The 72089-nt window shown below is 37.7% G+C and overlaps 1 protein-coding gene across 1 annotated transcript; it reads right to left on the reverse strand.

Moving 5' to 3' along the window:
* Nucleotides 1-253: 253 nt before the first annotated feature.
* CYTH3 (cytohesin 3) lies at nt 254-23143 on the reverse strand. The gene is made up of 12 exons (XM_009951581.2): nt 23048-23143; nt 22480-22544; nt 21981-22047; nt 17576-17694; nt 13340-13420; nt 11245-11357; nt 9650-9798; nt 8731-8842; nt 1418-1494; nt 1264-1335; nt 978-1132; nt 254-326 (listed from the first exon to the last, which is right to left on the reverse strand). Exons 2-12 carry the CDS (start codon nt 22515-22517, stop codon nt 254-256), a joined length of 1056 nt encoding a protein of 351 aa, XP_009949883.2. The 5' UTR covers nt 22518-22544; nt 23048-23143.
* Between the last annotated feature and the right edge of the window lie 48946 nt (nt 23144-72089).

Here is a 72089-nt window from a genome sequence, read left to right on the forward strand (position 1 = left end):
AAAACAAGACTTCCACGTTTTCAGTTGAATTAAGTTCCAATATAATAATCCTCTGGGATTTTGAGCTTACTTCAAATTATATGCCAATAACTATTTAGCCTGAAAGCTCTTGCCAAGTTTTTATGTCATAGTAAAGTGTACATATATAAAATCTACAGTTATTGTCTTCATTTAGTTTGTTCAATTTTTACATTATCACTCAACTGTATGCTCATTTATGGGTTGATCCAGGTATACAAGTTCTGATCATGTTCTATTTCTTATTTGCAATTCTTCGTTTCCTTGTTGCCAGCATATCATAAAAGGGATCCCTGCTGATACTTGCTCTAGAAGAGAAAAAAGGAATCATCAGTTTGGTTAACAAATATCTGTTTTTGAAAACTAGAACTATTTTGTTCTCTCTTTGCTGTGGATGACTCCATACTCTTAATTAGATAATGGATGGTTGACTTCTAAGCATCACCAGTGTTTCTCTAGGAAAAGATGTGGTTCAGCTGTGATTTGTTAGGAGTTCATACCTTCATCTTGACCACCATTTCTTTTTTTAACTGTGGGTCTGCTTTATAAACCTTCCAAGATGAAGTCAAGCTGTGGAACTTTAAAGCCACCCTGCCGACATGCTTAAGATAGATGTCACTCAAGGTAATTATCAGATGAAGTAGGAATCTAGTAAAATCAGGGTTAAAGATGATTCACACAAGGCTTTACATTTGCTTAAAAAAAAAAAAAAACCCCAAAACCACCCCCAAACATCCACATTCTCCTCCCTTGAGTTAGTAGCACTGTTTCCTTAGGGCCAGAGGCTAAAAGGAGACTTGTCTCTTGGTCTGTCAAGCCCACGTGGCTTGTCATTAATCCTAGAGGACGTCGCTGCATCAGAATTCTTCAGGCGACTTACAGACCAAATTCCCTCAGTATCTTGCTCCAGAAGGAGCCCACGCTTCGTTTGTGAAAGACATTTAAGACCTTAAACTCACTTGATAGATTTAATCCACTCTTCCTTCTCTTCTGGGGTGGGAGCAGATATTCTATACACAACATGGTTGCCTTCCACCACTCTGCCATCAGCTTCAGTTTTACACGCTTTAATGACTTGACCTTTATGACTGGGGTTATAGAGCTCAAAGCAGTTCTGGAGGGTAGAAATGAAGAAATAAATTTAAAACCAAACAAAACCTACAAACGTTTCCATTTAACACTACATTGAAGTTATGCACTGTTTACGCCTCTTCATTTAAAAAAAATATTATGAAAATATCTTACTGGTTTTCTAGGGTCTTCAACTTCTCTTATGCTAAGATTTTCTAATGGAATAATTCCTCTAGGTTCTTTGTCCTAAAAAAATTAGGAAAATATCACATTATTAACCACTTAAATATCTTGATTACAAACCAAGTTCACTGTAATATATACTCACTGTTGTGTATTCAAAGTAATACAGGCAATTATCAGTCAGAATAAACCATCTCCGTTTCCACGTTTTTACTCTTCCCCCTGCAATCAAAAGGTATGGCTGAATTAAACAGATGTTGCTGTCAACGCTTCAACAATGGGTAAGGAAGTAATTTAGTTTTGCTTGTTTTTCAAAATATGGCTTGATTACTTAATTGTAAATGGATCAGGCACAGATGAGCTGAGGTTAAATAAACACGTTACTGTAACCTTGTACTAAGATCAAACTCCTGAGACAGCATTAACTATGGTGCTGCTGACCAGCCACAAAACTTGCATGCTCTGAAGTTGCAAATGTCTCCTCTCTTACAGAGAATGAATGCAATAGTTCAAGAGTCAGACCTGCTCCCTCTGTCCATGCCATCACAGCTGCTTACCACATCAAAATATTAATACTATACAGCCCTCAGAAATGCAGTCAGTGCTGTTATGGCAAAGGGAGGCCAATCACCAGCAAAACCAGTATCTGGGTTCCAGCAGCAGGGACAAACCTCTCCATAGCCTGTCTTGTAGAAGGAAAGGATCCCATCAATAAAATTAAGGGCATTTAATCACCTTCCTTTCACTCCACTCATGAGCATACATGTGATTAAGAACCTATTTCTAATTTCAGATTTAACATCAAGTGCGTAAGACGCTTACAGACATTATTAGCATAACAAATATGATGTGTCATCAATAAGGAGCAAATCCTATGCCAAAATGTACCATTTTTAGTTACTTTTCATCATTTAGTACTTTAAAAACATGTTCTCTTTATGGGTCAATATATCATTGAGTACACCTGATAGAAGAAATAGCTACTGCTCCAAAAGGGTCAAATTTTTCCTGGATTAACAGTTTGGACAACAGCAACCACAGTGCTCCTCTTTCCTATACCTGCTGATCTCACAGTGTAGGAAACAGTTCACTTTAGAAACACACATTATTGTCTTGGCCCTTTCAGCTGGTTTTCTGCCATCAGCTACTTCAGAACATGTCTAGCATTCCACAATTACATTATTTTTAAAACATATTTCTAGGAAAAACTATTGTAGATAAAGTATCTATGTGTTATTAATATACAAGCTTAGTTTCACCATAGTTATCTGACTTCAGGATTACGTCACCACCTGTGCATCATCCATTCAGCAGTGATTTAATGTCCTTAACCCAACATTTCAAAATAGTTGATCTTGATACTGAACACGCGTGCATAAAAAAGTACCATTAATACACACAAGACCCCTAATTTAATGCAAGTCATGTAACTAAATCTAAGACAGAAGCATAATTTTTAAACCTTTTTGTTCTACTTGAGATAGCTAGGTTTTGTTTAATACAGAAATCCAACTCATATTAAATTAAAGAACAATTCTAGGAATATAATGAAATTTCTTGATAACAGCCTACTGCGTGTTTGCATTGCAGACCGAGTATATTGCATGTCGTATCTTCCTTTTGCTCGGTTTCATGACCTACGCGATAACCCAGTGCTAACATACTGCAATGTTCAATGTACTCAACAAACTTTATGTTTCCACTACACACACACACACACACACACACACACACACATCTTAAGAAAAATTTAATCTGCAAGCAGGTGCGGTGAAATAAGAGAAGGCAAAATAGTGCAAGATGCAGAAGCCGTGACTGAATGAATGGTTGAGTGAACTGGAGACAGCAAGGGAAGAACTGGTGGCATTTTAGTACAACCACTGTGACAGGTCCTTAAATAAATCATTGTAGAAACATTCAAACTGGCACGTAAGTCGCTACAAAAATTCCCATCACCTTGGCTGAGAGCCCGCTCAGGTATCAGGAAATATTTGGGTTAGGAATGGAAAGCCGATGAACTTTAGCTTGACTCACTTCCAGATCAACAAATAAGCAGCAGCTGACTCAAGACGACTGCCAGGGCAGTCCTTCCTATCGCCATAACATGATATTTTTTCATATAACCCAGTGTTCACTGCCGTGACTTTAAATCATGTTCTGCTCACTAAGGTTAATACGTTAACATCATTTAACATTTTTACAGCACAAAAACGTCACCATGTTTTCCAGGCTAACAGGTAACATCAGCTAGCATCAAATGTCATGGCTTCCCCAGTTCTAGTAGAAAACCAATTCAGCAGCAGAGGATGAAACAGGCAAATAGGTTACTATCACAGAGGCAGCTTAAACTGAACAAAGGTGTTTCTCATAAACAGTGATATCTTGTCAAAATACAATAAAAAAAGATCAGGTAATAACCGTATATTTAAAAGAAGGACTGCTTATAATTTAAGGCAGAAACAATAGACTTAAAACACACACCCCCTAGAACAATATGAAGTGCCAAGCAGTAAATGACAGTTGAGTTTGCTGAAATTTTTCCTGACAACATTCCCTCTCTTTGGAAAAGCCAGATTTCTCAAACCTGAAACCTTTTGTAATCATGCTGCAGTTTTGATGAAGCTTTTGTCATGAAACATTTCCTAGCTCCAGGACAGTATTGATGTTGAAGCCAGAAAGAAGATCAAATATTTCCAACAACACCCCTCTTACTGCTACCTTCTCCATAAAACAGCCAGTAACTCACTGGGTTACAGCACTCACGTGAGTCGTGCAAACACCCCAAGTCCCTGCTCCACCAAGCTATGAGTTGCTCTTCTCTTCCAGAAAAACAAAAGCAGCAAGGCAGGATTTTTTGGTGGGATAAGGAACTATTGTCACAAATAAGTCTGTCTCCCCACCCCATTACTTAGCTGCAGCTGTCAACAGAACTCTAATAAAGCTTGAAAGGCAATCTGATTTGTACTCACCGAGTTCACAGGGGCCACCATATAACATATATTTAATATGCCTTTACAAAGGGCTAAAACCCAAGCAGCTGGTTGGTAAGGCTTTGCAGCCCGTAAGCACTGCATGCAAGACTAATGGGTAAGAACTTACGATAACAAAACATTCTTTTCCTTGGCAGAGACTGCTGTAGGCTCACAGAACAACAAGCAAGTGTTTAGTATCATACTTTGTATCTTATTCTGTCTCCCAGCCTTTTAGAGATTAAAACTGGAGGGATTTAAGTTAGCAGAAGAGGTTCAAGAAAATCTGAGTATGAATCCATACACATTTACAGAAATGGAGAGAAGTGATGTACTACTGAAAGATCTAGCTCATTAAAATGCAGAGACATCTCAAACAACAAAATAAAGCAGCACAATATCTTGTAGGTGGAAATCTAAGGAAACAACAAGAAAAGGCTACAACAAGGTAAAATGTACAGGAAGAGGAATAGGAACCCTCTTCACCTACGTAACCCAACATGGGATTTTTTTTTTTCCAACTCCGGACAAAGTACAAACTAGAGAACAAGGTAAAAGAAACCACCTATACTAAAGGGAAAAAGAACTGGCAGTGCCTTAGGAAGCACCAATTTCAAAATTAAAAAAGGCGTTAAGACTAAAGGCACCAATGTATCTGAAGTTAGAAAATTCTACCCAAATCTTCAGCACATTTATATAAAGTTTGAGAGGGGAGAGAGATGCACAGATCAAGAATGCTTTTTATTTTCAGTTCATTTAGATACCACTAGGTGGAACAGACTGAGGAACTGTACAGTTACACAGATGACTGGATCAAAGTTCGGGTTTCTTTGAAAAAGAAATTTCCCTTGACTCCAACATTAATTGCCTCAACCTAGAAAAGCATCAGTTACCACGAAGGCCAGGCAGGTACCAGAAAGCACCATTTTCCTCATCAACCACCGCTATTCTCTCACCCCAGATTAGGGGAGAGAAATGACATCCTCTCAGGGACAGATGCACTGGAATAAGCACCACTGGCAGGATGGGCCCAGATGCAAAGCTTCTGGACAATCTCCAAGCTCTCAGTAACTGCCTGACTGGCAGAAAAAATTAACACGATCATGTGCCTAGCTTGAATCATTTCCTCTCCAGCTTGGTGAAAAGAATGTAACAGTTTCCTTCTAACTAGAAGAAAATATTACGCAAACCAAGCTATTTGCCAAGAGAAGCTGTTTTAGGCAAAGAAATGCGCCTCTCTGCAAAGTGACTGTAACTTGAGCACTAGGAAAGAGAGCACCATGTCAAAATAACTTAAAGTGGATGGCAGAAAATTTCATCGTACCAACACCACTAATAATTATGACACAGAAAAATCTAAAAGCTCATAACGTCTCAAGTTGCTCTAAGCAAGGATTCATTGGCACTCAGCAGCTTTCATTTTTTTACTCGTAGCATTCATTTTCATTATACCATGCTTCAAACAATGCAGAACTGAATGATAATTTAGGTTTACCAAGATAAAGTTGTCTATATAAAGCCACCAGCTGAATATAGATAGATAAAACCAAAATTGCTGTCTGGCTGCCAAGTTTGGCACTCGGACTTACACAAAGTCACCTCTGAACAATTCAGAGCAGCAAACTCTCCACAAGCATTTTGCACCCTCCCAGCTTTCCAAAACCCAGTGCCAGGCTAGAGATGAAGGGTGGTCTTTAGGACAGATGAATTTTACAATATATGAAAGTTTCACGATATCCATCTCCTGCCCAGAAGATAATGAATGAAGTGAGCTGGAATACTAAAAAGAGGGGCACGGGTTATAAATGGGAAGAGCTGACTATAAGAGACACCAAATACAAAATACTGTCTTAATATACTCAGGGTTTGTGAGACGTCTTAGTCATATTTATAGTTTTATATAAAACTTCCTATTTCAACTTTCACGTATTATCACAACTGAGCACTTAAACTCTTATGCAGGAATAGAGTCTCCTTAGCATTTCAACAATGCTGAAACTTTTAATATCAGCATCTTCCAGAACTGAAGGAAACCCTACCCGTTTCACAAGTGTTTCCCAACAGAAAGGGCTGTAAAAATGCAAACACTGTGGATCAAGACAGCACTCTTAACACAGAGTTTAAGCCTCCTAGCAAATAGGAAACTCAAGGAAGAGGAAAGAAAGAAAAGAAAAAAAAAGAAATAGCTGGGTTTACTTCCGGTCAATGCATCTAAACTAGCAAAATGTATTTGTCTGTACCAGTCCGTGTCTGCTGAAAAAAAACAGTCTTTCACAGAAGCACAACTTCATACATTTACAGACTGATTCACCGGAGGCTTCTGGACATGTTTAATTTCTTTCTTGAAATAACCATCACACCATGGGAGTGTTACGTGCAACACCCTTCCGTTTCACACATGCTTTTGCTATTGGTTTTCTGTGTGCTGTCTCTCATCTACATCGTACGTAATAAAACGTTGGTTTTATTGACCTTGTGCCAGAGCCAGAAATGGACTGTGCAGAAGTACCTGGCAGCTCTCAAGGACTTTCAGACACCTTTCTTCTTCAATTTCTTTGTTCCTCTGTTTTTTATTAGATCTCTTATATGTCTTTTATTGACAGTTTCGTCCACAAGGGATGTTGTCACTCCTCTACACACACTCACACCCTTGCTTACACTCTCAGTACCTGTATACAAGAACGCACTGGCAACAGAAAGAGAAACACACAGAACATAGGCTTACACCCAACCTCTTCTCCAGAAAGCACCTTTTATCTACATCATTTTGAAAGCCTTTGCTGTTGAGATAGCAAAATGGAGAAAAGCTGCAAAATCATCTTTGAAATTGTGCCAGCTGAGCCAATGCACGTCAAAAACCAAGAGCTTTGCTTTTTTGTAGTCAGAAGGACAAAGAGCTCTATAGCATCTGTAGCGCAGAGGTCGAAGTAAGACATTGGAGAGCACGTGAATGAATTCCAAATGCAGCCTTTTTACACCTATTTCCTTCCAGCACTAGCATGACCACTAATTTTCAGGTGCAATCAGTAGAGTGGGCCCATGGCTCTAACCAGGCTCTACTTTCACCATACTCACCCCCATGTGCACCCCCCAGCACACATCCCTTTTCGCACTTTAGTCATCATTCTCCAAGTGCAAAGTTCCTTCAACTTTAACAAGCAGTTATAGATTAAAGTGGCCAACAACTGGCTCTATGGGAGCGTGTACTAGTGTTTAACATAGAAAGGGTTTAGTTCACTGAAAAACAAATGTTAAAATTAAATTTCTTTATATAGGAAAAAAATTCCCTAAGCCCTAGTGAAAAAGTGAATCACATCAACCTTAAAAGTTTCTGTAAACACAGGCATCTTGCAGTGCCAGGAGACTGCAAATTACCAGAGGTTTCTGCATCCCTCAATTTGGTGCTCATTTAAGATTCTGGTAAGTAAGCTAAATACATTATTTACAAAGGAAAATAAGCAGGAAAAAGAACAGTTTTTATAAATGCATAATTCAAATGTAATATTATCTTTCAATAATCTAAGATAATTGATACACAAGTAACAAAATCACTCTAGAACTTCATTACAAGAGAAAGACATGTTGTTTTCTCTCAGTAGAAATTATTCTTCCCTTGTTATGTTCTTCAATGAACGAGAAAAGTACACTGAATAGTCATCTTTATTTTTCTGCTTTACATGTAACACTTTCTTCTTTTGCAGAATACACTTGCATGTGAGCTAGACACTGACATGCCAGTCTTTCAGAGTACCACTGATGATACTGTTAGTGACACTGAGTGAAAAAGCAAAATGCTACAATAAATCTGATTAAAAGAAAAAAAAAAAAAAGAAAAGAAAAAACAAAACAGGAGGAAGGAGGAAGAAAATAAAAGAATGAGCAACTGAAGAAGAGGGGACTGGAAAGCAATCAGATACGTACCTCCTAATGCAGAATAAGCAGAGACAGCCAGTCACAGAACAGAAAGGTGATAGGTCATAGGCCATAAGGAAAACAAGAAGGCACATTTAAACCACTCATTTAAAAATTATAGCCAAAACCAAACCAAGAGAAACTCACAAATAATATGGAAAAATAAAGACATACAAAAATAACTATCTGAAGAGAAATCCTTTTTTTTTGGTATACAGAAAACTGAGTTGAAATATCACACAGTTTTCCGAAATGACCTTATGGAGACTTAGTTGTTATTTACCAGTCACAGCATGTGGTAAATACCATATGGCATTTCCTTTTTGTTGACGAGTTTTTACTTCTCATGTATCAGAAATAAAACTCCAAAGTTTGAAACAAGAGTGCTCAATTTGGATATGTAAAATAGGAAGTAACAACTTTCGGATGTAAAGGAGTTACTTATTTTTGGTTCATACATTTTAAAATACAAATTACAAAATTAATCCTATTACCTTCACAAGAAAGCAGACACGGAAGCCGCAAACATGTTAACAATGAACAAACATATAGCAGCAAAACTGCCCTTATAACTAACCTAATTTCAGCAGCCAACCTTCTCTATCTGGATTAAAAAATGTATGCGTTAGATCATTTCCATCATCCTCTGGAATTTTAAATGGCTCATTCTTAATACTTTCATATAAATTCTAGAAGAATAAAAAAAGAGGAAAAAGACCTCATTAATAAATGTCTAACACAACATGCAACCAGGACATCTTACTGCTTCTCAGATTGTTTGTATAAAAAGCATAGGAAATACTGTCCATAAAATTATGGCACATCCCTTCTCAATCTTTGTTTACTACTTTGATTAAGTTTGATTTTAAACTACTTCATCTATAAATGTCTTTTTTTACAGATCTTATAAACACTCCTAGCAAAGACATTTCTTCTCTAACTTCAGCATCCAGCATTTCAAAGGTTTCAGCTTTAGGTCTCATTTAGTACAAGTTTTGCCAAATGAATCTGGGTTTTCAGAAAATGGTTTAGACCACCACACTGTCTCAGAGAAATAAGTATTTTTACTGATATCTCAAGGGACAGGAGGAAGCTCCACAAGACACATGGAAAGAAATGAGAGGCAACAGTGGAACAATGATTTTTACTATTTTTTCCAGCTTTCTCTGACTTAGCCAGAAATACTACTTTTTTTTTTTTTTTTTTCCCCATGAGAAGCCAATTCCACAAGAGTTTCACCATCAGCAAACTACGGAGAGATATACAGAGTATTTTCTCTGGAATCTCCTCTCCTCAACAAAAGACTGAATATAGCGAGAACTAGCTCAAAGCAGCTGTGAATATCAGAAAATGCTTCTTTCAGCTACTCAAATGGTTACGCATGACAGAAAATGTTCTTTCTTTCCCTCGACAAATTTGTCTGAGAAGTTGTACATGCTTCTAAGTTTACTATTAAAACCACAAAGCAATGCCTTGTCTTACCCAGTCTAACTTACCCGTAGTAGTTCTTCTGGAAGATCTCCACCTTCATTAATTCCACGATTCATGGAAATAAACCTCTCTACTGTTGGTTTATCTCTTACATTGTGGTTGTGTAGACTGGTATTTAACATAATGATTGCAAATGAAAGCACATAGCATGTATCTGAAATCAGATTTGAAAAATTAAATCTTTCTATGTGTTGTGGCACAAATCTGTAAAATGAATATATAGCTCATCCTGACTGATAAAGAAACAGGTAGTCAAAAAATCCTGAACACCACTATACACAAAAGCAGACTCAAATCTGTCTTTAAAATGTTGAAACAAGCCTAAGAAGAAAAAATATGTAGCAATTCAAATTAAAAGCCAGTATGAGAAAAACAGTACAAGAGAATCCAAAACAATTTTTTACTCTTTGAAATCATTCCTGTCACCCTAAGTTAACATTTCACTTGAAACACTGAAGCATTGTTGGGCAAAACAGTCTCTGCACACAGATTTTGCCTAGACTGTATTGGTAGATCCTATAATACACTTGGTCAGTCAGAATCCTACTCAAAGTACTTTCAAAGGTTTCTCCAAAGAGAAAGAACAGCCTCTTCAAAATAATATTTGAACTGTATTTGAAGAGGCTGAATATGACATTGACTCAATTTCTTGGCATACACAAGGTGGATACTACCACTGAATAATGTCAAAAGATGACAAAGGAGATCTTATCATGCCTCTGGACGTGGTTATGATATAGTAAATTCTCCCAGAATTCAAGTACAAGATCCTGTGTAAGAAAAAGCAGGACGGAAACCTCTCTGCTGCATAGAGGAAAAATGTGTTTGCATCTTCATCATTTTGTTTTCAGTAAGTATTCTCCCCTCTAGCTGTTGCAGACCCGCTTTATGTTAACCTTTTCCTAGCCTATTTGTTCCTCAAACTAAGTGATCAACAGCAAGCTATGTGTGTATATAACTAAACAGGCCAATGATGCCAGAATGCAAAGGCATTCTGTGCAGCATCACAAAGTTTTGTTAGCTTTTATGATTTGAGTAATTCTAAACCAAGTAATTCAATGGAAAACTAAGGTGCCTTTCTAACTGAGATAAATTATTGCTAAACAGACTGCTAAAGAGAAAGGATACAGTCTTCATAACAAAAAAAGATGACTTTCTAGATAATATACTATAGCCACATATAGGTGGACTTGATACAGAGAAATTAAGGTGTAAAGTCCTTATAACTGACAGACAAGACTACCCAACCTATTGCTCTTCTGTCTTTAAGCCCCTGAGAATCTTACTTTTCCAATTCCTAGCCAAAATCTTTGCTGACATTTCTAAAGTGTGTTTTATACTTTAATTGGCTTAGATACATATTAATTCCTAAGTTTTATAAATGGAAATGCATTCTGACCATAAGTTTGTACCTCCTGGAAAAAGTGTAGGATTAGACAGTTCCATTTTCTCAGTTCTCAGAAGTTTATTACTTCATGTATTATTTTATCCTAAACTTCCAAAATGGCCACCATCTCCTTGCATCAGATGTAGAACACCACATATGATCAAAAAAATATATATATATACTTAAGAACTCCAGTTGTTTCCTGTGACTAACCTGTAGACTGGAAGACTCCTGGGTTACAAAGACAATAGCGTGAAGCAAAAGCTTCCATCATACGATCAATTTTTTGAGCCTCTCCTGGGAGTCTGAAGCTCCACAGAAACTGCCTACAAAAGAGAAGAATAGTTGTTAGACTCATTCCAATATTTATATATTAAGCATATATTACTAATAATCAGAAAGAAACCAACCAACCAAACAAAACCAGCAATGTCTATATAAAATGTCCTAGAAATATGTTCTCAATCTCTCAACACACAAGTCAGGAGCTATCATAAAGCAACATGCACAGATGGCTAGCCCAGTAATTCAGCCAGCAACACTGCATGCTATCAGGCAAGATAATATGGCAGTTCATATTCTGAGACTTTCTCTTTTTTCCGGCCTAGTAAAGAATTTTCTGTATGCATCCCATTTTTGCCATGAGAATGCTATGGGGAAACAATCAGTTCAATCCTCCCTGGGTTTCCTGGCTACTAAAAGCAATAAACAGCTAAACTTTACTTACAATGTAAAAAGAAACATTATCTAAAGTATTTCTGGTAGGGGAGAGAAGCAAGGAATACAAAACCACTTAACATCTTTACTTGAACTCATCAAAAACATTTTAAAAATAGTAACAACAAGAAGAAAAACTCCAGTGGTTAGAGAGGTGCTGCCTGTCTAGTGTAAGTTCACCCTACAAGAATCAGACCTAGATCTTGAAAAGAAAGACTCATTATATCATCTCAGAAATTTTGTAATATATGCAGGAGATCTGTGCTCCTGTTTAGCAGCATGAACTGGAACACAGTTTTTACTTTCATAACTTACTGTTTCTACATATAGGTACCCTGGAATGCATACAGGACAGAAGTCTTCACAAATTTACTTTTGGCACATTGTGGCACTAAAAAGCTCCAATGAATTTCACCACTTACTCTTTTCTTTCTTAGCAAAAGAATGATCTGAATTAAAACAGGATCTAAACCAGCAAAGTGACATGCTCTGCCATGCAAAACAAGTTCTCTATATTCCCTGTACACTGGGTGCCATATAATAACCATTTATTCCTCAGTCTTCATGAGTTTTCATTTTAAGACATATATTAAAGTCTCACAGGCCATCTTTAGTTTGTCAGCTCTATATACTGTCTTTTACTCACCTCGTGCAAGGTTCCAAACCAGATCACGAATTTTGTAAGCTACCAAAATACAAACATTTAATAGTAGCAGCTGCTAAGGAAGAATAAAGTCAAACCTAATGATAAATGGGGTAAATGAGACAGGAATATGAAGCCTCCCAGACGAGCTTCAGCAGCCAGAGAAAAGGCTTCCTTAGCTCAAACCTCAGGCAGCTCAAGTTATCATCCCCACATCACTCAACCATAGCAAAGCTGTTCTGACTCCATATCACAAGGCACTGCACCAGACACAAAGATCACACGGACTTTTCAATTTATCTGGTGTCAGAAGGGAGTCACTTGTGGCAAAGAAACTAGCAGAACTGTCTAAATCAACTTAATTTGCTAGATCTATTTTGGATTTCCACCAAGACAAGAAGGGACTTCACAAGGTCACTGTATGCTGGCATCCCAGAGAAATCAAGTAAACTGTTCACTCAGCAAGGGAAAAAAAGCATACTAAGATATTATACTTCTTTCACATGACAAGTGGGAAACTCTGTAGAAAGCAGTAGGAAATGACTTGATTCAAAGTTACCTCTTTGTAATTGAACATAACCACTGATTACAGTCAGGAGGATTCCCCCCCTCCCCACCCAGAGGAGTAAGTTGAGGTGGAAGGAAACAAGAAAGAAGATGGCAGCAAAGAATATTATTTATTTGCTTGGGTTATAGGTTTGTTTGGTTTTTACCTATCTCTGTGCTAAGATATAAAACAGGCACAGCAAAGAGTTACGGCCTTCAAAGGCAGCACACACACAGCAATTGGAAGGGTTAACACAGAGCTGTCTGCTAACTTGCACAGTAATGCGTATAATTGTGCTGAGCTGTGGATCAGCTTTCTGACAAATAAATCAACACAGTGACTCATATGAACGTGCAATTTGATAGAGGAAGCTCAGGCCAAAAAAGAAAGAATTTACTCACCTTAAGGCTTGTACAAGATTGAGATCAGCGAACTCATGGAGTTCAACAAAAGCCTGAAGAACTTTAATGTTAAATTCATCTCTATGAAAGACAAAAATGGAAATAGGTAATTACAATTCTGAAATTTAAAGACTTGTTAGTTATCTCTATTTGCTTCCAAGAATAAGCAAGGAAATAAAGAATCATACTGATCAAAACAAGTAATCGGAAATAGTTTACACATTTATTCGAGAGGTATTTTGCCCATTTTTGCTAGTAGGTTAGCAAGAGTCAGTACAATTGAACTGATTTTAGCACTGATTACTTAAATGACCCAAAAATGGCCTGGACTTCTTTGCTTCACATTTATTATTACTGCACCTGCCTTGATATGGCATGATACCTAATAAATTTATTCAGTAAAAAGTCTTTTGCAGAAATTGCGTCATGAACCCTTAAAATAAAGGTTAATGTAAGATTAATTTCTTCAGCCATGCAACACATGAAAAACAAACTATCCTGGTTTTTCCTCTAAGAACAGAAAATATTAGAACAGTATATAAATTTATATACAAAGAAGGGGAATAGAAATGCTTCAACTGATTGTACTTAAGAACAGCTTTTTAAAAGAGCTACTTAGTATGTACTACATTCTTACTCCACTCTCAAAAATCATTACAATGAAAGTTTACTAAAATCAGAATAGGTTTTGAACAGGCTTCCTCTCCCATATCTTTTACATTGCCATGTAAATCATGAGCCAAATTATGCATTGTTTGATACAAAGGTGTTTAAATGCAAAAGTAACATTTAAACATTAATGAACACAAAACTCTTTGGATGTAGACACAATTTAGTCTATACCGTCACTGAGTTCACATGCCAGAAGCGTGAAGTTTATAATCCTCAGTGTACTTTAAATACATCACCAACACAGAATGTTGCATATCAGCCTCCACTGAAAATAGAAAGGTGTGCATCCATCAAGAATTACCTGTTGCATTACTGACTAACTGCATAGTCAGACTAACCTACTACACTCAATAGTAAATATCTTAAAATGAACTATTCATCCATTAGGATGTCCCCATATTTTTTAGAGAAAACCACATCAGCTCTGTCAAGCAAAACAAAGCAATTCTCATCAAATTTAGTAATGCACAACTCTTCAATGCAGTGAAATGAAGTGGCATAATAGTACAATAAAAGAGAGCACTCAATTTGGTTACTTTGTTACTTTAAGCCAAATATTAATTTTGCTTATATGTATGTGAAGCTGCAGTAATTCAGAACAAATACTGGCCTCATACTCTATAATTTTTGCTCTCCTAGGTTTTAATGTAGACTGGATTAACAGTGATACTTGTGCTGGGTACAGCTCCAAAGACACAAGCCAAATATCAAGAAAGATCTAGGAAGCTACTTAGAAAAATAAGTGAAGACTTACCCACACAGAATCACAGAATGTCAGGGGTTGGAAGGAACCTCGAAAGATCATCTAGTCCAACCCCCCTGCCAGAGCAGGACCACCTAGAGTAGGTCACACAGGAACGTGTCCAGGCAGGGTTTGAATGTCTCCAGTGAAGGAGACTCCACAACCTCTCTGGGCAGCCTGTTCCAGTGCTCTGTCACCCTCACAGTAAGATAGTTTTTCCTTATGTTAATGTGGAACCTCCTGTGCTCCAGCTTGCCCCCGGTGCCCCTTGTCCTGTCACTGGCCATCACTGAGATGAGCCCGGCTCCATCCTCCTGACACTTGCCCTTTACGTATTTATAAACGTTAATGAGGTCACCCCTCAGTCTCCTCTTCTCCAAGCTAAAGATACGCAGCTCCCTCAGCCTTTCATCAGCTCCACCCCCTTACCCACATATAAAGAAATCTTAAATCTTTTATAGGATGTAATTAATCCCCTATTTATTGTATACCACTTTTTTCAGTTTGCTGAGTGCTGTAACACTACAAAAGTCAATAATTTAAAATATATCTCTTTATGGCAGAAAGTTACACAAATACTTCATTCTGTTGACTATCTGGGTCTCGTCTTCAGCTATGTTTAGCTAGAATGCAGAAGTAATTCATGATGGGCACCCAAGAGGGAATGGCAAAGTAAAAGAGAATGTCCTCAGACTCCAAATGTCTTGATAAAAGATACTGCATAACTCAACAAAAACTCATCTATAATATGCACTGCCATTTGCATAGCACAAATCACATACAGCGCCAATAGCCTGTTTCTGAGGTAGTCACAAAAGCAAAACTAGCAGCTTAAGAGCACCTCCATTGTCACATTTTATTTTATCCTAGGATATTTATTTTACCCCAGGACCTAGAAGTCTAATACATTCTTTTCAGAGGAACATGATTAAAAATTATTAGGATTCTAGGAAATTAATGTTGCAGTTCAAAGGAGTATGATGAACCAATTCCCCATTCCAGACCCGATTACCTTGAAATTTCTATACACACTCCTGAAAATCAGATTGTCATCTCTTCACCTTCACCCCCCTTACTAACTCATGTAAGTGAAGAAAAAAAAAGACAGAAATACCATTTGCTTTCCCATTGCCATATTAATGTTACACTCTTCACAGAAATGAAGAAACACAGAAAAAACAATTAAAGTAGACTGACTGGATACATTGAATAAAACTCCTTTTAAAGCAAAAAAAAAAATTAAATTTCTTTTTTACTTTAACTGCTGCTTAAAATAGATAGGCTGCTTCTGCCTTGTGGCAAAATAGGAGCAGTATGTTAATTTTTTTCACTTCTCCTAAAATTTTTTTATCCAGTTGATAGACTTTACACAAAATTTCATTCAAATTTGCTATTGAGTATGACCACTATATTTGTCTGTATTTAAGTCCTGAAAAATTCAGAAGATGTAACTGAATTGTGTATTTTTCTGAATACATACTCAATATTAAGAAAGGTTGCCCTTATTTTCAGATTAGACCACAGTGCTGCCCAGCAGCATCCCTGCCAGAGATGCAAAAGAACAAACAATAAATTTTTTAATTTTCAATGTGAACCCATAAATAGTTACACGAATATTATGGATGACTCCAGCAGGCCTGGACATACTGGTTAAGACCTTTCTGCATGAGTACAGGTATTCTGGGAATATGGCTAAAAAAAGGGGAAGTATTTCAGAAGACAATACCAAGGTAGAGAGCAGCTCTCAAACGCAAACACAGACTGCTTTATACAAGCTTTGTTACTGTTTTGCAATTATGGACATTAACTTAAGTGATTTTATAATACTGATTGCCCAAATATTCAAGAGAAACAACACAATGCTGTTGTATAATAATTGTTGAAATGTCTACATATACTGTACAGAAACTTCATAGCGAAGATCTGTGATTCTGTGATCTATTTTCAAAATATATGTATTACAGTAAACACTTCCATTAAACCTACTAAAGTCAGAAGGAAATTGCTGAGCACAAGCTAAGCTGCTGATGCTGTGAACAGATTATGGGTGCCTCAAAAGGGATCTGCCAGAACATATCACTGCAGGAGTATACCCTAAATGAGTCAACTTTTAAAACTCCGTAACTGGCATCTGAACCAGAACATGTGCAAGCATGTAGATACATGTACTCCAACCCACTGTTCACTTTTGTCTTTTTCTTCTGCCTTTTTCAAAATCAATTCCTGGGTTGCACAGCAATGGAAGTAATTTGCGTTTTGATTGTGTTTTGCAATAGTATGCATAAATACGGCTGTTGCATGTTTATTGTACTAGGATTGATAAAGATACGGTGCAGCTGCCCTTTGAGACACCTATTTACTAATGGGAAGTCTGTGTGCAGGGAAGAAGACAACACTAAAACCTGCTTACAACTATTGTCTCAGGAACTACCCATTTTAATAAGTAATTTCTTTACTATCCAATTATTAGTGATTGTAAATCACTCCTTGTCTGGGCACAGTACCAAGAACTGTTGCAATACAACTCTCAGACATTCCAAAAGCTTATAGTGTTAAATTCAGCACTATAGCCAAGTTTAAGGGTATTTTCTCAAAATAGTAAGTTACAATGAATTAAATATCATTCCACAATGTACCCATTTAAAAAGAAAACAACCTAACAGAAAAAAATCTATTACAATACTGTAGTAGTTTTACTTCCTGCTGTAGCTTTTCTAGTAGTAGAGTAGCTCTCATGCAACCTGTGAAGGGGAAGGTAAATACCAAAACCTTTAACTATGCTTTGTAAACTCAGGAACAAAGTTGCAATATTTTTATTTTACCTTTCACCGAGGTAATCTCCAATTACTGTTTTATTTAATCCTTCTCCTTTATAAAGGAACTGTGCAATGTCTTCTGCAGTGTTCTGCAGGAGGTCATTTTCTATCAGAAACTGTATTCCCTAGGAAGAGCAATTCCAGAAGAAAAGGCATGTTATGTTTTCTTCCACAAGCATTTATGCAAATACCGCTCATAACATTTGGTATTAATATACTGACACAGACATATACATAGCACATTAAGAAGTACATTAGCCTATAGATACTTTTTTTTAAATGAAATGGTAAACACATGTTTTTCAGTTAGATAAGCAATATTTAGTACTGGTTTAAAGATTAAAAAGAGAACACATTTTTAAGGCTAGAAGTACTAGGTGGCAGTTTGAATCCCTGAACAGTAGAAATATCAAATATTAATTGAATAATGATTCTATGTTGTTCTTTGGAGTTGATGTGTGAGTTGCCTGTTCACAATATTGAATAAAAATCTGCAGAGAAGTAATCTGTAAAATCATATAATGAAGAGGTACATAGGAACAACTTAACCACCACCATGATATAAAATGAAGCATCTGTTATAATCTACAAACTGCAACCCAATACATCAAGCCACTACTTGCAGTAGAAGTTGCGGCTGAACATACTGAAACCAGTTTGAAGTTTATGCTGACACTGGGATCATCAGTGACTTCTGGTTGTTCTAGAACTAAACTATTCACAAAGGACTTGAACTAGACTATTCACAAAGGACTGTTCATGAACCAGTCAAGCTTCTACTACGGAGCTTCTATCAAAGCCAGGAGAGTCTTACCCTGTCCCTCAGTGGGTACTTGATCAAGCCCCTGGACTCCCACGCCTCCATAAATTACTGGCCCTACAACTGGCACACTCTAGGGATGCCCAGAGAACTTTCTGCAAAGTGGTAAAGAAAGGAGACTAAGAGTTATATAAAGATTATGTAATGGCTGGAAGGGATGTTATTCCAACACTCAGCAGGTCATGAAGAGATAGTGCTCTTCTTCCCCACCACACACTCCAATGAAGATGTTGCTATTCCTGCTGATTTCATAAAACTGTTAACAGCATGCTAGTGAGAAGTAGGAATGGCAACTAAGTAATGTTAATGTCTTGGATTCCAAATATGTACAGAAGAGATTAATAAATTATTCCAAATCTTTCCTACTAGAATATTTCATTATTTCAGAAATATTAGTTTTTCAGTTTCTGCAAGTGGAATGTATTTCTTTTTTATTTTATTACAACTGGGAAAACTTCCCTTTTTTTAAAAAAATATATAGCATAGAAGGCCCTGTAGTAACATTCAAAAAAGTAATTATCCTTCTGTTTGGTTGATTCTGGGTTTTCATAATGAAATTATTACCTGCCTGACAAAAGAAATCAATTTTCTGACCTAATTTAACAAAGAAAATAATTGTGATGTTAAAGCTTGAAGCTTTTTTTTTTTTAAAAAAAAGTCTGGAATGCAATTCTCTCAAAGTAATTTTATCATCATCTGAAAACTTAATTTCAATGACAGGCTGGTATTCTGACTCTGACAACTTAATGTTTTTATAAGCCAATTCAGAACAGACATGATTTTGTCGCAAAGAATATATCCATTCTATCTTGAAGCACAAATAGCTGAGCTTTCCCCAAAGATGATCCCTTCAAAGCTTATTTGATAACTGTTTGTACAAAAAATTCATTTGACTATGAAACATAATGTTTTTTTCCCATACCAAGTTATTCAAAAAGCTTTCTCAGCTCTGTCAACCAACAGATAACCTTCCTTCTATCGGACATCGGAAATAGCAGTTGCTGATTGTTCAACCCTGGACCATATTATTCATGTTTAGCATAAACAGACTGATCAGAGTAGTTTTTAAAAAGTTGTACAAGTTACTGAATAAGATAATGGACATGACTAGAAGCATGGAAAACAAATTTCTGTGCACAGAGGCAGATACTTTAACATACTATAAAAATCAATTTAATTTTCCTTTTTCTGGATTTTTTTTCCTGTTTTTTATTTGTGGGTTTTTTGTTTTGTGGGGTTTTTTTATTATTCTTAAGACGTTAAACAACCAGAAGTCAAATAGACAGGAAAAGGAATATGTCTGGGACAACAACTCCAGCGTCTGGAACAAACGGTAATATAGGTCAGCCAAATCCCCATCAACTCCTACGCTATTTTTTGTCTTGATGTAAGTTTTCTTTCTGTAGACTGACATGAGACAGAAGACAGCTGTACTAGTTTGACCTCCCCACACAAAATTCACGGCTACAGTAGTGAATTTTGATATTCGATATTCACTACAAATATTGCATAGATTTTTTTAAGTTTGTGCAATGAAATCTGCTTTGAATGTCACAGCTTTTTACAGTAACTTAATTACAAATTTTGCAGTTATTTAAATTCTGCCTTTGTTGTAGAGAATGCATTTTCTGGGCCAAATGCCGGCAGTACTGACTTGAGTGCTCCAGATTTGAAGCATAGCTTTACGTCTCTGTACAGGGATTCTTTAAATGTTCTACAAAATTACTATTACAGCCCTTCCCACACTAGCTAACCAAGTCCAAACAGCAAGATACACGATATTACATCACATAACTGTGTTAAAGACAGCTATTTTGAATGAGCATTTGCTGAGTGGGTGCAGGAAGAATTGCTCTACATATAGGTTACACACTAGAAAATGTAAAGGTCTTCAAATAAAAATGGTAAATTACCTCACTGTGTTCCTGCTAATATGAAAACATTATAACTCTTGTTATTTGGTTTTAAAGAAGAAAACCTGGGGGATCCAACATATGTATTATTACCCCAGTTCTTTCACATTTCTAACTCTGGACACCATGTTCCCTCCCATTAATGAATGAAAAACACCCGTTTCACAATGACCCCAAGTTAATTCTTTCAATATTAGAAGGACATATATTTTAGCTGCCTGTAATTTAAAGTAGCAGCTGCAAACAACAAGCTGATCTAGCTTTAGAGCAGCCAGCTACTGCAGGCCACCACTGATACATAGACATTGTTAAGAAATTACTACTGTAAGTCTGTTTACCACATTTAAATTATGTTACAGTAGCAATGCAGCCACAGCATCTATTTATAGAAATAATTTCACCAAACAAGAAAAGTAACAAAAAATAGTTAACATTGGAATGAAAGCATCTGACATCATCCTGTGACTTTGCCAGAAACTTCTAGGACGTGAAAGAGCTGGAGGACAACAGCAAACTATCAGGATATTTGGGGGTATTCTGCCCTCAACAGAACTGAAGTTAGACAGTCACCAAAGCAGAAAATAAAAATAAAAGACATGGTCAGTAGCTTAAAAAGGGTTCTATATCTCAAAGTACTTGAGTGTTTCTGGTAAACTGAAAACAGCCTGAAGAACAGCAGCCATCAGCATGCTTGAAATACTATAGAAAAGCCACCAAAATGTAACTGAATTCAATACACTTGGAAAGAAAACATGTCAAGAACTAACACAGGACACAAAAAAAAAAGCTAAACAATTTCCAAAATCACCTTAAAGAAGGCTCTTCACAAATTCAAAATGACTACAAACAACAGAAGGCAGTAAAACAAAGCAAGGAAGATGTAAAAAGAAAGTAAAGGCTTATGTCAAATGTGCCAGAGCAGCTCTTTTAAATACATCGGAGAGGTCTGTAAAACCATGTACAGGTCCTAGAATTTTCCAGAAAATTATCAATTATTTAAGGAAAGTAGAGGCACTGTAGAGAAATGAACTACTTTACTTCTTGGCTAAATGCACAGTAGACTTCTTTAAAATGGTAACCAAGTTTCTATCTGCAGGTGTTTGTACAAGTCATGTAAGTATACATATATATATGTATACAAACATTTGAATGTTCATACTTGCCTTTTTCACAAACAAAATTTAGATGTGCAAATGTAAAAGTCTATATGAGAACAAATTAAAAAACCTTTTAAAGGTATTTCAGAAGAAACAAAAACAAGAGGGCACACACACACAAAAAAGTATGGCCTCACTAATAACCAAACATCTAAATATTTTTAAAACTACATTCGACATACCAATATAGAACACCTCTACTGGGTACAAATAATCTTTCTGCAAGCCAGCTCAATCAATACCTGGCAGCTCAATCAACACCTGGCATATTTGACTGTTGATAAATAACCTCCATTATCAAAAAGGTTTGCTTAAGTGAAAAAAGCGCACATGACTGGCATACGATTTGATGACTGCTTCTAATTTAATCCTCTGCTCAGTGTGTTACAGGATATACAAAGAAGACCTGCGAACTTCTATTATCAGAAATGTTTTCTTAAGAAAAATACAACTGTATTTGTCATAGATCATATCACAAACAGGAACTTGATTCCTGACAAGTGGAAAAAAAAATTCTCTACCTTCTTAGGGTCCATGTTGAATTTCTTCCTTCCCATGGCTATTTGCTTATTTCTTTGTGTAGTTTTGCTAGACATGGAGAAAAAGAAGAAACAACAAGCAGCTATCGGTTGCTCTTTACAAAAACAACTACTTCCAAATGTGCTTCTTTTAATTTGTATTTTGGTTACTCTGTATTTTCTATGACAAAACCAAGACATTCACTTTTTCTAAGGGGGAAAATTATGTTGCTATTTTCAGTTCTTTCAAGTGACTGCAGCTTCATAGAACTTTATCATTATCAACTGAATAGACTAAAATATTACGTTCTATAAAACATATTCTGTATCGAAACAAATGACACACCTGCCAGGATAAAGTCAGGCTTTAGAGACTTTATAACAGATTGAATAAAGGTGATCCAATGTTTGTTTATCATGATAAAGTTATTTTTATTTGCTATTCCTGGAAGACCTGTTCCAAGGTCTTACTGAATCACATCCATATGTTAGCACTACTTACCTTTCTTCTACACTAGTCAGATTATCAATTTCTGTCATAACCTCGGCAATTTCAAATTTTAATCTCTGCCAAAAGAAGGAAGGACAGTATGTTAACCTGCATTAAATTAAAACACTTTCTGAAATCGTCTATCATATATTAATACTATCGACTAGGTTTTATTTTCTAATATTAGCAAGTCACCTGAAGAAAAGCGATGAATCTTATGACTTCTTTAGATATTTAACTTAAAGATTTTACCACAACTGAATGACTATTAAACACATGGATCTGAAATCCCAGTGTGTGCACATGTCACAGCATCAAGACCGAACTGCCATTACCAATTTCAGTGTAAGATTTCGTTACCCAGGTTTCTCACTCACTCCTACCCTGCATGTAAATCTGCTGTTTAATGAGTTCCTGATTACACAAACCAAATGTGTACATATGCACATACCGCATTACATAAATACAGAAGTTAGCATTTTTAAAAACATTCTCTGGAATTCATACCTAGATATGCAGTTTACTGTAACTTAATCTACTGAAGCAGTCTTCTAAGGACCTTTACAGAGAAACCGATTACCTCAATATCATCAATCAGTTCTTTTTTCCTGCGACGAATATTTAACAGCTCTTCTCTTTCTTCTATGGAGAGGTCATCAGGCACTGGAATAGAGCAAAATGTAAGTCTTTTAGCATTTGTGAAATTCTCATGACAGAAAACTGAATGAACCCAATTAAGAAAACTAAGTTTACATGAAACATCAGGGCATTTTTTTTAGCTGGGATCATTTTCACAAAACAAACCAAAACAAACAAAAACCCTAACCTAATTTATTGAAATTCTACTTTATAAAATCATAAATAAGGTAATCGAATTAATGACTATGGACAGAAACTCCCTTTCAAAAGAAAGCCAGACAATAATAGGGAACTTGTTATCATATAATACGCGGTAAGATTTGGCTCTACAGCTTAATGGTCAAATTCAACTCTGATATCATTCCGGTTATTTCAGTAACAGACCAAAATTCTTCATGTAAATGAATGATGATTCAGAAGACATTACCATCTTTCAGGGAAAAAAGCCAAAGAAAAGCCAAAGCTATATCCAACTCATTATCAAGATGCGTATCCTGGTGCTGATTTCAGACATCAGAATTTTAGCAGTACCCCTTCATCTGGTTGTTTTGTAGAGCAGAGACATAGGTAAATACAATACTATTAACATCCATAACAAATACTTTCCATCAGCAGGACACACAAATAACTGGACAGTCAAAAGCAATTCTTTAATACAGTGTATCACAAACTTATGTTTTTGCATAACACCATGTAAGTGAGTCTGAAGTATTTAAGTCAATTTTAGGTCTCTCCTTGGCTATCCTAAAACAAATACGTTACCCTGTTGATAAAAACTACTCGCTACTGAATATGCAAGCGTGTTTCTGCACACAGCTACAGCTGTCACTCAGTATAGCAGCAGCCCCTTACCCTGTAGTCTCTGCCTAACACTCAGCAAACATGAAAAGTTATTCACACAAAACCTCTGCTTTTCTTGAACTATTAGATTTTCTCTAGCAAGAAACTTCTTTGGACAGAGATTACTCTCACTTGTGCAGCACTAGGCATCAACTACAAATATTCACTTCCTTTGCAATGATCCGATAATAACACTCTTAATGCTACCCACTTTCTTGGACATAGCTCCTTAATTATACAACAGCTTTTTCTTCCAGCTCAGTAAAATGGAACAACAAAAATAATTATTGAGATATTTAAATGGTTCTGTCCCAACAGCAACACACAACCAATGCAGTCATTTGGGATGGCCAAAGCTGTTCCTTTATGTCATATACATGTAACAGACTGTAGCAACAGGATCACAAGCAAAGGTTCAGCTTAACAGGAGATTTTTAAAGACACATTTGAAACAGTCTCTGTTCAAATCTTAATAATGAAATATATTGATTATTTTCAACATCCAGTGGTTAAGTTCCTTTCTTTTCAGGACTCAAATCATAACATAAAATCCGAATGGCAGCAGACCTTGTTAGACATGAAGTAATTATGGCAAATGATCTCATTTAACTACTCCAGAAACAAACATGATTAAATTACTTCTAGTTTAGGAAATGACAGCTGTCTGTTGAACAAATACCAGACTTCAATGTTTACCTGCTTTTTCCCTTCATCTCACCAGAAATGCACCCACTCCTAAAAATTCCTTGCATGCAAATACCACTAAGATTCTTTTCACATCAAGCCTTATAAATACATGTACCTACATCACATCTTTGTCTTATGTGTATACTCCAAGATCTTAAACCATCAAAACTCAAGAGAAGACTATATGAACACTATATGCATACACATACCACAAATATTCCAATTAAGTTAACTCAGGACCGACAATAAAAAAAAAAAAAAAAAAAAAAGACGACTGTCATCCAACGGTGATTATTAAAAAGGCAAACTGTGTAAAATCAATCACTCTCTCAGCTAGGAAGAAGACTCAAGTATCCTTAAAGCATTTTGCAGTATTACATTGCTAGATGAAAGTACATTAAAATTTTGCAGTACCAGTATTAGTAACAGTGCTTCAGTTTTTTAACTTTTTGCCATAGCAGACATTTTGGTAACTCTCACCTTTGTGGGCAACTGGAAATACTAATCAGAACCTAAATAGAAAACAATCTTTAAGCATTCAATATTTAGAATTCAGAGATGGTGCTTAATTTTTCTTCAAGCTGAGTTACAAAATCTCAGGATTAGCTGCTATCACAAACTCTTCCCAAAGCAGAATGTCAGTGAGTGGTACTGCAGCTTCTTCTCCCTTACATTATGATGCAGTGAAAGCTCCTTGGGACAGCTTTGGCATATCTAGAACAAGTGAAATTGCTATTTGCAATCAACACGAATTGTGACAATTTCCTATGCTCAATCAACCCACCAAGAAAAGAAACCAAACACCTCAATCCTTTTCCTACAGCACCCAAAGACTGACTGCTGTGGTTCTCCCTTTCCTCTGATCACAGCCACAGCTGAGAGACAATCCCCAGAGTACAATTAATGATGCTGTTAGACAGAAAGGAAATAAACTAAATGGAGTCAGAACGCTTTTTGAATTAGGAAATAACATCAAGTATCTATCTGCCAGATGCAAGACAAGAAAAGTCTGCTGGAAAAGGAGATTCTGCACTTGAAGAGCACTTAGAAGACAACACTTAGAGAAAACTACACATTAATGCAACAGCTTTAAATAACAGTATTAATATCAGAGCCAAAAGATTCCAGGATCTTTTGATAAGAATAGAAGAACCAGGATACAACTGAGTGGGGTTACAGCACTGCTCAGCTTCCAGAAATTATTGGTATAGTCAACATTTTGCGTCCACTCACACTACCAGCACAGAGAAGAGATGATTGACTTGTCAGGATGACTCCTAAGTGCACTGTCCTATCGTCACCATAAATTGGCAAGTGTGCAAGATACTGAAGATGTCTGCCTGACTCACCCTTCTATTGGCTGTATATCATCATTGCCTCCCTTCTCCAGTGCTGCTGTTCATGCTGATGAGAAAACTTAGCAATGGGAAAATAAATTCAGCAAAAAAAGTTCTTAAGAGACTATCTGTGGCATTACAGCCTGCAGCTTCAGAGGCTGAAGGTGTCCGCTCCAGGAGGCTACGTGACTTTATGTCTATTGTCCCTGTTGTTTTGATTCTCTGTCTTAAAACAGAATTTAGCAATATTTCTGTATTTCAATGAATACTTTTGAAATATGAACATTGGAGGATGTGCCCACCTTACCTGAAAAGAAAGAAAGAGTAGAAGATACTCAGCTGCAGCTAAAACCAAAAAAATAACCACTAACACAAAAGGGCATAACTAGAGCATGAGGTGCCTTATGCAACCTGCAATGCAGGGACCACAGTGAGAGTCCGAAAATAATTTTCTTTAGAAAGCAAACCTGTAGAGCTGTGATGCCCAGGTGTTCTTAGAAAACAGAATAAGCACTTTGAGTATTTCCAGTTTGAAAAGAAAAATATTCATTTTATTCATTAAAAAAAAATTGAAAACCACAGTTGATATGTTTGGCATCAAGGCTGATGTTAAACTCATGGTAAGCAAATAGGAGATCAAAAATGGCTGATGAATAACACATCTTTACAGTCCTAAGCAAATACTGCAGATTGTCCTGGTTTGGCTGGGATAGAATCCCACCCCAGCCATGCCAGGCAGGCCGTTAGCAGTTTTGACTCCGCCAGGGCAGCTGACCTGAGCGAGCTACAGGTGTAGCCCACACCATAATGTCACGGGCGTTACAAAGGCAGAAGGTTTGCTGAGGAGGAAGCTCCTGTGGGGTTCCTTCTGCTCCTCCTCTGGCTTTTCCCTGCTCCTGAGGACTGCTCTCCTGTCAATTGTGATGGCTGGATATTAATTTGACTAACTTCGTATACTTTTGTTGGTATCAGTGTTGTTTCACTAAATCTGTTCTGACTTCCATCCATGGGTCTGCTCTCCTTTTCTGATTCCCCTTCCTGGCTGGTGAGGAGTGGTTGGGTGATGAAGTGACTGTTATAGTTTAGCCCCAGGTACAGGCTAAACAGAGACACAGATCCATGACAAGTGATGATCTACCCGGCAAGACCCCTTCCATAAGCCACCTTGCTCACCTCAGCAGCTAGAACACTTCTGCTTTTTCTAACCTTGTGTTCGCATAATCCTCCACACTGAAGAGCTCATAGAGCACATATTACATATTTGTTCTGGAAGACAAATTTTCTAGCTGTCTGCTCTGAGTAATTTCCAAGATTTTTGTCTTACACCAATCTAAACACAAAGTAGACAGGATGGGAGGAGTTACCACGAACATTTAAATACTGAAAAAGAACAAAAGCATTTCAGTATAGTGAACAAACTGAAGCTGCAGCATGCTTTTGTGCTATCTTCTAATCTTTAAATAAAATACAATGTTCTAGTGCAAGTAATTTGTGTGAAAACCTTTTAGCTTACACAGAGAGCACTTCCTTTTTCTAAAACTTCAGAGTTACAGCTACTACTAAATAGAAAGTCCATATACCTACTGATGTTTCATTTAAGAGGAACAGTGTAGTTTAAAGTACAAATAATATTCTTGGCCATGTAGTAAGAGACAAAACCACAACACCTTATAATGTTGCTGCTACTCCTCCTCCTACTTCCAACAGAAGGAAAAAAAAAAAAAAGGAATAAAGAAACAAACTTAACGTATTCCAACTTGGCCTATCTTTGTTCAACTACTGCAACTTATCTAAATGTACTTAAATGAATTTCTAAACAAACACTTATTGGAATACACACTTTTAATACAGGTTTGTTCACTCTAAATGCATTAGGAAAAAAAACCAAAACAAACAAAAAACAAACTGTAGCTTGTCACAGAAATCAGTGTATCATCCTGCAGTTGTCTTACCATTTTGTTAAATAATTTCCCACTACCGACAACCCAAGTACAGTATCCAAACATTAGCCCAGAACTCTGACACTTATGAAGACATAAGAAGTATTTTTGAGCAAGCAGGCACCAAAAAAAAGAAAAGTCTTTTCTAGACTGAGAAAGAAACAGATCAGCTTGCAAAGAAAGTCCCACCAGTTAGTGAAAATCAGGAGCAAATCTAGTACTTTCCAAGTCCACAACCCTGGTACATTCACCTTTTTCAGTAGTAGAAATTAAATCCTTTCCAGCTCTCCAATGGTATTATAAGAACAAGAACTTGTGTTAATTTTTGGTTTTTCACTTACTAGCCTTTTGATCAGCAGTCACTGGCCAAGGTGTAAAGCAATCTCACTCCACTGACTGAATTCAGAGTTCAGTCTCTCAAGAGGACACAGTAAAACCACCCACAGTTAGCAGAAAGCACATCTAACAATATCTAACGATAGAAAAAACACTAATTCTGTAAAACCCACTTAGGAAGCAACACAACTGCCTGATTCCCATTGCTCAACTAACTTTTGGTTTCATAAAGATAAATATTTTCCTTCTTCCATATCAGCTCCAAATTGGTGGTCTTAAGTATTTTCATTCCAAGCAAAGAACAATTAGATGGAATTTAATTTTGCTGGAATTGAAACACCTTACAAGTATAAAGATATTTACACAATGCAAGGCTTAAAATTAAACAAACCCATCCTTGCCCATACACAGAATGAGTAGACAGTGTTTCTTCTGGCATTTAAAATAATACATTCATCTCTGAAAACAAATCTGATTGTCTCAGGACATTTGCCTCAACGGATATTCTCAGGCTATTCTCTCTTCCTTTCCCCCTACACGCTCCCTTTTTTTTAAACTTAATTATAGGAACATTTTCCAGCTTTCAGATGAGATGTATAAACAAAGCTGCGACCACTTGTGGCTATTAAAAATTCCACAGAAGTTTTTGTAGGAGGACATCCTCCTAACAGATTTATTTCACAGTGCAAAACCAAACCATATCTGCACTAAATTCAATCAATAAAACTAGCTGGATTTGGTTGCTTCCATCTTTTACCTACCTTGCTGCATTAATCTTTGCTGTTCAGTCACTGCTGAACATGTTCTAGCATAGGAGCAATCACACTTCCAGTAAGAGGGAAAATAATCCTGTAGACAATATCCTTTCACATACAAAAAATTACCAGTCAGTGGTATGAGGAATTTAGGACCAAGTCCATGTCTTGCAGAGTTATTTTGAAAGTTCTCAGTCATGAGGGACACTGCAGCCAGAAAGCACATTAGTGGCCAAACCTCAGACTCACATCCATCGTTCTCATTGTTTAGCTGCTGGAAATCATACCATCACAAGATGTTCTTGAAAATATTTTTCACTCTAGGATAAGGAAATACTTTACAGGCAAGGTATAGTTAAGATACTGTCTTTTTGGGCTTCTAATAATAGGTGGGGGAAAAAAAAGCCTAATAATATTAATCCTATTACCACATAAAAAAATGTTTTCAGGAATTTAAAGGAAACAGTTTCCCTATAACATGACACACTAAATCTTCAAGGTTTTGGTTGTTGTTGTTTCTTGATTTGCCTTTTTTTTTTTTTTTTACTTCCACTGCAAGGTAGGTTTAATTATATCAGTGACCCACATTCATCATCATTTTTTTTGAAAGAACAAACAAATGCATAAAAAATTGGAAATACAAAATACATTTTTATTCTATACAGAAAAGACACAGCAGGGTAGCTGCACTGCCAAGTGTGAAATAACTTATTGTGAAAAACAAACAGTATTTATTATAAACAAAAATAACTACTTCAAATAAGGCAAGATTAGGTTTTTGTCCTGGTCAGAAATTGCCGTATGTAATTTAATTAGCATTAAAGTCCCCAGTCAAGCAGAAAGTAGGTAGTTCCAAAATTGTGCAAAATCAAGGTCCAGATAACACTGATATGGGGGGGGGGGGAGGGAATAAAAAAATCCAGTCCATGCATTTTACCTGCCTCCCAAAAACCGTTTGATTCCAGCTGTCACACGCAGAACAGTGCTTCCTCGCCGTGGTACCTGCAAATACGTTTCTGTCTGTAAAGTATAAACCACTGTAAATGCATTTTTTAAACCTGACAGAACAGGACTTTGCAGCGAATGACTGCAGCATATGTATCTTTACAAACTGTGTATGTCGATAACATGAGCAACAACAGCTGTGAAGTGGAAGAAAAGAGTATAAAGGCTTTTCATAGCTCTCACATGAACTGCTAACCCTTGCTGCTAGCTATTAGTTGCCCTTCTTAACAGCACTGAAACACAAATAGGTATTTTACAACAGCTTTCAGATCTTCACCTTGCTATATAGATATACCCACAGAACAAACTGGAGAGATACCTACCCTGCTTTTTAGTTCCTAATTACACCTTTGACACAGATATTCGCTATTTGAAAGCAGTATGTGTTTAAGTTAATGAGTATTTCTTTTTTACTGTCCATGTGCTGTTATTTTTATGAACAGGCAGTACTGAAGGCCACGATTACATTTTATTTACCTCCTTTACATCTTATATTCAATAACATATCTTATTTAATCATTTTGATGTATTTCCATTAGGAACTCAAGTGTTTTGCAACAACAAAGTAAAAGAGCCACCTTCAAGCAAACAAAGGAGCATCACTTGGGGAGAAAGAAGAAAAACCACATGGAGACCAGCTCTGAGTAAGATTTCACAGGTAGTGAGTTGGTACTGGCTCCCATATGTTCCTGCATCGCTTTGCCACTTGCTGCTCCTGGATATACAACCCTGCCTGGATCCTGTTTTTCTGTGTTTGTTTTTTTGCCAGTTTAGCAGGCCAAATCGTTTAACTGAGGGACCACAGAATTGCCCAACCCAAAGCAACAGGCACAGCAGGGACTCCTGGCAGCCGGGAGGTACAGGGGACAGCAACCCCCTTGACATCAGCGAGCCCCATAACCAGCTTAGCTCAGCCCCAACCCCCCACCCTTACAGGCTGTTTTCTCTAAATCCTAAAAGTAGTTCAACCTGATATTAAAAATAGATAAGTCTGGATTTCCTTTTAGGAACATTTTTCTTTTGAAGTTGCTCTGCTCTTGCTTCAAGATCAGAAGATGCTTCTAGGCCAACTTTTCTTTCTAAAGTATGTAAATACAAATTAATGAATATGAAGAGAAACCTGAGTTTAACTTAATATTCTAAGTCTATTACCCAAATACATTAATACTTGCATTAATGATATAAAGTGTTAAAATATGCACGGCCATGCATATTTAAGAAGTGCAGAAAAAATTTATGCTAGCTAATGTGCAAATTGTAAAGGGAGATGTTGGCCACACTGTAGTGGTATGTGTTTCAGAGAGGGCTCTGAACAGATTCGCAGATACAGGAAATACTGTACAAGGTAGCATGTGCCTTAATTAGCATCAGTTATCAAGATGTTCAAGAAATCTGGTGAATCACCATTCTGATTACAGTGTTACAGCTATACACTGTCACTACACTATCATCTAAACATTATAGTCTTCTTTCAACAAGGAAAACAGTAACACCGAAGTAATGTGGGACAAATGTAATACTTCGCAGTGCCAAGCATCATAAGCAAAAACGCAGTCTTGCATTGTCTTGCTGTTTCACAAACAGCGGTGCATTTATATTGACTTAAAATTTTCTTACTTGGCTTTCAGCTTTTTCACAAAATGACTGCATCTGACTTCTTTTCCCCACAGCAAATAATGGGGAAGGGCCATCAGAATAAGCTTTGTGTAGTAACACCACCAGTATAAGTACAGATACTACCCTTCCAAAAATAAGAGGCCTCAAGTCTTTTCTTTACACTGCATCAGATCAACAAAACACTGTCAAACAGAATCAAATTATTTTCCCCCAATATGTATGCTGCAAGGCAGAGTCTCACAGATAAAAAATTTTGGGAGAACTCTGTAATAATTTTCTCCCTACGGAGCACTCATATGTGCTAAACTGGAGAAACAAATAGGTAGCTTACTTAGTGCTACAGCTGAAATCAAATAAATTTTCTCTGATGTTTCCATTTGAAAGCCTTTGCTTATACTACATTACAGTAAGCATTAACACAAAATTTAGTCTTTATAGAGTGAAAGTCTGAAAATTCTTAATTTCTTTTGTTCACTTTCATAGCAAGATCCAGGTCACAAGAAATTTTAGCAGTGAAAAAATGGTTCAGCAGTAACACCCTGAGAGACCACGGGTAATAGCTGATAGCAAATAATGTATCCACTTGCAATGTAGAACAGCCACTTCTCAAGTGGGAGTCTTGGGAAGGAAATCAGGGTCCCCCCTCAGCATTTATCTAGGAGATGAAAGGAACGAATCACCAGGCCAAGTATGCACAGCATAGCTGAGTGACACATAGAAGATATCATGTATTTATCTGAAACCCTTCATTCATTACAGTGCAAAGAAAGGGTAGCAAAAGAGAGTGGATTTTGGATGGGAGAGCAATCAAACAGATTGCTGATGGAAAACAGGTCAAACAAGTGGAAGCCCATACAGACTGAGAAGCTGGACTGCTTAAACTACTGCTGCCACCGACCAGGATTTGGCTCGGTGTTCACTTCAGAGGCTTTGGGATGATTCCTAGCAAACCTGCGGAGTGTGAGGCAAAGTTTAAACTACTGACAGAAGAGCAAATCCCCCTCTGTTGACTCCTTTCCCTTGTCAACCAGGACAGGACTCTCTCTCCCAACAATCCGAAGGAGTATGTGTGGATGAAAAGGAAAGCAGAGATACTACAAGTCTTGCTGGCACACAACTCCCAGTAGTCCCTGTGAACAACTGGACTAACCACAGATGTCCTGCTGCCAATCTAGACTGCTTTCAGCTCCAGGATCCAAGCATCTCAGACCAAGGATGGGGCAATTCCTTCTAAAAGCAGTGATCATTTCATCATGTCTTGAGTGAGGAAGAGTCAAACAAGAACACACTGATCCCTTCAGCTTTTGAAATGTTATGAGAAGAGGAAAAAAAAAAAAAAAATTGTAGCAATGTGTTTCAGCTTTGCCCTTACAGAACAGCTGTGTTTCCCACAGCACCCCCAGTTATTGAGGAGAAGAAGAAATAGTTGGCTGGTACGCACCTCTGTTTTTTCCTAGGATAGGCCCTGGAAAAAAAGACTCAAAAAGCAAACACACCAGAGTTGTAGCAGACATTCCTGTCAGATCCATTTCGAGTAGCAGCATGGAAAATTGACAGGAATGTCACTGAGCAGCTGCAGGGGGGTCCCAGAGCCCAGCCCCTGCGGCTGCCTGCCAACAATACCCTCGAATCCTGCTTGAGATTCAGGCACAGCTCATCAGACCTACCATGTTCCCAGCAACAGCTGGGGCTCAGACAGCCTCTCTGTCACAAATTTGCAGTGACATCTACACTTGGCAATAAGGGAGCTGCTAGCTGTACTTCAGTCATTAGCGGAGAGCATTAGCCAGTTACTTAGGATTGCTGGCTGTTTCTAAAGCACACAGATCCAATTTTCAGAAAAAGCAAGGCAAAGCTCACCTTTCCCCTGTCCCCATCCCTGCCTGACACAACTCTGGAGCTAGATTTCAGAAACAGCATTTATTGCAGAAGCTTCCTATTTATTCATTTTCCAAGATCAGTTGAACACTGAAGGAGGTGGAGCAACTGCTGGATTTGAAAGCAATCTTCATTCTCTGAAGAATGTCTCCAAAAGGTAGGTACAGAGTGCCATATAGGACTGCTCACCCATCAAATAACTGCTCGAGTAGCATTTACCTTCCTCCAAAAAAAGACAAATTCCAGGACACACAACATTGTGCACAATGTGATGCCTGATACTGTGCAAGCCTTCAACATTCCTCCAGTCTCCTCCAAAAAAGTAACCCTGATACCTGCTATGGAAACCATTAATCTACAGTACTTGGAGAGAAACACACTATAGGTAATACAATATTTTGCTTCTTGGCCATCTTAGGCTTGAATTGCTCCAGCTTCTTGCTATTTCATCAACAGGCTCCTTGGCCACGTGCCCTGTAGCCCAAGAGGGAACTAAGAGAGGTAAGGAATTTATTCATAGATTTGTTAGTGAAGGAATAATAAGGCTTAATTTAAGACTAAAGCATTTTCAGATTCTTCAGAAAACCATATATTTAGCTTTTGTGAATTGTTGGTTGCCATCACACCATGAAACAATTAGCTTGACAGGTCACTAATCCAGATATAAAAGAGCTTTTTATCTGGTCCACTGATAAGAAGTTTGCTGGATGGATCCACTCACCATAAGGTCAAATCCCCTCGTCTCCCATTCTTTCTTGGCAAAAGATCATTGGCAGTTCATACCAAATCTGGCTCACCGTACTTCCAAAACAGAGCACACTCAGCATATGCTGGAATCCTTGTAACTGCAGACTTACGTTCTATGTTACAGAAAGAAAGGGTTTTCACATTCCAGGCAGACCTTCTGGTATTCTGATCCAAAACTCATTTGAATAAATACATTCTTGCTATTTAAACTTTCCCTAACAGTTTCAGCCAGATCTGCTAAAATATTACATTGCCCTTTCTAAGCTCTTTTTTTCTGCCCAATACTGGCAAAAATCACTGCATTCCTTCCAGAAATCAGTGAAAAATAATCTGAACATATAATCTTCTGTACTTTATTTTCAAATAATTTAATTTTTTTTTTCAGTTAAGTACTTAACAAGGAAAAAAAAATCGTTTCCCTACAACTTCAAAGACTTAAGCAATTTAGTTTTATTACTCTTGATGTATCTGACTTACAGCATATAATAGTCAGCATTTTCCCTGAAAATTAATAGGGATTTAAAAACTTTAAGCAACTAACTGTCATTCAACCCTCAACCTCTTTTTAAATCCACCAGCTCCTGCTGCTCCTATTAATAAACGTTCTTTCTCAGATTTCCACTTCACCCTGTCATGCTCAAATAGAAAATATTTTTGTTGACTGGAAAACACTTGAGTGGGACCAAATGCTTTAGTTCTGCTACCCCTCAACATGACAAAAAAAGGTTAAGAATAAAAGATATCACTTCCTAAATGAGTAAAACCTAGAGCAAATCATGATTATTTTTTTTTTTGCCTGCAGATATTAGCTTCATAGACAATGTGGTTATATGTAGACCCTGCTAAGTACATTTCCAAAATAGTCTCTTCTTCAGAGCAGCGCTCTACCTGGCACAAGCCTTCACTATACAAAGACAAACTTTATATAAGGCTAAAAATATCTGACTCATATTAACACAATTGCAATCATCCTAAATTTGCCTTAGGGCAACCAGAAACACCAAGTAGTAACTTCCCTTAAGCAGTCTGTATCAACAGTATCTGCATCTCTGCAGACACAGCTCATGTAATAAGTAGTGAGAAAACTTGATAATACAGTTTAGAGATTCTTCCATACTTCACAAACACGGACAACACAGCAGTGAGTACAAAAAGCCTGGAGAATACCATTCACAGATAAACTCTTTATTGTTTTAAGTATTTCTCGACCACTGAGAAAAGCAGTTAGCATTGCCAACATTAAGCACAGATTTTTGTCACCAACAATCATCTAATGCTGACAGCATATATCTAAATAGGCAGCAGTCTACAGTTCACTTCAAAATGACATAAAAACTAGTTTAAAAGATTTTTCGATTATAGCATCTGTACTACCATCTCTTCAATGTCTTAATAAATTGGACCTTAAAACTTTGTTGAAGTATTTGAAGCTTGACCAGAACACCTGAGTGCCATATCCAACTGAAGCTGCAGATGTTTAGCCATTATCTACAAATGTCCAGAAGCTAGTTCTGAAAATTACATTTTGATCCTTTAAAGAAAAAAGGTCCACACAAATCACTATGATACAAGTTTTTCATCAAGCTGTTAGATTCCATTAGATGTGACTGCAAGTGTTTTCATATGAAAGTTTACAACTGCTAAGATAAATGGAAGCATTCAATTTTTCTTTTTCCCCAAATTCTTTTACAGTTGTACCTTAAAAAAAAAAAATTATCATACACCAAAGAACCACAAAGCATAATTAATTACAAAGTAACTATCAATGGAAGTGTAGACATCCTGCATTATCCCAGCTAAGAACTTGTGAAAATTAAATCTTATCATAAATTTTCCATTTTAAATGCCAGGTTTATCACTAATGAAATCTAAAAATATTTTCTATTGATTTAATGATGCTGTACACGCTTTCACTAAACACTGCACCATGCAACTTTGCATGGCACACATAATGTGCTCATACTAAATAGATGACATAGTTTCTGTAAGAATTAGTAGCAATGGAAAATGACAACTTATACAGACACACAGAACATAATCATGACATTGTTCATTAATGCCTACCACCACTGTTAACTCTATTCCAGAAAGTCTCAAGAAGCAGCTAGATATAGTAGCAGAAGCTGATGAAACTCCAGCTGCAAGGGAGTGGGAGGGAAAGGAAGCAGACCGATCAGTTGAATAGATTTATTGTATGCACGTATTCTATGCTCAAACCTTGTATCTACCACAACTTTACTTTTTTTTTTTTTTTTTTACCTTTTTTTTTTTTTTTTTTTTTTTTTTGAGTCATTTGACTGTTCACAATTCAAATACAGGAAAATGCTATCAGGCTAACATGTGTTTGTTCAGCAGAAAACCCTTTCTTCAAAATGTAAAATGGGGTAGTGAAAAGCCAAAACTTTGCTGGAATTGTCATACATCTCAAATCTGAGAAGGACATTTTGATGTTCTCCTGTCACATTAGAAAATCATCTCCTAAGTCTGTATGACCTCCAGAGAAAAATACAACGCAGTAACAGTTGAAAAGCAGTGTTCTCTCTCTCTCAAAGATGCAAGACATTATCGCACTACTTTCTTCAATTTAACTGACAGATTTTATTCTCAAGCCACAAATATTTTCTGAATTTTCCTTACAATTTATGATTAATACAGTCAAAGCATCTTAAAGCAAACCTGTAAGCAGAAGTTTCTTACTCTAGTTGCTATATTTTAATGGTCTTCGACATTGGCAGAGTCTATATACAACTAATTTTGCAAAATGCCCTGGAAGTTGACCTGCACTTCAAGGGAATAATTAAACTGAAAGAGATTCCTTTAGGCTCTTCAGATAAAGATCATAATCCTTAAAAATTGTGAGAAAAGAACTTTGACTACGATTCTTGCAAGACAAGGATAAAACGAAATAGTACTGCTCATGTAATCACTGCAACATCAAAAAAAAGGGAGAAAACAAATTATTTGCCTTGTATTAATTTATAATGCTGTATTAAAAAAGAAGATAAAACGAATGTTTGGGTGAGGAAACAAACTGACCAAAGTCCGAACACAGGTACACAATATACATCACGCAATACAGTAATAGAGCAAAATAAGTGTCACCATTTGCTTAATTAAACAGAAGAAGAAACTTCCTCATTCTTACAATTGGTATTGCTGACCACGTTCAAGACCTCAAAAAATGGTTACATTTTACATTGCTATATGGACATCACAGATATTTTTGCACTGCAACTGATTCGTGTTAGACGTGTTTTACCTCCAAAGCACAGTGTTTTGTCCACATCTCACTTCCACTTTGAAGTCACAGACCAGCTCCTGCCAGCTCAGGAAGCAAAATAAACTGTTCTAGCACTGTGGGGCAAAATGCCAGGCTGTCCGGCAGCCAACAGACCGACCACAAATCTTTCTCCTTTTTTTTTTTTTTTTTTTTTTTTTTCCTTCCCCCTCCCCATCCCCAATAAAAGAATTAATATCAACAACCAATTAAGGCACATGGAAAGGAATGCACTTACACTGCCCAGGATTATCCTTGAGACAGTAGTTATGTTTTAAAATTCCTTTCACTGTCACTAGTAATGGAAATAACTTACAGTATTTCAAGCTAGCTCTTCCAGTCAATTAGGACTTATAATTTGTATACTATTGTTACTAAACTTATTAAATTAGACTAGCATAACATTACAAACTGATTGAGTAATGACATTCAGAATTAAAGACTTGGAGTAATAGTAAAAGAATTCTGAAATTCAAATAGCCGTTTGATGGACTCCATCAGCAAATTAAGTCTAGAAGGAAGATTTGGAAAGGAAGCAGATACCAAAATGACAGTGCATTTCTACACTGGCATCACTAGTCTCAAGTAACTAAGAAACAGGATGACTGGCTAAAATTATAAAGAAACTCAAGAAATATGACCTTCTTAACAAGGAAAAAACCCAAACTGTTTTGAAAGAAAAAAGGATGCATTATTTTGATCATCATCAAGTATTCTCACCATTCCATATACCTGCTGTATTGCTCATTTATTTTGTTTAATCTCAATCCAAGGCATCGTCTACAGAGTTGGAACCACCAAATATACCAAAGGTAAACCAAACTCTACAGAAAAATATTAGGCTTCTCCTCTCCTTATATACTTAGGCTTTGTAAAACAAAGACTAGTAAAACACAGCATAAATTAAATTAGTAAAATCAAAACTGTTTGATATACTCCACGTTGTAGCATTACATATTGTATCAATATTTTAAAGAGAGTAAGGAATCTTGTTTTAACTAAACCTTGTACTATGAATAAGAAACTAGTATCTTCTTCCATAAGTAATCTGAAAGAATGGCCACCTTCCCACTCCGATCAGCTACCTTCATTTCTGTTTAAAAATTAAACCAAGAACTCTAAGATGACCTAAAGTCTACAGAAAAATCTGAAGGCGTTTAAGTATTCCAGGATGGGATTTATGGCAGCATTCTGAAATGGATACTCCTAGTTCCTGTTGCTTTTACTGAAATGTTTTTATAGAGAGTCACTTTTTTCCCACCCTACCCTTTTCCTTTACTGAATTTCCACACAATAACTTAGATTTGACCATCACCGGACATCTGAACAACAATAAAAAAAGTTACAGCTGGATCCTGTATTAGTCCCAGCTGCACAGGATCTCTGGCTGCTTTCAGAAAACAAGAGAGCCAATAGGAAAACAGTAGGAGAACTTCTTTTAGCAACTTATCTTTGAATAAATTGGTTTTCCATATGTTACTACAACAAACTATTTCACTACTCAATACAAACTGAAGTTACTCTTCCTATTTTTCATCTCCTTTCTAAAAAAATTAAAAAAAAAATTCCTTCTTCAAAAACCTTTACTACAAAATGCCAGAAAATAATCATCTCCATATGGTCTTTCAAGTCTAACACACCACAATGGATACATCTGCCAAGTCCACCCACCCACAGGCTCCATAAACTTTAGAGTATTATTTGTATTTAATTTGGATTACCGATTTCACCCAAACTTTTCCCTTCATAACACATTATTTTTTCAGGCTTACAACTCAGGTAGAAGATACAAAAAGAAAATAAGTTTTCATCAAAATAAGAACAACGTAACATGTACTCTCTTTACTTTAGGTATCAGTGAATTCACAGCAGAAGGACTTAGTCTAGTCTTCTTTTCATGTTCGCTCTTATAAAATATCACCTAATCTTTTAAAACATTCATGCGATACTATGTCATTTATTGGTACAAGACCAAGACTACATTTTGCAGTCTTTCCAATTTATGTCACACAAAATGAGAGTGAAGAGTGCAACATGTATTTTGATTTTTAAAAAAAAAAATCCACGGGGAGTGGGGAAGCCTTCCTCCAAGATATCTAAAAAAAAAAAAAAAGTTACTATATTTAATGCACAAAAATCCACTTCCTATAGCCAAAAAAAATAATCAAGTCCATATGCTCTATTTATCTGTCCTTGCTAAAACATCTACAGCAAACAGAAATTCCACAAGCTGCCTAGAAAGGTTGACCTCACATAATAGATAGAAGATAGGCTTAAAACCCAGTCTGAGATTCCCAGATTACAGAATTAATCAGCCACACCTACACGAAGAACAAACTAGTCACATACCTGAAACCTTTTAATCTCTCCCTTCGGTGACTGCAAACATTTTCATAGACACAACAGCCATTTCTCTAAACTTTGCCTCTGACTAATGTTGACTACCAGTTTCAACTTTCACTTAGGGAACTGTTTCTGTATAAACTGCAATTCAGGAATAGCAGCACAAATGATAAGAGATGTAGGAAAACAAGCACAGATATTCTCCTTGTCCCCAGATGAATGATGGATGCCACTTAAAAACGTTGCAAGTCCGTGATACAATAATTTTCCTAACTAAAAGAGTGGTACAGTAGGTCAAAACTGACTTGCAGAAAAGCAAGTTAAATAATAATAAAGTTCTATGAAATAAAAGTTACTTTTGAGACTATAAACATATACTTCCATAGTATGAACTATCCATTTAGGCATTTATATGATGGATACCGCATGAAAAATTAGTTTTCTGCAATTAGTATATACCGGGGTTACAAAATGCAAGATTAAACAAAGGATTACTTCAGCCTGATAGAGGCTCTTGAAGGTATACTCCTGAAATACTAAGTGTTTGTTCTGGGTGGGTCCCAAGCAGAACCCTTTCAGTTAAATGAAAAAAGAAAGAAATTTTAAAAATTAGAACCAAAGAAAAGGAAAAAAAAAAAGTAAAGGGAGAATGACAAAACAATAGACACACATTCACCTACCCCATGCAACAACATCCATAGATCTATTACAATGGATCATCAGCCTGTGCGGTTTGTACACAGTAGCTCCTGTGTGGACATTCTGAAACAGCTGAGCACCTTATGTGTACAAGAAAGGGGCCAGGTCCATTTGGCCTTCTCCAGAAGGACTCAGTATGGTCCTATGGAGGACCAAGCCCCCATCCTGTATACGTTAGGAGTTTCATGGTCAGCAAATGCATTTAACTTGCAAGATTCTTCCTAAGGAACAGAGTTTCTCCATAACAGAGCCACCATCTATTCTTACAGTCACTTGGTTTAACCTCAACTTCCTGAGAAAATTTTCTTCCACTTTCCCTAACTGGCTAGTTATGAGATACTGAAACAAAAACATGCAGCAGCTTTACAAATGAAAAAATTGCATTTGCAAGTGGTCAAAGTTGTACTCAGACAGAGTACACAGCCTGGTGGGAAAATTCCTCCTCGGTGTATTAGAATGACTAGGCAGGAAGTTCATTAGTCCAAACTTAGAGGAGTGAGAAAGGGAAAAAAAAAACCCAAACACCTTATTTGGAATCCAACTACTGAATATAAGAAATACTGCTTCAAAACAACCATAATTCCTTATTTTATAATATCCAATGCAATTACAAATCTCCCTTTTGACAATTCCTCCTCTCTTGTACTAAGGCAACAGGATCTGTTCATGTCAGAATTTGACCCTACAGACAACACTGCTTATGAGCTAAACAAAGATCTTACTAAAGAACACGGTATCTACAGTACATGAAAGCAAAAATGTAACAGCAAATAAAGACTCTTGAATACTTGGAATTAAATAGTAAAACAACCTGAATGGCACTTTGCAATATGAATCAAATGGTAAAAAAACCCACACACCCCGACAACCCCACCCCCCCATCTCCATGCTAGAAGTTACATTGACTGTTAATGAGGCGGTTGTACAAAAAACGTAGCGGTGACTCATTAAATGATTACATCTCACAGTTCCTCTTAGAGAAAACAGTAAGAGGCAGTTCCCATACACATGCCAATTTTTTCAGCCTTTTTTTGTGCACGTATGTGTGTGAGAACGACAGCGAGCACAAGAGATTGGACACATTTCTTTTCCTACCCATCAGCTCCTTCTGCCAAAGTACGCCTAGCGTAGCACCCAATTTCAATCTAATTTGACTAAGGAGCAGATATTCCTACAAGCTGTGTGAGAACCGGTATCTGGGTAGAAAAGCCACTGAAATTAATTCCCACAGTTATTGTTCAGCCTCTTCCATACCCTAAGAGTCAGGAGACTTGCATTTCATCGTTTTTACACAGCTTTTTTGTTTTGTTAAGAAACTCAAGGTATTTCATCTAAAAATCAACAACAGCTTCTCCTTTTGTATTAAGGACCCGCATCTGCAAAGAACAGCGGCAGCTCTTCAAAATCCAACCAAAACCTTGGACATGATAGCGAAAGCCAGACTTGAATTCAGATTCAACTTTCACAAACGAACTGATCCTCAATTCTTGTTGAAGAATTATTAGTTAATAGTCTTGCTGTAAAATCTATCCTTGTTGCTACAGTTTCCATTGGGTTGCTAAAGAACAGTATCAGCTTCACAGTGCTTCCATATACCTGGCAAAAGGTAACTATTTATTTTTGTAATAAACAGAACATCTGAAAATAAGGCTAATTAGTAAAACTATGCCAAGAAGCCTGACTTGTTGAAAAATTACATCAAAGATCTCAGTACTCCATTTCCTAGATGAGTTCTGATAAGATTTCACAAGCTTCCAGCATACAACATTACCTGTTAACTCCATGAGATCCTGCTGAATTTGTGAAACACTTTTTTCCTAGGAAACACTAGATAATGTTTTCATTTGCCTTTTAACATGCCAACTTTCATTGGAAGACCTACCCACTTATATCACACCTATGTACAAGCAGCTATCAGAACTTCAATGAAATTGTGGAAGCAGCTATGCATGACCTTATTTTCCTTAAATAAAACTTCCTATTACCAGATAATGGGTTTAAAGAACCTCAGAAAGTAATGAAATAAATGTGACACAGATGTTCACCAAAAAAAAAAAAAAAAGAAAAAAAGAAAAAGAACAAGAATGTTTTTACTTCATAGCAACCAAACAGGTCAAGCCATTTCCTTCTTCAGGCAAATCTCAGAGGACCATAAAACACATGGTTTTCTAGTGGATTTTCTGTGTCTATCCCACTAAGAGGAAACACTGCTGTCCAAAAAATTTGCAATACTAAGTTTTCCCATGAAATTGTTGGAATTAAAAGAAGGAAGTCATGTGCAATTAAAAACAATTTGCTAGATGTTAGAATTATACAAATGGTATCATTAAATACACTTTTACTACGTAAATCACATACCTTTCCTACACAACTTATTGCCTTAAAGGAATGCATGGTGAAGAAGTCAGAAATGCCAACGTTATGTCTATTCATATATTTTTTCCTTTGCTTCTGTAAATCTTAAAATATCACATGTTCTTCATTTCCATGGGATACCTGCCTTACAGTTCTGTAAGTTGACAGGTTTTTCTAATAAAGCAGCTGCTAAGTACTTATTTTTGTCCTCTGTGAAGGGAGCACACGATCCATGTGTCCAAACTCTTCACTAAAACAAGTGCAATCCTTCCATACGTGCTTAAGTACTTATGAACTACAGACAAAGAGAAGCAAACATTGTTAACTATCACTTTACTTTAAAAAGGAGGAAAAAATTCATGAAGATTCATTCAATCATCATAGAACACTACCCCACATGCTGGCTAGTCCCATGCAGAAGTCTACAGAAAATGTCACATGTGACCCCATAACCAGATTAAATCTATTTGTGCATTCAAACAAGAAAATTAATATTGCATAGGAGAACATAACTTATTCCACAACTTCGAGACTGCAAGCATTCCAACACTTTTGCACTGCCCTTTTACTGCCATTTTTATTAGAACGTTTCATTTTAAGAAAGAATAAAATTATAACATCTCACTATTTACTTGTCAATAACCACTCAAGATGTCAGCATGTGTCCACAGACATCAAAAAAAGGAAGAGGGTGGAAACAACATTAAGAGCTCTGGTTTAGACTCATTAAGCTTAAGATGACAATTACGCAATCTTAAGATGTCAAACAAACCAACATTTTAGCTGGGACAGATGGTACTGGATCCAGAGCACACAGTATATGCTGTGAGTCATCAGTTTAAATACGATAGTTCCATTTTTATTTGCAAATTTGATTATCCAGAAACAAGTTGTAGAGAGGATGAGAGGATTAAACCAAGCGCAGGGTCCTGCAAATCTTCACAAGAAAGCTGGAAGCAGAAAGATCACCTTCCAAATGAAAAAGCTATTAACAAGATAGGAGGGGAACACAGAGAGAACAGCCAAAGAAGCCAAAAAAAAGGGCAAGATTTCAAAAAGAAAATCATAGTAAACAGTACTAGAGGCAGCTGGTGAGACAAAGAGGAAGAAGGGAATGTACCAAGTACAAGGGGTCAGGACAAGTGTGGAGAGGACCTAGGACGAACCTGGAGAAGATATTCTTCAGACAGTGACTGCAGGCAGCTCATTCAACGACCTTCAACACAGAAAAGAGACAGGACGGTAGCTCAAAAAGTAAATGGGGTCAAAGATGGGGTGTAAAAAGAAACAGTCTAAAGCACGTTTACATTGGAAGGGAAAGGAAGGGAGCAGAAGACAGCAGCAGATAAGGTGGAACTACAGTATAAGTGAAACAGTTCAAAGATTTAAAACCTTTTTGTTGTACTAGGAAAGAAGAGACTTATAGGACAAAAAGATGGCAAGCAGAAGAAACTGGAGGAAATGTCATGACTTATTTCATTTGTTGTCCCTTGAAAAAGTGTTCAAAATCCTATAAAGAAAGAAGGGGAGGCAATAAATACGATGGGATTGAGAAATTCAATGCAAACTGCAAAATATATCTTGGAAAACAGCGTGTTGCCTCAAGATCTGCAGACCCTCAACTGGTAAAAGCTCTTATAACTCCAGCGCTATTAAAAGACTGCAATATCCACTCAGTAACAGTAGCACATGGGGAGCCCACTGTCACAAGGCTATTACTATGATTCCCAGACATTGCTCTGAAAAGCACACGCTGTTCCTCTAAGTCAGTCCTACAGCTTTCTTTCCTAGATATAACAGTACACACAGATGCTATGTTACAGGCTCACTGTTCCCTAAATCCACGGCATGCTTACATTGCTGAACATAAGTCATCAAATACCATTATATAACAATACATCAAGTTTGGCAACTGACAACCTCTGCAAATTTTATCAGCAAAATTGTCATGTTTTCTTTGAAGTTACAACTAAAAATATTGAATGTTAGGCTAAGAAAAAGCTTAATGTGTTACTGCAATTAACAAGCCCATTTTCTCAGACCACCAGAAATAACTCATATTTATGACATAATTATTAATATTTTACTATGGCACTTTGTATTAGAATGACAACAAATTAAATTTTGGGGAGGCTAAAAATTAAGATACTACTGAGCTGATATGCAATCTATACAAATATGAGATTAGTTTAGCATGAAAAAACATTTATTTTAGCAAAAAGAGACTTAGCGTGAAGCTCTACTGGCTGATAAAAGACATATTTATAGCATTTATTTTTTTGTGTTCTATCTCTGTATCTGCTCTTTTTCTCTCCCTAGAATTAGTCCATGTGGTTAGTCTAACACACAGGTGCATTTTTATGTTCTTGGCATTTCCCTAGAGTGCTATTTAAAACTACAAGCCCTCCTCTAAAGAACTTTTGGGACAACTTTTTAAAACTACCAGTACAAGTTATCCACTTTGATGAGCAGGGAGTGAAACATAGTTAACGTTCTTCTGTGTTAAAATACATTTCTTATTTTATGAGTTTTACTGTAAACAAAACATGCAGATTTAGTCTTAAATGCAGAGTAAATGTCTATAACCATGAGGAGGCCACATGGACTCTTCTACCTCTAACATCTACATTTGAAAGACACTCCAATGTGAAGAGATCACATGTCTAAAAGCATTAGATATACATATTCAATCAACTTTAAAACAATCTTCCTAAGAAGAATCGGGGATGTTTGTCAGATTTAACAGCTTTTACCTATAAATGGATAACTGCTTTGCCCTGCAGAAGAACAGAAGTCATTATGCTAAATCTGATTTGGCAGCAAATCCATTCTTCTGAATCCCCTGCAAGACGATCTGGTCTCTTGGTCTAGTTCCTCATGAACAGCTGTCTACGTAACAGAATCAACGTGCTACCTGGCACCATCACTGGCAAGTACAGCCAACAACTAACAGAGCTTGGCAACTGAGCTGCTGTTTCCCCCAAAAAGTTTCAAAATTCAGAAATAAACCACAGAGCTGATCTGGGGACAGTAGGGAAACTTAATTGCCATAACTGGTGCTGTAATTTGGTCTATTTGTCAAGTAAAAGCAGTTTAACCTTTTGGCATATCTGTTTAGAGCCCTTCTTGAGACAGCTTAAAGCAAACGTACATAGAGACATTGTAAGTACTCAGTCTTGCAGTCTTTTCCAAGAGGAATGCCACAGAGTTGAATTTGGGGGACTACAAAGCCACTACATGACTAGACTCAAATTCAGAAGGAAAAAAAAGATAAGTACTATTCTGTGCCTCCAGCACTGACTGTTTATACATTTCAGTGTTACACAGAAGATCACTTACTGTTTAGCAGTACGCAACCATACCACCTGCCGCCAACAGCACCATTCAACGTGAGGATCTCAGCTCACTGGTACCACCACCACACAACAGTAAGCCCGTAAGTAAAAGCCCCAGTCAAATCACAAAAGATGCAATTTTAAACCAAGTGAGGAGAGGGAGGAGGAGAGATTTCCTGGATTAAGTGAACCACAGAGATATCTTAATAAGAACACAAAAGAAGGTCGAGACAAACACCAACTGACTCGGATCATATCGCATCAATAATCCATGCACAGAGCCCCTGCTGAAATCAATGGGAGGCTTGTGCGTAAGTGGATTGTATAATATAAATGCATGCCCCTATTTAGGGCTCCACATACAAAAGAGAAAGCAGTACTAAGAACAATTCCCTTAATTAACATTTCTCTTCCATCAAGTGCTTCTAAAGCCTAACTTTACACAGCTCTGTTTTCATTCACAGTTTTTTTTCAGAGGTGGTAAAACAACTGACCCCATTTGACAAATAAGGGAACTGAAACATAGGATGTAAATTAAACTGAGGAGCAGGGCAGCAAGCAGAACTGAACTGGGAATAGCAGTTTACCTTCTGAATCACAGTTTAATGTCCTGGATATTTAGATGCTTATCTAGTTCAAGTCTCTAATTAGGATGATCCTGTGCAGTCCTCAAATAATTTTGCATACTTCCTAAAGTACCTGTGCACAGCAATATGCTTATCTCTATGAGTTTTCCACTCAATAAAGTCGATTTTTTTGAGGATTGCAAATGTCCTGCAGAGGTTCAAAACACTGGACTGCCCTGATCAGACTGCCTTGGTACCCGACGAGTCTCACTACTCAGTGGCAATAAAGGATTTTAAAATTGGCTGTCAAATCCACACTTTCCACACGCTTTCTACTGTTAAAAACAAACAAACAAACAAAAAACCCCACCACCACCACCAAACACAAAATCCCCTTTCAATTCAAAATACCAATTCATCAGCTCGAAATGACCTAACTAATCCTGGTGTTCCAAACTGACAGCAGTCCGTAAGAAAAAGTCAGTCCGGATCCCAATTCAAGGAAAAAGTGCAATACTTACAAGAAGCCAGTGTAAAATATCAAACACACTGATTGCAAAAATGTTTCCAGTCTCATTAGTCTACGATTATTTTACAGCAAAGCCAAGTAAGGAGAAACATAAACTATACTGTAATCTGATCCAAAAAAAGCAACATGTTTATTAATGTGATATGAAGTTATAAATAAAAGAATAGTTTCACTTGCATGCGAGGTAAAAATCTGACTTCAATTACAGAACCAGCCTTTAGCTAAATATAGACCGTCTCCTCCTGAGGTCCTGAGTACTTTTCCTCCCATGAAAATCCAACTTTGAAATGCTTAACACCTTATGAAGGATTGCTTCAGCAATACATCCCCTTTCTAGTTTACATCTTGGATGCGATTAAGTACTATATTACACAGGATTAGTGCCAGTAACAAGCATGTTCATTTCCCTTAACTACAGATGCAAGTCCATAATACTGTGAAAATAACATATTTTGAGTCAAATGAGCTTTCTGCTCTTTACAATTACAGTGTTCAACTGTTTTGAATAATAACTTTTCAAGACTGGCTGGTTTTGTCTCTTGTTTTCCTTTTTCATATATTTTTTACGAGAGTTAAGTCTATCACTGACAAAATCAGCAGAAACGCCTGCTCAGAAATGGCCGCGTTTCCAGACAACCGCTTGAAGAATTATTTTTCTGATTCATCATAGCATTTTTTTTTCAAGTTGTCAAAACAAACACCACACCCACTTGATTTCCGAGTTCTGGGTAATTATATTTAGAATTAGCAAGCACTGTGCAACTATTAATCATACAAGGTTTAGCCCTTACTTTACCTGTTTAGAAATCAGCCAGTGCATTCAAACACAGTCTGTTTAGCATTTTAAGATATATCCTCATCACTTCATTCTGTACCACCACCACTACCGACACAGACAGTCACAGACACAGCGAATATAGGGCAGTCCATTCAGTCAATCCCTCTGCCCCAAGGCAGGATCAGCTACTCCTCAGCCACCATTAGCGCTGATGATACACAAGAACTGGTTATTTCAGGCAGCAGCTTTACACACGCACTCACAAAACAGACTATAAATTAAAGGAGGGAAGCATGTTGCAGTGTCTTAAACTAGGACGGTGAGCAAGCTGGTCTCCGATAGATAAAAAATAAAAATAAAAGCTCCTCCAAGATGCGAGTCCGGATTTTCTAAAAGTATTATGTGGCAGCATTAACGCCGCGGCCTTTAGAAACAGTTCACCTTGTTTAAACTGGATGAACCACCCCGTGATTATCACCGAGCTTCCATTAAGATGACACAAACAGAGCCCTCGCAGAGCTTAATTATTCTTTTCGCTGCTCGTACACTGCAAGACACATACTCCCCCCCCCCCCCCAGCAGACCAGCAGCTGCACGCAGGGACCGCAGCGATGTCGCGGGGCTGCCACCGCGGTGGGGTGACGAGGACCCACCTGCCCTGCTCTGCCGCCCCTCTTTTGTGCCCGAACCCTGCCGAGGCGGCGCAAACCCGCCTCACCCTCCCCGGGCGCGGGGGCGCCCGCCGCGGGGCACAGAGCCCCCATTGTGGCCGCCGGCGACAGGGCCAGACCCCGCCGCGACGCTGCCCCGCTCCCGGACGCCCGGGAGCTGCTCGGTACTCGCTAAGAGTCGCTCCGCTCGGGTTGGCCCCTCAGCGCCGGGGGGACGCCGGGCAGGACGGGGGCAGAGCACCGGCGGGCAGCTCCGCGCGGAACGGAAGGGCGCGGCGCCGGGGGGGAGGGGGGGCGAGGAGGCGGCAGCAAATGTCACGGCCTCAGAAGCAGGAGAGCCGCAGTCCCGTGCGTGTGTCCGTCCGTGTCCCCCCGCTTCCCGGGACCGAGGCGCCCCAGCCGCCAGCGCGCCTTCCTCACGCCCGCGGCGGCCAGGTGAGGGGCCGCACCGCCCCCGCACAAGCTCCGCCACTCACCGCCGCCACCTCCGCCTCCCTCTTCGTCCATGTTGGGGCCGCAGGCAGGGCGCTCCGCAACGGCCGCAGCTGAGGGAGGCCCGGGGCTCGCTCGACTCGCTCGGCGCGTCGCGGCCGCTCCTCCTTCTTCTCCTCCACCGCCGCCACGCTCTGCTGCCGCGCTCCTCTGCCCCGTCCCTCTCCGCCCAGCCCTGCCCCAGTCCCGGCGGCAGCCGCCGCCTCGGCCCAGCCGCCCGCCCCTCTCATGTGACCCGCGGAGGGGCGGAGGGGGGAAGGCAGGCCCGGCCGGCCCAGTGCCGCCACCCCCGCCGCCACCGGGTCGCCGGCCACCGCCATGCTGCCTCCTCCCTTCAGGGGGCGGCAGTTCCCTGGCCGTGCCCTGCGGCGGAGCGGGGAGCCGCCTTCCCGCCTCTCCTGTTCGGTGTTTCCTCCCCGGCAGGTTTTGCACGGCGCGGCCTGGCAGCGTTGAGGCCCCTAAAACGACTTCCCCGTGGGTTGTCAGGGGCCGCTTGGGCGGGCAGGGGCTGGCCACGGCGGGAAGGGGGCGAGGGCGACGGCGACGGTCGGGGGGCGGGAGGAGCCTGGCCTGCGGGGCACTCGTCGGGGAGCAGCCTGAGGGCGATGGCGGGAGGGGCTGAGGGGAGCCGTCGAGTCAGTTGGGTTTCATGTCAGTTGGGGTTGCCTCTTGGGGTCTGCAGTAGCCAGAACATGTCTGCAGAGCCGCTGACTCTTTTGGAGGGGGTCTAAAGAGGGGAGAAAAGAGCAGGAGGTGACAGGAAGGTGAGGGCCGAGCTGGCGTGAAACCCCGTCCTGAAGGGGGACAAGGTGGGTTGAAGTCTCTGAAAAGGAGACATGGTGTTTCTGTATGTTTTCTGCTGATTCTTGCTTGCTCCTTGTTCTTGTGTCTGGTCTGGCACTGGAGGGTTGCTCGGTCATGAAGAGCCTTGCGTATAAATGGGACTGTTCCCCGTGTGTGGCACAGATTTTTGCATTGGTGTGTATTGTCTGTGTTGGTAACAGAAAGGATTTGCTTGCTTACTGCCCTAGGAGTCAAAGTATCTGTTGGATTTCTTGAGTCCTCAGTAACGTTTTTCTGTGAGATACCATGGGAGTCAGGCTATCAGCAGCCTCCAAAGTCTCTAAAGGTAAGCAGAAGTGTGCTGGCTCAGACCACTCTTCCTTCCTTCTCAGGCACCACCCCTCTTTATTTTTTTAAAACCTCTGGTGTCAAAATTTTATTCAGAAAGGAAGCTGTGGGAGGAAAGGGTCAGCCAACAGGAAAATATCAGGGTTTTCATTTTCCTCTTGTAGGCTGGCACGGGGCAGAGCACTGTCTAGAAAGCTGTGTCGGGAGCGCTCACCTCTTGACACCACTAATAGGTGGTTATTACAGCCCGTTTTGCTGAGAGCTGAGGTTTGGCTCTGACAGATGCTCTGGTGATAAGGTGTTTTACCTCATCTAGAAATCACAAATGTCACAAATCTTTCATATTTTATATTTTAAATTAAACATTGTTATATGTTTAGTAAGATAGTGTATAAAAAGGATATGATTACGTAAAACAAGCATTTCCTTGGTAAGAGAAATGTGTGTCTATAAAGTGCAATTACAGGATGGTTTTAAAATAGTCTGAAAGCAGATGAACTGACAGTGGGCTTTGAATATTTTTGCACACTGAGCGAACTGTTAATTTACATTAGAGGGGAATCTGGTTCATGAGAAAAATTCTAATTTTATAATTGGTTACAGATTGTTTGCTTTCATTGAATCTGTGTTGTTTAACACCTTTCTATAAAATAAATTCCTTTCTTTTGCCGGCTTTGTTTGTCAGTATAATTTTTTTTTCTTCATTCCTATATTTCTGTGTAACTCAATATACTTTTGCTATAAGGAAAATTCTAGTGTGAAATAAAAGGTAGCCCAATCACTAATTCTAATAGTGTAGAGTGAGCCGTGGAGAACAGTCCCTCTCCCACCAATTCCAATTCAGTGCAAAATTCCTGTTGACTTCATGGAAGCAATATTATGTTTTAAAATTTCCAAATTAATAGCAAAGATAAAAATGATTTTGTGATGCAAGCAAGACAAAAAAAAGTCTGTCCTAGTTATAAGTGATCAGTTAAGATATTTTATATATATATAACTTCATGGTGAAATGAGACAATTCCAAACTTGTGAGAGAAGCAAAATGTTATTATAACTTCATTATTAACTCAAACAGTTACATTTTCAGTATTTTGTATTATTGAATGTGTAGCTTACTCTCTTGTAACTCTGAAATATGTCATTCAATACCCTGTCAAGGAAAATCTGTTCTTTCAAGTCCCATTTTAGTAGGATGACTTAATAATACATAGTACAGAAGAGTATTGAAATTATAGTGTCTTCTTCAAGACTGTATGTCTCTGAAATTATGGTAGATATTCCTTAAAACTTGAAATTTTCATACATACTGTGTATATTATAAACAGACTTACTTTTGCATGGGCCTGATCCTACCAGTATTCTAGGCATAAAACTGTTAGTTCTGCATAGAGGTGCTTACTGGACAAAGCTGTTTAATCTTCAGGTGAGAAGTGTGATAGAAACTTTTAAGATCAAACCTTTTAAGATCAAACCTTTCCTGCGTATAAAATAAGTCTTATGTCTGGTTATAAATGGAACTAGGTCAGGAATAGATTTTTTTTTTTTGAATGTACAAAATCAACCAAAGAATTATAGTTCTACATAGTAACTATAGCAGTTCTGCCACAGCAGAACTCTTCTGTAGTTTTTGATAATTCAACAGTAACAATGTCATTATCATTAAATACTGGGTAGTTCCTTATCAACAAAGATGCCAGGTAGCAAGACAGATTACAAGCTCAGCAAATATTAGGACACACTCCAATAAACTGTTTCCTACTCATGTGAATCATTCTCTCACATCTACTTTGTCTTCTGGAACTTTGATCATTCTTCTGTTTTGAAATACGTAAGAGTTTTATTTTTCTCCACATACTAATAGGGGTTTCAATCAACAGTTTTCTAAAGATTGCTTGATCTTTTTTTTTCTTCCTTACAGTCCCTTCTGTAGTCATAGCTCTATTTTTACCACAAGTATGCTTTGCCAGTTTTATATCCACAAGTCTAACCTGTGTTGGAAGAACTTCATAGTCTGTCATTCATGTAAATAATAGTCTAATAACTGGTCTGTTTAAATTATTTTTAGGAGAAAACTGGGCTTTCTCCAAAAACTGCTGTTGGCAGAGTTAATTCCTTAGTGATAAATGTTATTTGCTGAATTTTCAGGTAATACACTTTGTCTTTTTTTTTCCTCTTTTGATAGTTTACTATGTGTTTTGATTCAGTTTCTACTAAGTATCACAGAATCATAGAGTGGTTTGGTCTGGAAGGGACCAGAAAGCTCATCTATTTCCAGCCCCCCTGCCATGGGCAGGGACAGTTTCCACTAGACCAGGTTGCTCAAAGCCCCGTCCAACACTGGCCTTGAACACTGCCAGGGAAGGGGCAGCCACAGCTTCTCTGGGCAGCCTGTGCCAGTGCCTCAGCACCCTCACAGTGAAGAACTTCTTCCTGATATCTAATGTAAATCTACCCTCTTCAGTTTAAAACTGTCCCCACACTCCCTAGTAAAGAGTCCCTCCCCACCTTTCCTGCAGGCCCCCTTTAAGCACTGGAAGGCTGCTCTAAGGTCTCCCTAGAGCCTTCTCCAGGCTGAACAACTCCAACTCTCTCAGCCTGTCCTCATTGGGGAGGTGCTCCTCTGTTATTTGTGGTCTCCTCTGGACTCCCTCGAGCAAATCCATGTCTCTCCTATGCTGGGGGCCTCAGAGCTGAACACAGTACTCCAGAGCAGAGCAGAGGGGGAGAATCCCCTCGACCTGCTGGCCACGCTGCTTTTGATGCAGACCAGGATGTGATTTGGTTTCTGGGCTGTGAGCGCACATTGCTGGCTCATACTCAGTTTTTCAGCCACCAGCAGCCCCAAGTCCATCTCCACAGGGCTGCTTTCGATCCAGTCATCACCCAGCCTGTATCTGTGCTTGGGATTGCCCCAGCCCAGGTGCAGGACCTTGCACTTGGCCTTGTTGAACTTCATGAGGTTTGCATGGGCCCACCTCTCCAGACTGTCCAGGTCCCTCTGGATGGCCTCCCTTCCCTCCAGCATGTCTCCCACACCACACAAATTGATGTCATCGGCAAACCTGCTGAGGGTGCACTCAATCCCACTGTCCGTGTCCATATAAATAGCCCAGTCCCAGTACCGATCCTTGAGGAATGCCACTCGTCACTGGTCTCCACTCAGACATCAAACCATTGACCATGACTCTTTGCGTGTGACCATCCAGCCAATTCCTGACGCACCAAGTGGTCCATTCAGTCCATTACTACCCAAGTGGTAATTTATCATGTCATTTTTCATTTTAAGGGGTCAGGAGTGCATCTGTTATGACATTTGTTCCTACACAGAGTCAGTGAAGACAACTGAATCTCGTACATCACATTTTTGTGGTCTAAAGGGCTCATTAAATATTAAGCCATTTCTATGGATTTCAGTTTAAACCAGATTCCAAGCAGTAGTGAATGAAAATTACTCTTTACCCCATCCCCCTTTTTTTTTTTAATATCAAATAATTCCTGAGCAGGAAAGCCCTGTTAGTAATCACATCCTTTTCTCAGCAAGAGTGGATTCTCTTTTTTCTGGATTGCTCTTTATTGGTTAATGCAAATTCTGAAAAAAACATCATTATTCATCTTCAGTGTACTTGTAGAAAGAAATAAGTTTAATCTTACTTTGGTAAGTTTCCTCTTTGAGTAATATAAATGTTTCAGTGGTGTAAAGTTCCATTTTATGATGATAGATTTCTTAAACCTTATTTCTAATCAAAAGTATGAGCTATGATGATGTTCATTACATGGATAGTAATTGGAAAGTAGGTGGTAACACTATTCAAAGACGAGAAATACAATTCTGAATTTTCTCAGTGCAGAAAGAAATAAAGTAACTGCTGTTGTGCCATCAGAGTAGCTGTCAGTATCAGATACAGGGTGACGGAATAACGCACCTTACTGTTGGAAGGAAGAAAGAATCTTTGAAATCTGATTTAAGGAGGTAGTCACCTGCACGCAGGTATTCCCATTTTGTGCGTTCCGTCAGGACATCTGTATTTCACAAGTCTGGCTTATTGTGACTTTTGTCAGATTTGGTAAGAAGGATTTTATGGTTACCCTTAAGGGGAACAGTTAATCTTAAAGACATGAACATCTGTACAGTCTTAAGAAGACATTTGTAAAGAATATAGATATATCTTAAAGAATACAGATACATCTTAAAGAATATAGATGTTGTGCAACATTTTGTAAACTAGCATTATTTGGTTGATTTTACTGCTTGCTCACTTAGGCGCTCACATTTTTAGAAAAATAGTGCAAGCATTAATTTCCTAAGACAATATCTTGTTGATAGTCAGAACTGCTGTCATCAATACTTGGCCATTGTATTAAAGAAGACTTTTGTTTCAAATCTAGATGATCAAAAAATTTCTATTTTTTAAGAAGCATTGCCTAATAGTTTCCGGACAGGAAGGTCTTAGTCCATCATCATGTCTTTTTTTTTTCTTCTTATTTTTTATTTATCAGTGCTTGAATAATCTGATATTCTTAACTCCCTAAGGCAAACTCTGACTTCCTCTGCCTGGCAGACGGGTTTTAGCCTTGTATTGTTTCTTAAAATGTTTATGCTGTCACACATCTCATATTTGTCTCATCTGGAAAAACACATTTATAGAAAATCGTGTTTGCTGGTTGTCTTAATTGTTTCAAAAGTGCTTGCACCTTTCATTTAGTCTAAAAAATTTTACATGCCAGTATTTGATATTGCTTTGGGGAACATTGAAGCTGAAGCTTAGCAAGTCAAACACCTTTTATGAATGGTGCTTTTTTGTATGGATAGGAAGCTCATTCCCTTAAAATAGTCAAAAAATGCAAAGTTAGAGATGTCTGTCTTCTAAGAATTTTGCATGGGTTTTTCTCCAGGTGAACTTTTAAATCATGACTTGATTTGTATTTGCAGCTTATTTCAAATTCTAATTCTTGTCATATTTTGAGGTGGCTTTTTTTTAAGACTTCTAAATGAGCTTAATCTACTCCTAGCATCAAATATTGTGGAAGTTGTGGAAGTCAGTGCTTGTTTCCATTGTGTAACACTGATAGGGCCACTGGTGAGTCATTGAGTGAAGAACACCAGAACGTCCTAGTGAGGAAAATCAATTACATTAAAAATTGTGGAGGTCGACCAACTCTATAATGCTTATGATCTGAAATATACTTTGCATTAGAACTTGTTCTACCTGTATTAATTATGCATAGTACTGGACACAAACAGGATGCTTTCTATCATGAAAGCTGTGCCTAAAATAACAGAAAAAGAGGACTTGGATTCAAAGGACATGGGCTGAAACAGATCACGAGTGGAATTTTGCATGAAGCTTGAGAGGGTTTTTCTATCTCAGGAAAATGAAAGAGCTTGATGTAAAGTAATTCTCAAAGAAGAGTGCACTGGTTATGGACAGACTCTGTTCGCACCCTGAGAAGCAGCCACAGTCTGTGAATTCACTTCTGCTGGCTAACTCCAGCTTGGGATGGTTAAATGTGTTATCACATACCACGATCCAGTCTCACCAAGGCCTAGGAATGTGAAATTCCTGATTCACCCTACACTGGGAGCTGTAGCTGGGCTGCAGACCGTCCATGAGACCTGTGCTAGCTGCATTCATATGGCAGCAGTTGAGGGATTTACTGTAGCAGTGCTGATAACAGGGGAGGGCCCCACAGTTGCTTCCTGCTCCCCACCTGGAGAAGCCTTTTCAAACAACTCCACAGTGTAACAGGGCTGGCATCCCACAGTATGTATGGCAGCCAAGTGACAAGCCGGACTCCCTGGTGACATGCAGTGTTAGAAGGGTTAGACCAGGTGCTCTTGTTGATTCACCAGTGAGCGTCTGAAATGCAATTGCGTATCTCCACGTGAGCTGGCTCAAATCTTGCTGATGGCTAGTCAGCAGTGCACAAGTCTGGGTTTAATAAATATGGAACCATAAATTTAGACAGGAGCAGGAACTGGCAACTAATGATTTGACTTTTAGCACCCTCTCAGGTGTTCATGCAGCCATTTGTGAAGCCACACTGTAAATCAGATCACTCAATCCAGATTTTAAAATTTCTGTCTAAACTAATAATTTTTAACCAGAATTATTCCACTGATTAAATTCGCACTGTGGTCCCTCAAACAGTTGCATTGGCACAATTGCAGCATTGGTAGACTATTCCACACAGATGGTGTGGAAAGAAGGAAGGCACGCTGCTGGATAGTCATTTTGTCAATAGGGACAATTTCCCTGCATAATTCTAAGCTTATTCTGAACCACAGACTCTCCATCAATTTCACTTTCTGATCTCTTATGGTCAGCCCTTTTCAAACTGTGCTTATAGTCAGACTTACATGCTTGTTAATGTCTGAGCTGTGCAATACTAGATCATCTCATGGTAATAAATTGATCAAGATCAAATATGAGCATGTAATTGCATTCCTGTCAAGATTAGCCAGCTATGAGTTACCGTGTTTAGACCAAGCTTTATCCTGACTTTATACCAGCAGCAGGAAGACAGATAACACCAACTCTAACATAAAATCATCAGCAGTAAAACCATTCTCCACTCCTTGTTTTGTGAGGGTTTTGTTTTTTAAATAACTTTGTACTGGTGAGTTGAATTTGTACACAGAATCTTGTGCTGTGTCGCCATCCAAAAACTAAATTTATCGTATCATGAAATTGCAGTTGTATACTGGTGAGAGTATGCCTTCAGCTTCTCTTGTAAGTTATTTTTGAATACATAGCTCCTGTTGAGTCCAGATGAAAAGGGGAGAGGATTCTTTGTTAAGAGGCGATGTGTAATATTTTAAATTCTTACCTTCTCTACCCAAGAAAGGTCCGTATTTATTCTAACTGCTGCAGTTAGAAAGAAACATGGGGTCTGAGGCAGAAAAACATCACTGAAATCCTTTCCCTCCCATGGTTATCCATACTTTATACATATTTTATACGTATTTTATTCCTTTCATATCCTTATGGATGTAAGAATAATCCCATACGCTTCTATACCAAAACAAAAAGGTTTGGGTATTTTCTTTGCATAATTGAAGTGTACTTTCAATTTTAAAAGCAGATCTTCACTTTAATTATCATTCTCCTGCTGTATTTCTCTTTATAGTCTTAAAGAAAGAAAAACTGTCTCTAAGTACAAGAAGATGTTAAGCAAGGAAGAGTCAAAGTTAAAACTTGGCAAACTCTAAAACAAAGAATTTTTCCAAGGAAATGGAGGAGACAGGTCAAATTAATTCCTTATGTAACTCCATTTACCTCAGTGTGGTTACATGAAGGATGAATTTGGTACCTAATAACTCTGCAGTCGTGAAAAGATCTTTGTGATCTCAGTCAGCACAGCATAAAATAATCATTCCTAAGAAACAAAATTGTAATTTAAGTCTGATAGAGCTACCCTGGTTATTTTTAGTCTATTAATATAATTGTAAAAGAACAATAGGCCTACAGAACAACAACAAAAATGGCTTTATAAAAAGATTAGTACATGATGATTTACAGCTTACATCCTTAGTAACAGGTTTTTTTGTGGAAAAGAGGAATTCATGACAGACTGCTAAAATGGGCAGTGACATCAGGGACAGCTTCTCTTTCTTCTAAGTTCCGAAAGTTTTTCTCCAGTTTGCTGCTTTGCAACTTTAACTTTTTTCCTCTGATCTCGTTCTCCTCCCCTGATCACCCCTAATTCAGTTCTCCTTTCCCTCAAGTTTCTTTGGGTTCCACTGTGTGTGCAGGCATCTCTGTGGCTTCTCCTTGCTGTTCATTTTTCTAGATTTTTCTCTTCAGGCAGAAATATTCAGCCTCTTAGGACAGATAAAGGAGAGATGTCTGGCCTCCACCATAATTTATGTTTAGATTTTAGATTTCAATATACTTAAATTTGAAATGCTTTAAAATTAAGCATTTTTGCTGTGAGAACCCAGCCTCCATGTGTCAAACTGTAGTACTGAAATATAGCTGTACACAGAGATTATTTCCATTCTAAAACCCTGTTGTGAAACATCAACCCCTGCCTTCCCACCCCACTCCCAGATTTAGGGAATACTTTTAATAACAGTATGTTAAGATCTTTTAATACTGCAATATAAAAGCATCCATATAGTATATTAGCGCAATGAAATTTGAGTCAGCAGTTGGTCTCTCTTATCCTCACCAACTTGCAACTGTCAGTTTTAATACAGAGGAAAGGATCTGTGTATACATGCATATAAAAGATGTGAAAATACAAAGGCATTTATTGAAAACAGACAAAACCAGGAAGATGATAAAATAGCAGAAGGAAGTGGCCTCAGATATAAGAACTTTTGCTTTGTGTAGCAGAATTTATCACTAAAAGCTAAGGTTGGCAAATTGCCATGCTTCAGCTAAAACAAGCAATGTAGTGGAAAAAAATTTGACTGACTGTACAAAATACAATAGACAAAACTAATGTCCTACAAAGTAATTAAATTAAACATTTTTTGTTTCCTTTTTAATATGTATCTTTAAAAGCTTAATTGTATTTTCAAATACCAGAAAACTCAGTTGTACAGATGCAAGCTCTCCTCTAAGGATGTCTGCATCAGATGTGCCATTCAGCAGGATGTAGAAAATTTTCAACTGTCCAAAATTAAACAAAGATGGTGGAGATACATTTTGAAAGCAAATACTTTCATTTTGAAAGCAAATATTTTGCTTTCAAAATAGCAGAACTATTAAAGCATGTTTTATAGAAAAATTATTCGCATTTTTAGAATATCTTCTGCACAGTTTTAATCCACAAAGCTACTCAAGTAAATGTGTACTGCTCAGCATTTTCACACTGGATAAGGAATTTTTTTATATGTTTGTGGGGAAAAATCAAAAGCTTTAGTGCATTTATAACATTACATTTATACCTGAAAGACTTTTCACATAAAAGTTTCTGAAATCTGCTGTTGACTGAGAACACTTCAAAAGCATGAGAATCTAGGATATTTAGTTCAGTTATTGTACCAGCTGGGAACAAATTAGTTCTTTTCTGCAAGGATGTTTTTTCCTCTCTGGACTGGTAAGGCCTGCATTCCAGTATTCCTGCTAGAAGAGAAACCATTTCAGTAAAAGATGGATAATGAGCACAGCTAAATTCTCATGACTAACAAAGTCATGCCCTTACTCTTTTTTTCCCATCTGTAAGGCTCTTCCAGAACTCAGCATGTATGGAAGGCTCCAAACCTGAAAAACAAGATGGCAGATAACTTCAATTAAAACAAACAGATAATTTTTTCAACATCTTCATCACATTTGCAAGATAAATAGACTGTTATCTGAGTACTATGTATTTTCTTAAATCATGTCTAATTCTCTCACAGTGAAACCCCTTTTTAACTTGTTGACAAGAATTATTATCTCCTTCATAGATTAAATCATTCAATTAAGTGCTTTTAGGCATTTCTTATATTTGAATCTTCAGTGTCCTGATTGCTTCTATGGAATTTCCAGATTTACTCTGCTGGTTTTTCCTGAAATAGTTTGGACTTTCTACATAATTTGTACAAAGCTCTCCTTTCGATAAATGTTGTATTTCATTCTGGTTTAGTGAAGCTGAGATGTACATGTATGAGTTAAAAAGAGATAAATTCTTCATATTCTTCAGCTAAAATAATGAAAGGCTGTCTTGAAACTGTTAGATATAGTGAATAGATTAAGAGGTAATGTTGGTTTTATTAGATTATGAAACTGCAAGTAATGACCAATAAATGCAGAAAAAGTGGTCTTCTCAGAAATCTAAGCTGCTAATCAATGAAAGATGTTATTCCAGAATGCTGACCATAGGCCATGGGAACAAGTAAAGCAATATCTTTATCACACTGGGAATTTGGAAGATCCGTATTAATTCCAGACTAATATAACAGAAAAGAAAGGTATACTTTTACCATGCTTAATGTAGCACTTAGGGATGTGTTTCTATTCTTTGCTACTGGAAAGCACTTAAGCAGAAATTTATTCTTAAGCTAAACAAGCAAAGATATTCATGCATGTGTATGTTTATGTGTAAATATTTATATATGGTTATACAAATGCAGTCAGAAAATGACAATTTCATATTTTACGATAGTGAAATGGTCTTTTATCTGTACATGACAAGATTAGAGGTTTGCTGGGAGTATGATGAGCGAGACACTCTCTAAAGGCTGCTGCAAAGCTGATGTGGATATACAATAATGCTCTCAGTCCAGTTTTGAACAGAGGCATGTCCGCTCACAGTCGGAAAAGTTTACAGTAGCACGAGTTTAGATGCAGACTCCACCTCTGAGTTTGGAGTCTGCCTGGTTGAAATAATTTCTCCTCCCCTTCTGCTAACAATCAGCAATTATTTAACACTTCCTTAGTACTTCTTTAATAAAGCCACTGGTAATAATAGCAAATTTTTAAAAAGTCATGTAAAATTCTCCCTGAATTATTGAATTTAATATCAGTTGGGGTTTCTTGTGTTATAAGTGGAAATGGCAAGGAGACATTCTATTACTACTCTGCCGATGTGGGTGTCAGTCGCAACGCCCTTTAGAATAACTGGGAGAAACTGCCTGTGGATTCTTCCTTACACTAACAAGAAATTACTACAACATAGCAATGCTTGTTAGATTATTTTGAAAGCAAAATTTGTTGGATTTAAACTGTGAAAAGAAAAAAAAGCTCTGAAAATATTTTTTCATACCCATTTCTTCTAATAGCCTAATTTTTTGTAAGGACATTGTAATGAATGTAATTTGGTGTGACTTCATTAACTCACCATTTCAGGAACATAGTCCAATATATTTTCTTGATCATTAGTAGTAGATACAAATATTAAACTTCTATTCCTTTAACTGCAGCACCAACATCAAGCAGCTGGATTTAAACAAAGTAATGCAAGAGCCAGCATGTCACAAGTAAACAAAGTGTAGTTCAGAAACAAAAAAAAATAAAATTTAATACTCCAGGAAAAAAAAAAAAAGCAAAGGTATACTTACTTTGCATAAAAAGCTGTAATAGCCTTGTTAACAATGACTTTGTGCTGTTCATGTGAGAATAGCTAAGATTGAAAAACAACAGTGACTAAAGCTATGTAAAAATTCTTGGCAAAAGTTGTTATCAATTTAATCATTCAAATAAAGTAGCAAATACCATTTTATAAACTGGAATTGGAATTCCTAGGAGTTTTTTCTGTTTTAGAAGACCATCTGGTAGGATGTAATTTTGGACATTGTATATTTTATTTTTATAGTTCTCAGTTGGTAAATGCTGACTCTTTGTTTCAAAATAATACGCTTATATTTTCAGATTGTTTTTCTACAAGGAGTACAGTATTTAGAAAGTATGCAATGAATTTCAAAGCACTTCAGGAACGTGGTATTGTCTCCATTTGAATTGCTGGGAAGATTCACATTGACTGTACTGTCAGTAGGCATGGCCTAAATTTGAGGATATTCCCATAAAACACACGAGTCTAGACCTTGTAGTTTGGTTCACATAGGGAGATCCTCATGCTTACAGAGCTCTGATTAAGTCAACAAGGCTAGACATCAGTACTGATCATGTGTGATAGGATTACAGGATTGAAACTGTGATTTGTCCTACTAAAACCGCTTTAAGTTACTTAAACAGATAAATCCTACTATCAGATTTCTTTTCTTATTGATTACACTTTCTAAAAGGCAAAAGAAACCCCACAAAACCTTGCTTGCTTTCTCCACATTTTGATGGACTACTTCACCTTCTAGTTCTGCATTATCATGAAGTATATGTAGGAACTCTGGGGGGAAAAATAGTAAAAGTGTAATTTTCCCTTTCCTTGAAATGGATGCAAAATATTTGTGCTTTTTTATTTCCTCTGAGGCCATTTCTGAGACCATTTCCAGTCCTTATTTAAGCCCACCCCCTCTGTGGGATCTGAAATATTTGACAGAGTTCCTGTACTAAAGGAAAATCAGATCATATCTATGTTGTCTCTTATCTCAAGTTGTAATTCACATCTTCTCATCCCATGTTTCTGGCAAAATGACCTATAAAAATTAAACAAAACATATGTTCAAAACACTTTTTTTTTTCCTTGGTTGGTCTTTTTCTTTCTGCCGTGTGGTTATTCATCTCATATGAGGAATGGCTGAAGGATCTGAGGCTGTTTAGCCTGGAGAAGAGAAGGCTGAGGGGAGACCTTATCGCTCTCTACAACTGCCTGAAAGGAAGGTGTAGCGAGGCGGTGGTCGGTCCGTTCTCCCTAGTAGCAAGCGATAGAACAAGGGGAAATGGCCTTAAGCTGCACCAGGGGAGGTTCAGGCTGGATATGAGGAAGAATTTCTTTACTGAAAGGGTTGTCAGGCATTGGAACAGCCTGCCCAGGGAGGTGGTGGAGTCACCATCCCTGGAGGTGTTTAAGAGACAGGTAGATGTTGTACTTACGGACATGGTTTAGTGGTGTTGATAGAGCAAGGACAAAGGTTGGACTTGATGATCTTGAAGGTCTCTTCCAGCCGAAACTGTTCTATGATTCTATGATTCTATTCCTTACTTCTCACGTTTTGTATGTTACGTTGAGAAGAGTCATCTTTTGTATGTCATGATCTATCACAGCTAGAATATCTGCTAAGAGGCAGAAGTGGAGTTCCTTCTCAGGCAGATCAGCTGCTGGATTTAACAAGCGTGGTGAGCAACAAAGATTTACCAGAGGTATTTTCACTGATATAAGCATTCTTTTACAGTAACTATAGTAACAATAGCAATATACGAAATGGAATCAAACTTTGGGGCAATGGTGTTTCAACAGGGGCCTTCAGAAAAAACACTTCCTATGTGAGGAAAGAGAAACTGATAAATAATCAATTCAGGAACAGCTACAACGCCTTATGGATACTTTATGAAAACATATTCAAATTAACTGTAAATTGAGCAACTAGCAAAGAAGCATGATGAACTGACCATAACAAAACATCTAGTGATGAAAATCTCTACAGGCTTCTAGCTTGCTGGCATTGTCAGGTAAGTAGTTTAGCTAAGTAGAAAGAAATCAGAAGATATAGTTATCAACTGCAAATGAATGATTATAAACCAGAAGGAAAAAGTGAGGAAAGGCTCTGAAAATTATGTTTGAGTGACAGTGCAGACCAGCTTTTATTTTAACCAACAGATTGCTGGGAACACACCATATATCAAAGTGAAGGACTTGAAACCTGCTATAGTCTGTACAGATGTTCTCACTCAGAAAGCAGCAAGAGGGAACAGAAGATAAAAGAAGACTGTCCAACCTTGAAAAAGGTTTGAATTTTCATTCTGTCTTGACAAGTAAATGTAGTTTTTGTGGTAGCCTCTGATTTTCAGCCTGGTTGAAATTCAGCATCTACAAACCTGACCTAAAATGACAGACTCCTGAAAGTGTACAAGCGAGCTCTTAGAAAGGTGCTATGCCATATCATAAATTTAATTTTTTTTTTTTTTTTTTTTTTTTTACTCTTAAACACTTTTATGTCGAAGGAGAGGAGCAAACACTAGAAATTGGAAACGTAACTATTGTAACTCTGGAGCAAGTCATACATGCTTGCAGCCAGCGTGCAATACTGGGAATAAAAGGCTAGGATCTGAAAGGCAATTTAGGAATCTCTGCTGTAAAAAAGATATTTTTATTATATGAGACAAGACAGGATTACTGAGCTCAGAAAGGTTATTTGTGAATAACGTCCATCTAAAGTGATTAAGGGCTCCAGCCACTATCCACTCCCCCCCCCCAAAAAAAACCAAAACAAAGAGTATCAAAACCATTGTGCTTGCCACTGCTGCTGGCTTTTTGTTCAATGAGCGGAGGTGAGCATTTGACTTCCCTGTTGGTTTTGGTCCTTTGCCCTTGGAAATGCTTTTAACAGTGCATAATACTTGAAGGAATTCCAAAATGTGTTTGGATTTTTTTTTCTTTTTCTTGAACTATGAGGTTAAAGATAAATAAAGGACTATTTTGATTTGTCTAGAAATTATTTGTGGTAACAAATAGACATAGCGCTTCCTAATGCTCAAGAGGCTTATAACATGCTTTTTACAAGCACACCACAGTTTTTGATAACAAGACCCCCATCCAGTATTTTCTTTTTTGGAAGGTAAAGCACTCCATCCACTTTTAAAAAATCATCTCCTTAAGAAACATTAATATCTTCAGCAGAATCTTTGGCATTTGTGTTTGGTTTGAGGTTTTGTTTTTTGAATTTTAAGCTGCTACCGTATCTGGCAGAAAAGGCAAGAGCTAAGAAATATACTGAAGAGGTAAATGTGATGGGTCTACATAACTAAAAGGTTCTTCTGGCAATCTCAGATTTGCATAAGAGGATATTTGGGCTCCTGTACAGATGAGCTGCTCTCACGGAATTCTATAGTATGAGATGAATAAAGACAGACTACCAAAAAGTCATAGGACACCAACTTGGACCTGACTTCAAATCACTTCAAATCCTAATAGGAAGAGATGTGGCACACATGGTAGCATGTGTATTCCTGAGTTTATTTGCAAAAGTATTCTGAGTTCCTTGAAGTTCCCCATGTACTGCAGGGATCATACCCATTTATAAAAATATATATAAAAGTACTAATAAACCACCTGGAAGTGATGATAACATGAGTAGTTAAGGCTAGATCACATCACTGTCACAGTGGAGTGGCTGGAACATCATGGGCAGCCAGAGAGATTTGAAACTGTTACTTCAGTATGTACCACACAAGTTCTGGAAGCAATGAGCAATCTACAGGGAAGTCCAGAGAGCACACTGATAGCACTTGAACTGTGGATGGCTAACCCCATGCCAAAACTTCACAGACCTTGGTATATGATTACATTAATTCTCCTTCCCCCCGTGCTTTTTTTTTTAAGCACATGTTTTGAAGGAAAAGATGCTCTCAGCATTCATGATTAAGAAAAATAGTACACAATAATTTTGTACTCAAGCTATCAGCCTTTTCTTCAGGGTCATCAACACCATTTCTTTTCAGAATAAATACAGCATGTAACAATACAATAGTTCCTCAAAATGCATCACTTGTGGCATCAAAGGACCCTGAGATCAAACAAAAACTGTAAGTTAATTGTTTGGAGTCTAGAATCAAAAAGTTATCCGATAGCAACTTTCAGAAGAGAGATCTGGAAAGTGAGGGTTTTCTGGTTGGTGTTTGTTTGTTTGTTTAACGCTCAATATTAAGCAGAGGATACATGTTTTATGTTTATTCCACTCCTTTAATGTGAATATTTTATTCAGCAAAAACAAGAGGTCCAACATTATCTGTTAATACCACAATGATTTTAACCCTGAAGAAAAACATCCGGCAATGTTATCCTGACTTATGCAAGACAGTTGCTGTAGCAGTTCTACATATTTAGCATGGTTTGCTTTCCTGCTCTAAAATGGAACTGTGTTGCAAGATTACAGCCAGTTAGTTAGGAAATACCTTGGAATTACATTGAATGTAACTGCTTTGTCAAGGTGTGTCACTAAAAAAGTATGTAAAAAGAACACCTATGAATAAGTATTGGTAGCTAAGATGATTAAGCTAGCCTAGAGTATTGGCAGTTAACGTGATTAAGATAGCCCAGAGCTCAGACACTAGATTTGCAAGGCCAAGCACAAGACAGCCCTTTTATTCTCACACTGTTTTTAAATTTGTTTGGTATTCAGTAAACGCACATCTCTCAAATTGTATCTCTGAAAAAGCCACTCCCTGTCTGACCCGATATTGTCAGAAGCATGATCTCTAAATACATCTGTACAACTTATACAGTGAAAGATTGGAAGCACCAAGACTAGCTCTTTTGTTGAGCACGGACAAGAGATCATTCTTAAAAAGATTTTTATTTCTGTTTTTAAACCGCTTGATAAAACCCATCAATTGGTACTCAGAATTCAATTGTAAACATTTACAATACATTACCGCTGTGTATTGATTTTGTACAAGTCAAAGTCAGCATATTTATAAACTGAAATGCACTGTACTAAGAAAAAACGGTGCCATAACTGAAAATATTCAAGAGACTGATGTTTAACTCCCTCCTGTGGTGTAAGTGAGCAGCATCACAATCAACAGCTTCTGAAAGCTTAGATAGCACTCTATTATTCAAAAGTCTGTATTCACCTCATTAGGACAACAGGTTTCAAGTTTACTCTGAAAACTCCTCTCACAAGTTAAAAAGTGTTACAATAAATTTCTAAAATACATACAAAGTTGTAAACATCTTTCTCTGGAACAAACAAAAATGGTTTGTGCCAGCCTTCATCTCCCACACTGCAATAAAAAAAAAAAAAAAAACCAGGGCCAAAGACCAAGCCCATAGACTAGAATTGTTCTGCATGGATAACATCACAGTTTACAGGAAGTATTAAGTGTCAGCATTTAAGATTAGTGTTAGTCACCAGCAGGTAGCAGAACCCACTTTCAAGAAAGTTCACGGAACACTCAACTTCAAGTGATGATTCAGGCACTAAGCATTAGATTTACCTACTTTTAAGAACAAAAGCTTAAATTACATCAAAGTATTCTTGTATTTGATAATAGGTAACATTGACTACAAACAGAAAATTAAAGAACACTCATACTTTTTACAAGTTTGGGTTTTAACCATTTCATTATTAACAATGAAATAACCATCTACTTGGTCTGAAGCTTGTACCACTAATTCCAAAAAGACTAAGATAATTGAGATTTCGGAACACAATAGAGGATTAATTTCAAAGTAAACACCAATAGGATTTACTTAGTGCAGGGTGGTAAAGGATAGCATTATTCTAGCACTTCCATATTCTTATTTTCACACCATTGGCAGACTGATATCTATGTCCTTCTATTTTAAGTATTAAGCTGATCATAAATATTAGTATTTTCATAAGCAACAAGTTGTTTATTTGAAAGTTCTAATGAATGCAGCTTTTCCTTGAGGATTACAGGCTTTGTAATCGGAGATACCAAAAGGAGATTCATCACAAATATTTTTTAAAATCCATAAGTTTTTTCCCCCCAGTTATTGACTATGAATCACAGAAACAAGTGTCAGAACACATTTTATTTTATGCATTCTTAGAAAAATAAAGGTTTCAAAATATTAACAGTATATTCATGTGAATTTTTCAGAGCACTGAAGCTAGCGTAACTGTTCCTTAAGTTTTGACCTCAATGTATTTGATAAGCCCCAAATTCTAGCTGCAATTCTCAACTGACAGAGGTACTACGAATTAAAATTAAATATTATATATTAATCAAAGCAGCTGTTTTGAAGGGAAAAAGCAGAATTATGTCACACTGATGACCTACTGCTCTGTCAGATATACCAGTTGTCATACACCTTAATGACAGACTATGGACACTGACATCTCTACATGTTTTCTGTCAATTTGTTATGCATAATAAATTACAGGGGAGTGTTCCTGAAATCAGAGTATCAGCATATCCTTATGCTGAGAAATGATGGGGAAGGAAGAGAAGGAACATATAGGTAAGACGAGGCCATAAAACCAAAAGGAACAACTTGACAGTAAGATGCCATATTAGGAGAGTACGTACAGGCTTGCTTCTTTCAAAAATTAAAAGTGTGTATACCTGCAAGGAGGGGCAAGGGAGGAGAAAAGGAGAAAAAGCAAACTTTGGCAAAGTTTAAGAAAGTGCAGTCTTTACAATCCTAAAAAACCCAGCCCAAAACACACACAAAAAAAACCCCAAACAACACCACACAAGACCCCAAACAAGAAAAACAAAACAAAACCAACCCAACACTGAAAAAGCAAACAACTAAAAAAGGTCTACAGATAAAACTCTCATGGTGCATGATGCACACATAGAATTTCTAAGATTGCACTAGCTAATATCACACTGAGAAGTACACCACCATCTCCACTGCATTTTGCATTGTAATGGCAGAAAGTAAATAAGCATTTGCACAAGCATTCCAACATCATACTGTGATAAAACACTTACCTACATGCAGAGCTCTGTGCACACACATTTAAAAGTATATTTTCTTTTTCAAAGCAGTACACCGTATAGTACATTTCCACTCAAATGTACATTTATGGGAAACTAGGCTATTCTCTAAATATTGAATATTTTCTTAATTTGTTTTCTAAGGGCAGAAATAGAACTCTTTGCTATGTAGCACAGGAAGGATCTGGACACTGATCCATGGAATTATAGAAAGCATGAGTTTTTAGTAGAACCCTGTCATTTTTCTTAGAAATGCCTCTTTCCAACACTAACAGAACAGCAAGATGAAAGAGAAACTGGAAATAAGAAGGCAACTCCCGGTTCAGGATAAAGGTCCCTTACCCCTACTAAAAATGTTATTCGTCTGTACTATGATAATAGTAGTCCAAGGCAGTCTCAGCCCTAACAGCACATTTACTCAGAAAAGCTTTCCACGTCTGACTTACTGAGCCAGGAAACTCCACACAAGCTGGTTCTTAGCTGAGACACCTTCCACCTTTTGAGATGAGTTTCAAAATGTTTGTAGGAAGAGAAGAGTGGCCTAAACCATACAGTGTTTGATTTATATATAGTTTCAAAGGACTGCCATCCTTCTGGTTCACTATTCTCCCCCCAGACAGTAAAAGCCATTGAGCATTGTCACTGCCAGTCGAACAGTTCTATTAGTGCAAGAACAGCGCTTTCAATTTATGGCCTCCCCAAGCTTAAAGTGCAGGATATTACATGAGATTTTAACATACCAAACTATCCTTTATTTGAATTTCAGAAGGAATGTTCAAGTTAGAAAGTTACCTTTTAGGTTTTAAGCAATAAAATCCAAGGCAAAGTACATAAACTATCTTGAAATGGATTAAATCCACTCACTTAAGACAGTGTCTATATCTTATGTTCAATATACATATAATACACAGAAAATCCATCACTTAGCTGTATTGTATCTGCATTTAAAGTGATCCTGTAATAAGTGATTAAAGGCCACTCACTCAAAGCAAATTTTGCTTAAACAGGACTGTATTAGCTGGACTGTGATACATAACATGACTCAACATTCCAAGATCCCCTCCTGCATAGACTTGCCATTAATAGACAACCCCTGGCACCATGCCGTACACACATTTAAATTCTAATTTACAGGTGGTTTCTCTCATGTTTCATTCCTCCTGCCCCCCCCCCCCCCCCCAATTAAAATCACCACAAAGATCAGGTGCATTAAAAACTGGATCAATGTTTTTATGCCTTTAGCTACTTCTCTTGCCTATTAACCTGACAACATTGCCTACATGTTTTTGTTGTATGTAACTATGGTTCCCAAATGATGTACAGCAGAGTAGAGAATCTTCCAGGCGAAACTGTTCAGCTGAACAAAAAAGGTCTCAAGTAACAACTACAGGTACAACTGTGCCAATCGATTCTTTATATAGGAAGTTCAAGCACTCAGTTGTGGATGCAGGATTATGTTTATGTGCAATTTTAAAAAAAAAAAAAAAAAACAACAAAAGCTCACCATACAGGAAGAGAGTATTTCTTTACCTGGATAGCTAGTTACAGAGATTAAGATGCAGTTGCACAATGTTTTCTTTAGCAATCAAGCCAACTTAAACAGGCTCCAACACCTCCCTACCTTCATTTCTCTACCCTCAGCTCTCCCAAGTGTTTTGGGTTTTTTTTGATCAAGTTGTATGCAGACAACAGCTTAACACCACAACTCAAATAAGCCACAGACTTTTGGAGAAGCGTCTTTGTTCCTGGTGTTTTGGGGTTTCAGATTCACATCACTTCAGCAATTTTGATCCACAAACACTCGTGTTAATACCACTGATACCAGTGCAAGCATGATAAATTGCAGCCGTGGAGATGGGAGCGAATCGTATGAATGGCTTGACTAAGAAGAAACTGCTGCTGTCAAAATAATTACTTACAATATGTAATCCATTATTATTTTGAGGTTTCTGGTAATTTTGTGACAGATAGTCATGTGGTCAAAAGTCTAGAAATTAAACAATCAATAGACACCAGCAAAAAAAAAGTTATTAGAAGTTATTCTAAGTTAAAGTAAATGGCTTTTTATCTCTTGTAACATCCAGAAGAAATAGCCAACCAATGGGGACAATAAAAACACAACATATCATTTAACATAAGAAGTAGTATATCTTACTTTCAGCACTCAAATAACGTTTAAGAATTCCACATTTCCCCCCATTAACACTGATAACCAGCATCTCACCTTCATAATCAAGGACCTCTCAAGTTACACAAGTGTGCTAATGTCCAAATAAACACTGCATTAGAAACTCTACTGGTTTTCCAGGTGAATTCAGTTCAAACTAAATGCAACATCACTTACTCTCTTTCCCAAATGAAGTAAGCTAGTTAGCCAAAAGGATATTTGGTGCATGAATCACTGGCATGACTCTCCTCTGCATTAAGTCCTCACTTTTAGCTCAGAGTGAAGGGTAAGCTGAAAATGCATCCAAACTCACCACATCAATACCTACCTCTTTAGGTAAGCCCCCAGACCACATTAAGCCCACCTACACCAACTCCCTTGTTGAGAACTTTGGACACAGAGTTCAAACTTTGACCTGCTGCACAATGAGCTTCTCCATCTAAGTGCCCAAGGGGAGCCTATTCCTGCAAATTCTTATTCACAAGCAGCTCTACTGATTCTTGCTCCATTCTTTGCCAAATCCCATTCTCAGAAGTCTGTCCCAAAGCCAAAGTCAACAAGCCCAGAAATGATTACTATGCTTCAGTGGAAAAAAAAAAAAAAAAAAAAAAAAAAAAATCACTTTTTCAAGGAAAGAAAACACTTTTAGAAAATTGTTTATAGTGTCTATTGCAGCGCAATAAAGCTCATGAGATCTTGTTGAAATTAGAGCAGTACCATCCTGGAAAAGGAACACTGCTGAGAATTACGCTATTGAGAACCACCTTCCCGACAGCTTTCCAGTTCAAAGCGTTTTAAGGACTGATATGTTAGTGACTGTTGGAGTTAAAGCAGGAATTCAATTCAGCAAGAAACAGTTTCATTGGAAATGGTTGTAAATAGTAGCCAGAACACGCCGCTAATACAAACCCTGAAGAAAACAAAGGATCTATGCTAACCAATCGAACTGGGTTCTAGTCTAGTGAGAATGGCAGACCTGCAGCAGGCCCAAAGAGTTTTGAGATTGAGAAGTTCTTTCCACTCAGATGCAGATATTCCTTACAAAAAAGTCCCTATTCTTCCAACAGCCAGTTTTACCAGCAATTACACAATCTAATGTTTACTTTAGCAATATACTTCTCACTAAAACCTGAACTGTAACCTTGTCTCTGTTATTTAATTAAGTTTCTATTAATGTTAAAAATACTAATTATTAAAATCTTAGTACTTTTTTACCTTCACTACTGCATACCAGAGACCTGCTAGTGCAAAAGCTAGCACAGAAATTACTAGCTGTACAATGTCAAAATTATTAGTCATATACTGTATATTTGAAAGCATTTGCTTGTATCCAAGTGTTTGCTCTGAAGTTACAAGGCTTAAGTAACAAAGAAAAAAACATGGTTTCTGGTTGCTTAAGAGTCCCATAGCATGTTTGTTCAGTGAGGCAACTGGAAAAGAACAGAGATCAGGATGTCCACCAAGCTCCAACTCTTTAAGAAATGCAAGCTTCAATTCATTCTCTTTGCTACTGTTCATTTCTAATTCCAGAAACTGCAGGG

This window comes from Leptosomus discolor, chromosome 14, assembly GCF_034619465.1.
Source record: "Leptosomus discolor isolate bLepDis1 chromosome 14, bLepDis1.hap2, whole genome shotgun sequence".
NCBI classification, from domain to species: Eukaryota; Metazoa; Chordata; class Aves; order Leptosomiformes; family Leptosomidae; genus Leptosomus; species Leptosomus discolor.

Excerpts from the sequence above, each read along its gene's own strand:
- CYTH3 (XM_009951581.2), bottom strand. The coding sequence starts at position 22,517 with ATGACAGAAATTGATAATCTGACTAGTGTAGAAGAAAG. Across the intron at positions 22,048-22,479 it reads CTGACTAGTGTAGAAGAAAG|CAAAACTACACAAAGAAATA; the intron begins GTAAGTAGTGCT and ends CTCCATGTCTAG. Across the intron at positions 13,421-17,575 it reads GGAGATTACCTCGGTGAAAG|AGATGAATTTAACATTAAAG; the intron begins GTAAAATAAAAA and ends TGTCTTTCATAG.